At 47.2% G+C, this 71,387-nt stretch overlaps 1 protein-coding gene across 1 annotated transcript; it reads left to right on the top strand.

Annotated features, from left to right (window-relative positions):
- The first annotated feature begins 11,477 nt into the window (after positions 1-11,477).
- Positions 11,478-54,870, top strand: TBX5 (T-box transcription factor 5). Its single transcript, XM_069497258.1, has 8 exons — positions 11,478-11,624; positions 13,325-13,419; positions 15,590-15,709; positions 16,539-16,686; positions 20,384-20,536; positions 28,033-28,124; positions 45,044-45,270; positions 54,296-54,870. Exons 1-8 carry the CDS (start codon positions 11,478-11,480, stop codon positions 54,868-54,870), a joined length of 1,557 nt encoding a protein of 518 aa, XP_069353359.1.
- The last annotated feature ends 16,517 nt before the right edge of the window (positions 54,871-71,387 follow it).

The raw sequence follows: 71,387 nt of genomic DNA, 5'->3' as shown, positions 1-71,387 counted from the left end.
AGACCCACACAAGCTCACACCACACACACACACACACACACACACACACACAGAGATGCATGGGTCCCCATGTACTGTGGGCTCACAGGTGTTTTCATGTAAGCAGGTCAACAGAAAAAGTTTATATACAAATATTTTTGAAATGCCCCCTCTCAAGAAAACATATGCAATGACACACACACATACACAGCTAACACAACAGCCCAGAGACAATATAAGGTCCCTCCTCAAGTGACACAGTCATACAGAAATACTCAAGGATGATGTCATACTCAGCCCCACAGAAAGGGGGCACACAAGCTCAGGTCTCCAGGTGGGGCATATTGGAACCGCTAGCTGTGTTGGAAGACGGAGACTGGGAGGGGGACGGGGGTGCAGTAGGACTGGCCCTTTTCCCTAAGAGCTGGGCTCCTGGGTCCTGGGCATTCCCCAAGACTCACCAGTCTGGGACCAGGAGCCAGTGCATGGGGCCCTCCTGAGAGCTGTTCTTGGGGAGGCGCTGGGCAGCGTGAGAATCGGGAGGAACCTCCAAAACAGCGAGCCTGGGGTCTGGCTGCTGGCACGGGGGCTGGGTGGGAGCGTAGCTGGGGACTCTGGAGATGCCTGGATCATCTGAGGATGCCTCAGAGAGGACAAATTTTGCATGGGGGTGGGAGGACTCACTCCCCAAGCAGGGAGGACAGGGGCGGAGGAAACCAAAGGGGCAGAAGTGAGACAGTGGGGACCCCTCACGCCTCCTCTTCAGTTGCTGCTCGAGGGCTTTGGATGTCAGAGTCCCTCACCCTCTGAAGAAGTCCTTTCCTTTCTAACTTGTCCCAGCCCTCGCTGCGCCTGGGGCAAACGGGCGGCGGGAAGAAGAGTCTAGGAAACCGGGAAGCGAAGGGATCGCCTGCGCCCGGCGCCAGCGGCCCGGTCCCCTCGGGTCGCGAGTCTGAAGGGAGCCTCCGTGAGGTCTGGAACCTTCCTATGACCCTCCACCCGCACTGGGGCCTTGCGGCAACGGGATTCCCCTGGGCCCAGGAAGAGCAGCAAAGAGAGCGGAAGGGGCGCGCCTGGCGCGCGCACTCCTGCCCCTGGGACCGCAGTGCGTGGGAGAGGAACGCAGGGGCCACTGCGAGGTCCTCGCCGCACAGGGCGCCCTTGGTGGGCTGAGCCCACGGCCTCCTGAGCACGCAGGGAGCAGCTTTCACGTGCGCTCGGGAAGCGGCTGGGTTCCTGTTTACGCTCTACCTAAAGGCCCAGAAAGGAGGAAAAGACTGGGAGCTGGGTGCATTTCCAGCAGAGGCTGTGTGAGAATAGCTCTCACCCTATTAGTTGTTTAAAAAAAAAAAAAATGGAGCCAAGCACATCTTTCCCTGTCCCCCTCCATCCCACCCAATCTCCCTCCCTCCAGGGGACAGTGTGTACTGGCTGAGGCTGTGATGAATACAGGCCAGGACTTGGGAAGAGAACTGTGAGGCTTGGACGGAGATCAACGTCTTCCTGTCCCCCAGCCGATGCTGCTAAATGCCAGTGGGTCTGAGCTGTTTGCCCCCAGGTCCTCTTCTGGGTCCCTCTGCTTCCTCCGTGGAGTGAGGAGAAGGGATGGAGACATCGGAAGAAACCTGAGCCTCTGTCCCACTACTCAAGGAGAAATTCCCTTCAGTTTCAGACAGAATGTGCTTCTAGATGCTTAAAAAGTGCCCTCTACACTCCCCCAGTCCAGACCCCTTCCACATCCCCTTCCCTGGCTTGGAGGAGAAGCCCTGGCTGGTGAAAGAGGAGTTCCTGGGCTCCGGAGTCAGGTGCCTGGGTTCAAATCCCACCGGAGTGTGACAGTGACTGAGATCTAGAAACCTCTTCCGTAAAGCTGGGGAGAACTGAGCCTCCTTCTCACAGAGCTATTCAGAGCTGAAAGTGTGAGCCGAGCCATGTTACACCAGCTCCTGCCGGGCCTGCCATACATGTTAGCTATTATTGTACCTCAAATGCTAACAGATTTGTGAGCCTAAAATACCCCCACATTTCTCTCTTGGCAGCTGGGTAGACACAAGCAGGACTCTTCTGGAAATGTCAGTGCAAATTCTGGGGAGGAAAGAAGGCACAGGCTTGGGTTAGGGGAGGGAACCTCTGCAACCCTTTCCAGGCTCTCAGAAGGGAGAGGAGTGGGTGAGGACACCACAGAGCCAGCCAGGAGCATTGGGGGACATTAGATGCCACACCGGAAGCGAGGAAAGAGAACCTGTTTTGCTTTTTCTGGTCAGTTGTGAGATGGATGAGGGTGGCTGCAGAGAGAAACAAGGCTGGGAGGACAAAGAGTAGAAGTCACTCCCATCCTGCTGCCAAAGGCCTCTGACCGCACCCGGCCAAAGACCTTCTCCCCACCACCCTCTCTCCTCCATCCCTTGCTGGCTGCCCAGCTGGGCGGGCAGAGCTGGCAGCACCCTGGTTCTTTCTCGAGTTTGCTGCCTGTACTCTCTGTCCACTGTCCAACTCCCAAAAGAAAGAGAGGCACCCTCCCCCACAGATTCAAGAAGAAAATAACGCGACCCAAAAAATATTGGTTCAATGTTATTTCTATTACAGCCACAATGAAACAATTTTTCTCTAAAAGTAAAAGAAGTGTACATTTATTCTTTCCTTCCATAAGCCTTGCATACATTAATGCCACAATTCCTAGTGCCCGACTTTCCTCCTTCCATTTAGGAGAAGTTACTTGGGGCAAGGAAAGGGATTGCTTGGATGGATGCGGGGAGCCTCGTGCGCGGATGGGGTTGGGGAGTAGATGTGAACACACTTGGCTACACCCAGGCTGAGATGTTCTGGCTGCGGTGGTTTTGATTAAGGTGATTAAGGTACCCCATTGTCAGCACACGCTTCTCCAGGGTCATTGCTCTGAACTCCAAGAAGGGGCTTAAGACCAGAATCTACCCAGTACTAAACCTCGGTTTTCTCCCCATTTATAAAAAGGAGAAGTTTTTAAATCCCTGCTCTGATAAATTCACAGAGGTGGCTCAGGAAAGGCAAGAGCCACCGGCGGAGGCGCTTTCCAGGCCTCAGAAGCAATTGTCCTCTGGGTGTCCCATTGCTGAGAGCATTAGACGTGACTCTGGAATTGCCACAGTGACCAGGAAATTCAGGGCCCTTGCAGAAACAATTGCCAGGAACTTTTCCCCCAGGGACCTTGGTCAGTTTGTGCCCCACAGCGAGCTTCTGTCACTTGTTTCACCCCAGTGTTTTTCTGGATGTGATTCGGGAGGGGAATCGAGTCATCTGTGGTCCCGGCTTTAGGACCCTTCTGTCGGGCTGCCCCAAAGACCAGAAACCCAGCATCAGGAGATCAGAGGAGACTGGCTGAAGGGGAAGAAAAATTAGAGGTCTCGACCAAGCAATCCTTTCAGTGACAGGTCCTTCCAGTTTAGGGTTTGGCTGCCCTCGTCACCCGCACCCCCACCTACCACCCTTCACCTCCTCAAGGTCATTACCAGAGTTTTCACTCACAGCTCCAGGCGCAATGGCCTCCTCCACCCCCTCCCGTGCACGCCAGAGCACCTCTCCAGCTGGGGCCTGTAGCCTCCTGTCCTGAAAACAGCTCCCCAAAAGAGAGACGTGAAGGACCCACAGATTAGCCCTGCAGATCAGGCTGCTATTCCAGCATAAATAAAAACAGTGTTTTAGGTTCTCTCCACTCAGGTAGGCCCAAGTCTGAAAGCCTAACCAGATTTAGGAATTCCCAAAATCAAGGGCCTGACTCATTTTGCCCATAGCCTGAATGTTGCCCCAGTCATTGGCTTGATTGGGAAGATCTGGACCTGAGCTTTCACAAAGGGGGCAATTACTATCACAATTGCTATCTCCTTTGTTTCCTTTGCGCTGTGTGTTCTCAATCTCCCCTCCATAGACTCCGAGAGAGACCCACACCCCTCCCCCTTAAATAAAGGGCTTTATAAAACATCGGATCGAATTCTCTCCGGTGGGGATGCTTTGCTCGGGAAGGCTGGACTGGCTGGAAAGAGGCCCGCGGGCAGCCAGCGCTGGAGTCACAGTTTCGTCTCTGGTTTTGAATCCGGCCCTTTGAGCGAGCTTAACACGTGTGGATTTAATTTCCCTTTCTTTCTTGCTTTCTTTTCTTCCCTCCACCCCCCCCACCCCTCGTGAGGGAACAAGAAAAATAGTCTGCCCTGTCGACAGTGCGACACCGTTCAGTTTGCCAAAAAAAATTTGTCTTTCCAGAGCCTTGGAAAGCAGCGGGCTCCCAAGTTTCCAACACACCCTTTGGTTGTGGGGGGATGGTGGTTATCCAGTCAAGCCCCCCACCTGCACCCCAGACTTAGAAGTATTAGTCTAAGTCTCCATCTTATAAGGTTGGAGCCCCCGAATTTGATATATTTTTATCCCACGTTTTGGGGGGCTGCTGATGGTGTAGATGCACTACACTGCAGGCCTATTAGTGGGTTCTGGGCTGCTGACATGGTTGAAGTTCTCAGAATGGCACAGCTCATGGAGGCTCCATGTTCTCCCAGCTAGGACCTTCACCCTTCTACACCGGGGATGTCCCAAATTGCAGGGGGCAGGAGCAGTGGCTTTGTTATGTCCTACCACCACCCTCTCCCACCTTTTCAGCTCTTGTAGACTGTGCAAACCCCTAGCATTATTATCCTCTCAGCTGGACCTGTAGCATGTTACTTCTTCTTCCACTTATTTCCTTATCCTGGACAGAAGGAAAAAAATAATCTCATCTACCAAAATTGGGGAGTGTTGGGGGAATATTTCCCAAGCACATGAAACAATATTCACATGAATATGGATAACTGCAATGATAATTCTTGGGCAAAGTATTGGAGTAGAATTTTGGGTATTCAATAATGACAACAATAACAGCCAGTACTTACCTCACTTCCACCGAAAAGGAAAGGAAACTAGGAACTGAATAAAACATTGGAAAGGGAAATATTGTGTCCCTGGAAAAAAATATAATAGAGCCATATTTAACTAGATGAGAGGGAAAGTGACCCCCTGAGAAAGGAGAGAATTTCTCAGCCTCAGGCTGTTTTTTTTTTTTTTTTTTTTTTTTTTGCAAATTGAGTTGGTCAAAGTTTAGTTTTGACATCATTTCTATTGTTATAATTCTTATTAATGTTCTCAGCCACCTTCACACTTCTCTCTGCTTTTTGCCCCCCAGTGGCACCCAGGTCAGGTGGGGACGCATCGGAAGAGAAACAGAAGGGGATTTTTTAAGCGAGTTCTCTTTTGAGAAAAAAAAGCAACATGGTTGTTTTGGATGTGACTTTTTTAAAAAGGGAAGGAGAAAGTGAAGAGCAAAAAAGATTAATAGCAATCGGCTCTTTGGTTTGGTTTTGGCCTTCGCTTTTTAAGTAGGAACCTCTGCTCTCCTACCCACGACAGTATGAAAATCAGAGCAGGAATTTTGCAAAATGCGAAAAATACACTTTGAGAGAAAACCGAGCTGGGAGCCGGTCGGGAAAGAGGCCGTTCCCCGAAAGGAGGGAGAGCGGTGCGTGTTGGAGTTTACTGCCCAGATTTTGGGGGGAAAGAATGGGAAGTCTGCAACCGAGATGAGGTGTTCGTTTTGTTCTATTTGTGGTGCGGGCTCTGGAGCGCCCGGGACAGCGGTCTGTGAAGCTGAATTTGTAGAATCCTTTGTGAGTCGGTCCAGGTGGTTGCGGGCCCGCGTCCGGGATGCGAGAGAAAAGACACAAACGGAAGGAAACTCGCGGCGCTCAGAGTTTTGTGTTTCCCTTCCAGCCCCAGCGGGGCTCGGGCCTCCGTTTCCGGCGCGCATCGGCCCAGAGGTCAGCTAGGAACTCATCTCATCCAAGTAGGGTTTGGGCGAAGGATTTCGGGTTGCGTTCTGGACGTCTGGGAGCAAACGCTGCAACGAACGACCCTCGGATTTGGGGGAAGGTAGTTGTGAATAACCTGGGAAACGAAAGCGAAGCTGGGGAAGCCACTGCGGCCTGGCCGAGAAGAAGGACGCGGGCTCTACTCTCTGGAAACCGCAGGGTCTGCGGCCCAGCTGGCCCCGGCGCCCGCGACCGGCGCTGGAAGCCACTGCCCGCTCTCCCCGCGGGCCTGACCTTGGCTCCCGCAGCTGCTCGGCGGCGACTGCATCCCTGCACGTTTCGCTGCCGCTTCAGTCCGGAGCAGACCAGGCCTGGAGCCAGGCCATGCTTCGGAAAGCCCTGGGGGCTGGGAGCGCGCGAAACCCGGGATCGAACCCTGAAGCAGGGGGCAAGTCCTGATTGAGACGTCCAGCTCCCTCGAGGCCCCTCCGCGGGGAACTTACCCTTCTCGAAGGCCCGGCGCTCACTGGCTCTGTGCTGGGCAGGCCTAGCTCTTCTCCCGGCGCCGCCAGGGGCGTCTACGCAGTACGTTTCGCAACTGAACCTAGTGGGATTCCAGCTGCGCGCAAAAGGTTGCGCGCTCCGCTACAGGACGGCTTAGAAATTATGCCCATTGATCGGACTAAAAATAATAGTCGTCGTTGTTACCAAACAAAATAGAGTACCTCATCTCTCTGCAGGCCCCGGTGCTATAATTTTTCTCGAAGAAATCACCCCTCTCCACCCCCACCCCACCACCCACTCGCACCCCGCCCCCGCTGGGCCACTCTGGGACAAATTGCATTCCCGGATCTAGCTTAAAGAGCATTCGCAGAATGGCCTTTCTCTCGGCAAGAAACATTGCGGACAACTCTCCTTCCTCCCTCTGAACGTCTGTCTTGTTTCGCCTTCACCATAACCCAGTAATTATTTCTATGCGGGTCTGCAAGCGGGCACTGAATTATCGCGTCCCAGACAAAATCAGTTAGAGCGGAGCCCCAACATTCATTTGCCAACAGCTCCTTGGAGGAAAAAAAAATTTTTTTAAATATTAAGAATCCTATGCCTCCTGTAAGAGACCTGGTTCCCCCTGGAACAACTTGGTTTCCTTCCAATCGGGATCTGGGGTTGACTCCCACCTCGCCTCACTAACCGCTCCCTCCTTTCCCCCTTCCTAAGAAAATCGATCTTGGCTTTATTTGTGTCTTACGTTCGCCACCCCCATTTCCCGGGAGAGCGCAGGGTTTGTTTATCTCTTTATTTATTCTGAGGGCCCGAGGCATCCGGGACTTGTGGCTGCTCAGACCCGGGACGGATAGGCGAAGACGAGAGAAATTAACCTCTCTTGCCGCTACCCCCCAGTCAAGCGTGACAGCGCGCGGGCCGGTTGCGTGACTCGTGACGTCTCCAAGTCCTATAGGTGCAGCGGCTGGTGAGATAGTCGGTATCGCCTGGTTGCCTCTTTATTTTATTGGGGTATGCCTGGTAATAAACAGTAATATTTAATTTGTTGGAGACCACAAACCAACTTCGAGCTGGGAGGCGCTCCTCTTGACAGAGGCTAGAAGAGAGCCTGGCCTAAAGGGGTCTCTTTTGGGGTTCCTTTGCAAAGTCTTCACCTGAACCCTCCTCTCCAGCCAGGCACACTCCTGGCTTTTACGCTGGAAAGAAGAGGTGGGATTTTTGGAGGTGAGTGTCGTCCTGAAGAACTGAAGGAGGGGAGTAAGTTTCTCTTTGCACTTTCCCTGCCCACTACCCCTTTGCTCCCTATCTTGGTCCTGCTGAACCCCTCCTCCCTGTGTTGCTACTTTTCATGAGCGGACATAAGAATACCTCCCAGTGTCACCTGGCAGGCTGAAGTCGATTCTCTGAAAGGTTTAAAAATACTGATTTCACTCTATGTCTCTCCCCATCTGAGCTGGATGAACTAAGCAAATCTGGCTGAGCTATTACTTGGGGGAGTCCAGATTCTCCCTCTCTGGAGGGGCCTGCAGATTATTTATGGGAATTAATTTTATCCACAAATCTCAGAGAATTTAAAGGGATTGGAGAGGTCTTTCTGGATTTCCCCTACCTTCTCCCAGAGATGCGGGGATTGAAGCTCATCCTGATGCCATATTTGTTTTTTTGTCTGCGACCTGGGGTCGCCTTGTTAGCAAGCTCAAAGGCCTCTGAGCTGACTTGGAGGGTGAGGGTGTTTTCAAAAATAAATAAATCAACTTGGCAAAGGTCTATTTGAAAACAAACCTGGAAGGTGGAGTGAGAACTGTAGCAAACGAGGTTTGGTTTTCTCCTTTGTTGCTCCATATTTAGGGTTGGACAATCCACTTTGGCATATTGTAAGTGATGTCTTGACCTGAGGTTTTATTGGAATAGCCGCAGAGGGTTAGACCGGCTCCTGATCTCTGGGACATTTCTCCTCCCTTCATCCTTCTCTCCAGACCTTGGTTTTGCAGGCCCAAGTCTCTAATCAGAGCCCCAGAAAAGATCCAGGTGAAGGGGTGCAGGCGGCCAGGGTGGGAAGAAGAAGGGGGCCCCTGACATCTCTTCCAAGCAGCAATATCTAGATATCCCAATCTGGGTCTGCTCAAACTGAGACCTGCTGACTGTGTTTACGCTTTTATCGACCTCTTCAACCCACCCTCAAAATAATGCATTTCAGAGAGGGGAAGGGCCGAGAGAGGATCAAGTGGAGTTGAAAACTCCAGCCAGTCCCCAATGACTGTTTGATTATTTTAATAAACTGGGCACTGCCTTGTGTACACCTGGAGCAAGGGAGGTCTGGTGGCTCCAGTGGGTGGGGGGTGGGGACCACAGTGATTTCTTGGCATCTTTGATCTCAGTCCCGATCCCGACCCACCTTTACCCTGCCTTCACCCCAGAGTCGTTGAGAGTGGGGGTGATGAGTGGGGGCTGAGGGGAGATGTCAGGGCGGCGAGCGCCGGCCAGGCGGGGTCACGAAGCTCTCTGGCTTGAGGTCAGCGTTGGAGAGAGAATGCCGGGGAGGCTGCAGAGGCCCCTGGCGGGTGTGTGCACGCCTAGTGTGTTCAGACTCGGTTCTCTGCACCGCCTGGCCTGAGTGACCAAGATTACCTTCCGGGTAGAAGCCAACAGCCTTTGCTATGAATTGTACAGGATTTTTTGCAGCCACTGCTTGCTCAGAGAAGCAGAGATGGATGGAGGTTGGGAAGGGGGTGGAGAGGAGGGGGTGATCGCAGGTCTGGGGTGGAGAGTCTCGCTGTGATTTGAGTGTTCGGGAAATCTAGTGGAAAAGGTGGGGGGAGAGGGAGAAAGGAACGGTGGGAGGGAGGGGGAGAGACAGAGAGAGAGAGAGAGACAGAGAGAGAGAGAGGTGCAGCGTGCAGTCAGAGCTAGTTGGATAGGCGATTTCAGTACTTTGTGAGCATCAAGGCAACCTAACGTCACTGCTCAGCTGAGTTGGCTTGTATTTCAGAGAGAGAGAGAGAGAGAGAGAGAGAGAAGGGACTCTTACCTCAAATTCAGGAACTTTAACCCGAAAGCGGCTCTCCAAAAGGACTTCGACCATTCTCACGGCTTAGTCTTGTGTCCCTACTTTCCCTCCCTGGGGGTGCTAGGAAGAGCAGGGCACTGGGACTATATGGTGGCGGGTGCTCCCGGAGGCTGCTGTTTTGTGTTCTTTGGAGCCCTCCTGGCGCCTGCCAACTTGGAAATATTTAGGGAGCGGGAACGCGAAGCGGAGGAGGTGTGTGTTGGAGGTGGGCAGTCGCCGCGGAGGCTCCAGCGGTGGGTGCGCCTTTGTAGGCAGCAGTAGCTGCTAGCCCGGGCGAGCAGTTCCCCGCATAAAGCCCGAAGCCACCATGCCTGCACCCCCGCCTGGCCGCCGGCTTCCCTGCTAGGAGGAAGAGGGGATGTGGTGAATGCACCGGCTTCGCCGAGCGAGGTAACCGGCCTGCGGAGGGCCCGGGAGGCTGCGGAGGGAGGCGGCTGGGCGCGCCGACGCGGGCGGCGCGAATGGCGGACTGCATCATTGCCTTGAGTCTGCAGAGCCCTGCTTGCGGTTTGCAGCGCTTTTGCGCGGCCCGGAGCTCCCCAGCAAGTGGAGCCCAGGAGGCTGCCGCGGCTGGGGAAGCGGCGTTGAGGTTTGCAGGGCGCACGGCCTGGTTCTGTCAAAGCGCATCTTGTTCTCCTCCGCCAGCCCAGAGCTCCCGAGGACCTCGGCGAGGGCGCGGGGTGGGATTCTCCCTGTGGCCGGCAGTGAATGGGAGCATGTCGGGGGTGCCAGCCCTGCTTTGTTTTGCGGTGAGCAGGCTGCGGGGTTCCCATCACTGCCTCCGGAAACCCCAAGGGCGACACGAAGGAAGCTGCTTGGGAGTCAGGCCTCAGAAGCTGTCCTTCTCTTTGGCCCCATTTCTAGATCTCTAGCCACTACAGACCACAGTGGGATCCAGCCTTTTCCTTAAGCGGCTGCTACGATTTCGGGGGCCACCGTTTGCGCCCCCTTCTTAAAGTCTTTCTGGGTTATTTGGGGGGGCAGGGGGGTTTGAGGGAATCCCTGGTTGAAAACGTAGAGGAGACAGGGAGGAGATCAGAGAGCAGGAGACAGATTCATCCGGGCTTGAACAGTTCTGCAGCTGTTACTCTGCCTGTTCCAACCTCGTAGCCCGCAAACCTGGGCGGTTCTACGCACTGCGGGGGCACCCGGGGCGGAGGATTCAATGCCTGTAGCTGAGGATTTAGCTGCGACTGGTTTTATCCTCTCTAACCCCAAGCCTGGGCCTGCAGTTTCAGCGAGTCCGGCCTGGCGGAAGCTCGGAGAAGCTCCCCTCGGCCTGGCCTCTCGACAAAATGCCCGCCAGCCACCGCAGCCCGGAGCAGGGCGCTTGCGGGGGGCACCCAGCCCCGCGCCTCCCTCAGAACTGCTGCGCGGTGGCTTTGCTCGTCTCGTCTTCTGTTCGGCTATTTTTATTTTTTTAACGAATCTTGCTTAAGATTGAAGGAAAGGAAAGGACTTTTAATTTTAAATGGCTTTTAATTTTAAGGCTTATAACCGATAAAAGATGCACACGAATTCTCTTTTGAACCTAGTGTGACGGTCTGCACGTCCTTCCCCTCCTATGTTTTTGATTTTGCAAGAGGCGGGTTATTGCAGACATTTGGCCTGTTGCAGAGAGAATGATTCCTCTTGTGAGGTTTAAGAAAAAGAGCTCTGAGGGCCTTCTGTAATTTGACAAAAAGAAATTCTCAAAAGGACATTGAGTTTTTGTTTTGTTTTGTTTTTGGTTCCTACCCAATGGCTTCCAAAAATACCGACGCCTTATCTTTATTGGCTCTTCCAGAAGTCCAGACAAATTTGACTGGCAGCTTGCTTATCAGGGAGAGCTTGCACAGGGGAGATGCGGCCTCGCCTCCTGAAGGTCTGACTCGGGTCTTTTGCAAGAGGTTGGCTTGGTCATAAAGTAACAGTAATGATAATAATAACAGGACCTTCTGCAGCCTCCTTCATTTGGGAAGGGAGGTGCTGGTAGCTGGAAACTGGGGGTGAAACTGCTCCCTCTTAGAACTAAGCTCTCCAACCTCCTCCTCTTCCTCTTATTCCTCCTCCCCTTCTCTCTCTCTCTCTCTTTCTCCTCTTCAGAGCAGAACCTGGCGCGGGCACAGGGCCCCGGGTGCACCATGGCTGACGCAGATGAGGGCTTTGGCCTGGCGCACACGCCTCTGGAGCCAGACTCCAAAGACCTGCCCTGCGATTCAAAACCAGAGAGCGCACTAGGGGCCCCCAGCAAGTCCCCGTCGTCCCCACAGGCCGCCTTCACCCAGCAGGTAAGAAGAGCTCTCACCCCTGGGGGATCCCTCTTGCAGAGACCAAAGCCAATGTTCTGGGAGCAGGAAAAAAAAGAAAGAAAGAAAAGCAAAGGAAAAAGAAAAAAAAAAAAAAAAAAGAGCCCACTGCCCATTATTTCCTCCTTTTCTTTTTATTCCCACTGAACCCCACCTTTCTCTGACCTGTTTCCCCCAGTGCCAGTATATTCCCAGCCACTTTATTGTGACGATTATCTTTATGGCCAGAGGATTTTTGAAATTTATTTAAATTGTTAGAGAAACCTCAATTATCTGGCTATTTGGCGTCAGCTAATGCTCAAATAATTCCTTTCCTGCTGCACGAGGTGTAGAATGGGCCCTGAGCATCTTAATAAGGGCCGGGTCAGCGGCCGCTTCAGGCTGGCATGAGCGATGGCTTGACCCCTCTTCAGATCTTTCCTAGCCTTCGCCTCCGCCTGCCTCCTCCGCGCCGCCGCCGCCTAGACCCGCGCGCCGCACCATTTGTCTTGCGGTCTGGGCCTGGCGGACTGGCGCGCCCTCGCCGGCCGCTGGGAGCGCAGGGCTGGACTGGGCTGGGAGGGCACCACCGGCCGGGCTCGCCTGGCTACCAGCTGGGCCTGAGAAGAGGGAGGAGCCTCGCCTCGCGCTCTGCTGTGCCCTAAACCCGGGCGCACGGGTGCTCAAGGAGGCCCTCGTAGACTCGAATCATTTTTAAATAGGTGTCACATGGCGCAAAGCCTTAACCAGAAAAGATACATGCATTTACCTAAAACCTTTCCTTGGGATTTCGATGTCCTTCTTGGCTTTTCCATAGTTTCTCTCCTCTGCCTTTGCGTTTCAGGAAAATGTATGTGTATTTGTACAGAAGCAGAGAACCTGAGCACAGTTTGGGAAACTTACAGAATTTTTTTTTCTTTTAAGAAAAAGTAAATCTACTTTCTAGATATTACAAATTATTTCAAAACGAAGACTAGGTATATAATTTTTTTTTGCATCGGTTCTGTAAAATAGTTGAAAGTGGAAATGTTAAATAGCTTCAGCCCTGCCCCATAACCAAAATAGCTCAAAGGTAATAGAGCTGGATGCAAAGAAAGCTGGAAAAATTTATTAATATAGACAGTGAGAATCAATTAATTTTTATTCTGGTCTACGAGAGCATATGTTAATATAAACATTTTTAAGTTTAAAATGTCATACATGTTCATATTTGCACCGGCCATGGTCAAGAATACGCTAACACATGTAGGGTATTTGCACATCTGTATGTTTTGCATGTGAGCATCTGGGTGTCTATGTAAGAGTATCCTGAGTAGGATTTTCTTGATTGAGTTGGTTTTTTTTTTAAAACTATATCTTGGCTAAAGCAGATTGAAACTGGCCCCATGTTTTCTCAGCCTGATCCTCCCCACTGACATTCGGGGGCACCCTGATGCTTGGTGACTATTCTGTAGCTTTGCATTGGTGGCAATCAGTGGTTGTTGGAAACTTCCTGTGGACTGAGCCTACACAGGGGGTCCTGTGCAGAGGCTGTTGGGTGCTCTAGAGCCCAGATAACTCTGCAGAGGGCTGGGGCACTTTGCACACTCTGAGCTCCACAGGCTCCAGGGGGAAGGAGGAGCTGTCTCTGTGTTTTGGGGGAGTTTGGGGAAGGATGCCCACTGGTGCCAGGGCTCATTGTGACTTTTCTCTCCCTCCTGCAGGGCATGGAAGGAATCAAGGTGTTTCTCCATGAAAGAGAACTGTGGCTGAAATTCCATGAAGTGGGCACGGAGATGATCATCACCAAGGCTGGAAGGTGAGGCGGTTAGTTGCTCAGGAGGAGGACAGGGAAACCGTGTTAGAGACGAAGAAAAGGTGGCTTGGGAGAGAAAAGAGAAGGGAGATGGTGCAAGAGGAAAGGACAGACAGAAGAAAATAGAATAAAGGAGAGAGAGAAGAGAGAGGGATATATTTTATTTGACCCGATTCTGGTTACAGAGGCAAAGGGAGAATTCTTCCACTGATCGCCCGCAGGGGGTGGGGGGGGGACACTCCAAATGTTCAACTCCGGAAACTGGGCATTTCTTCCACCTCGTATATAAAAAGACTAAAGAGCCTGGGAGGCCGTGCTATCTGGACGGATTAGTAATGGGAGAAAGAGGGAAGAGGGAGAAGAGAGAAAGGGAAAACAGAGAAGCGCAGAGAAGACAGATTCGAGAAGGGCTTTGGGTTTCATAGATCTCGGATTGGATTCCTCGCCCCCACCCCCATCCCCACCCTCTCTGACCTTGGAGTGGCTCCAGGGTCCCACCCGATTGCCAAACTCTGAATCGGCTGAATGTATTTGCTACCTCTTTCATTGTTTATAGAAAGTAGGCGAAGCCTTTGAAACTCAACCGGGGCTCGGCCGGGCTCTATATACAGACACCGATAAACATGGCAGCTTCGCCAAGACACTCACCCCAGAGTTCCTCTTAAAAGCTCGCGGAGGTTGAGCTAGAAATGCTAGACTTCTGGGGGAGGGGGTGGGAGAGTGGGGCAGAGCCGTGCTTCGGTGAGTGCGCGCGTTACCAGGTCTCGCCACCTCCCTACCCGCTGCAGACTGGTCCTCCGCGTCCTGAAGGGCAAAAAGCCGGAGTCTGCCCGGAGCAGGCGTGGTGTGAAGCCAGAGGCCGGTAGGCCCGAGAGCCACCGACTGTGTGAAGGGGGAGGGTAGAGCCGCCTCTCCATAAGCCCCCGGTTCTCCAGCTGAAGCCTCCCTCCATAAACTGACAACAGTGACATTTATTATTATTTAAAATTAAACAATGTCTGCTCCCCGCTCGGCCCAGGGCCTGAGTGAACTAGGAGGCTCGTTCTGTTTATACCAGCGAACTGCGGTCCTCTTCCCATTCCCCCAGGAAGGAAAGACACCGCCGGGCTCCTTTTTTCCCCAGCCCGGGCCGAGAGGATTTCACTATAAAAGGCCTGCGAAGCCTCCTGCGCCTCCGCCTCCAGGCGCGCTCGCTCAAGCAGATAAACACCGCAAGGCTTCGGTTTGGTGGCTTGAAGGGAGACGCCTCCATTCACCTCTTGCGGCCATCGCTGGGCGAGCCAAGATCCAGCAATGTGTCCTTTCGTCCCAGGCCAACCTTGAGAATCTTTGCTTTCTGGGGCGTACTCCTCAGGGGCGGAATGGGAATTCGGGGTGCGCCAGGGCGCGGAGAGGTAGCCGGGACCGCGCAGTTCCGCGGCATCGGCTTTCTAACGACTGGACGCTAGTTCGGGGCCCCAACTCTTTCTGAAACCAAATCCGGGTGGGTTTGGAATTTCTTTGCTGAGGGCCAAGGAGCTTAGCTTCTCCGAGGAAGAGTGCCAGGTGCCTTGGAGAAGTTGTGCGGAATTTAGGAATAAACTTCTGCTAGAGACATTTGTCATAAGGCACCGAGGGCAGTATACTGGGAACCGTGGCTGTCCCCCATTTCTGGGGGCAGAGGACCAAAGCCAGAGCAGGAAGCGCCTGTGCACCCACACCTGTGCATCCCCAGGGCGCCCACACCTCGGTGTACACGTGACACCGCTGCGCTGGGAGGACAGGCGGAAGCACCTGGCTGGACAGAGAAGGCGGCTAGCTTTGTACCTAATAAGCCTCCGCTCCCCTAAAATAGTAGGTGTCTGGCTCTGAAAAGAGCATTTAGCGAGAGTTGAAATGGGGGTCCCTTTCGGGCTGCTTTGAAAGCAGTTCTCTAGGAGCACAGGCCTCCTGCTTTCTGTTTTCTCCTCGGATACCTAGAGCTGCCGCCTGCAGCCTTCTCCCCCCTTGGCGGTTCTCCTCCTAACAACTTCAAGGGAATCCCGGGGTGGATCTTGGTGAGGGCGGAACGGGGCCAGTTTTCTCTTCCACCTTTCTCAAAGAATCGTTTCTGCCATTAAAATCTGTGGACACTGTCTTCAAAATATTGGCGCTGATTCTCCGCCCTCTCTCTGCGTCTGTCCCCCTCTCGTAGGCGGATGTTTCCCAGTTACAAAGTGAAGGTGACTGGACTTAATCCCAAAACGAAGTACATTCTCCTCATGGACATTGTTCCTGCAGACGACCACAGATACAAGTTCGCAGATAATAAATGGTAGGTAGGCACTGAAGTGGCAGATGGAGAAGGGAGGGAGGAAATTGGAACCCCCACCCCAAAATGGAACCAATAAACATTTTTTGAGCTCCTACTGTGTGCTAGAGGCTTCTGTGTGCCTGTTGCATTGTTTCCTGCTGGCCGCTCTGAGAGGAAGAAACAGCTGTTATTTGCTCCCACTTTATAGATGAGAAAACTAAGGCTCAGAGGAACCGAGGTGCCTGTATCTATTGCTGCACCCATGCGTTGTGGATTTTTAAAAGGGGTATTGTTACCAAATGCTGGAGTTATTTCTGGGGGCGTAAAACCATTTACAGTCATTTTTTATGAGTTACCTGCTTTGAACATGGCTTTTATGAAATTGCAAAGTCTGCCCGTGGTATTTGAGTTAAAGGGGCGAGAGAGGAGAGGCCCATTCCTTGGGTGGATTGCTGCCACGGCTGCCAATAGTGCAGGGGCCTGAAGAGGAAACCCCCTTTGAAAGCCCTCAAGGAGTTTTCAAGACTTTTTGCACTTCCAGACCTTCAGAAACCAGCCTATTGTCTGTGGGCAGCAGAGGCTACTGGGCCCCAGGCAGCCCTGGCACTGGGGGAGGAATAGGTGAAAGAAGAAAGAGATGGGGCTGGGGGGGGGGGTTGCCTGGACGCTGGCGCCAGGCACTCTGGGGTAGCTGGGATTGCAGATGCCTAAGGAAGACTGGAGGGTCAGGCCATTTCTAGATCATTCCCAGCTCAGCAACCCTCACCTGGTGCCTGAACCGATGGATCACACCTCCATGCGCTACTTCTGGGCCACGCAGAGCCTCTGGTCACACCTCTCCTTGGTCTAGGTCTGTGACCGGCAAAGCCGAGCCTGCCATGCCCGGCCGCCTCTACGTGCACCCGGACTCCCCAGCCACCGGGGCGCATTGGATGCGGCAGCTCGTCTCCTTCCAGAAACTCAAGCTCACCAACAACCACCTGGACCCGTTTGGGCATGTGAGTACTGCACCCTCAAGTCCGCGCCTTCTCCCTCTTGTCCTCTCTCCTCTGTCTCCTTTCTTCTCACTGGGCTTCTCCGTATTCTCACTCCTTGCCTCCATGTACTTCTCCTCTTCTCCTTGGTTTTGTTTTGTTTTGTTTTTGCTCCATTTTGTTCCCCTTTTGGTCTCTTTCCTCCTCTACTTTCTCGATCTGAACTTCCTTCTTCTTCCTATTTCTTCTCCTTTCTCATCTCTTCTCTCTTTCCTTTTCTCTTATTTCTTTCACCTTCTCATTCAGCTTTCCCTTTGCTTTCTTTTTCTTCTTACCATGTCTTCCTCGGTCTCCACTATTCTCCTACTCAGATATCTGCCCTCTGCAGCCCTGCCATCCTCCCTGTGCTCCACTCTCCCCAGCTCTGGGTCTGTCTTTCCCTGGTGGCAGGAGGTAGGGCCCCTGGTTCTCCTGCCTGGGCTGCATCCTGGCTGCCGCACCTGACCCTCTGCCTTTGCTGAGGGACAGGGTTGGAGGTGTGGTGGAAGCTGCTCATTCCAGGCCTGGACCCTGGGGCCTGCGAACCCAATCCCTGGCTAGGGGTGGGAGACCATTTCAATCTCGCAGAAAACATGGACCCTCTAGCTCAGCAGGTACACACCGGTACACACCTCACAGAGGCAGGACCACAGTGGGAGCTATATACCTTCCCTATCCCCTTCCCAATCTTGCCTTATTATTGGGATGTCCCAGGTGGGAGGGAGAGCCCAAGTCACCTGTCCCCTCTGTTACAGATGGGGAGTGAACCCACAAGAGGAGAGCTCTGGTGCCAGTGCCCCCTTTTAGCTTGATACTCTTGAGCAGATTTATTTTTCCCAACATCCAGCCTTCTCCCCACCCCGTACCCAGAGCAGGTAAACCTAAACCAGGCTCCTAAACCTGGAGTCTGGATTGGCCCGAGAGGAGCCCGATGAATTCTCTGAAACCGAATGCAGGATATTGAATTTGCAGCACCCTCCACACACCCACCCAAGGACACGTGTAGCTTTTAGTGGATTCTCAGTAGGTCGTCACTCCTCGTCCTCAAGGAAAAACAAAGAACAAAACACTGATTTTTGGATTTGGGGGAAAATGTCCCTAAATCTTTTTGTTGGAGATAATCAATCACCAGCACAGAACCCAGTCTCTGAATTCAGCCTTTAGAAACTTTAGCACAAGGATTCCTCTGTACAAGTGGGCTCATTCGTTGTCTTAGGGCATTTGATCTTCATGGCAGCCTGGAGAGGAGGACAGAAAGGTACAGCCTTTGTGAAAAAGAGACCAGGGGAGGGGAGGTGACTTGCCCAGGGTCCTATAGCTTGTATTTGGGAATAGAGATTTGAGGCTATTTCTTTCTAATTCCAGAAGTAGTTTCCTGTCCTGCCAGGTTGCTCCACAGAGAAGCAACAAATACACACATGGTCCCCATTTAGGGTGAGGAAGGGACCGGGTGGGGATGGATTTGGTGAAGAGGGAGGGTGGTTTGTGAAGGTCCCAATGAGAAATCTGCTCCCTCAAGGCCTCAGGGCTGAAGCACTGAACCCACTGGGATCTGGGATCGGAAGAGAACCTCAGGGTCCTCCACGGATGGCTTCATGCTGCTCTCAACGTGCGGGTGGGGAGGAGATGGAATGTTGGCCAGAGAGGAGAAAGTCCCATTCTCTTTCTGTGCAGCTGGGAGGGTGCAGGAAGCATCCCTAGGGAAAATTCGGAGTCTCCTTTCTGTGTAAACACGGTGTTTTGCCCACAGCATCCCTCTTGCTGTGTCTCCCAGCTGGTGCTGGCGCTTTCCTGGGCGTGGGCTGACCAGTGTTGGGTGCGTATCTGCTGGTACCCGACAACGCTTGGGTTGAAGCACCAGAGGAAACAGGACCATTTTGTAAAGGCCCCATATGCATCTCTCTGCTGGCTTCCTTCTGGGGGTGGGTCCCCGGTGCTCGGGAGTGGGACTGTGCCCAGCCTCACTTCAGCTCCTAGCCTTTGCTCCCCTGCCTGTGCCTTTGGGACTACTCTGGGGTGGGTGGCGCGCAGCCCTGCCACCAAATTCGGAGCAACCCCGCGAGTTTCAGGTGCTTGGAGCTACTCTGAACTGCCCGACTGCTATGCGTTTCCACCCCAAATTCCGGATTTTTAATCCAGAGCCGCCCTAATGAAATTAGGAGCCATTAGATCGCCCTCGCGCTGATGTCTCCACACTGTCCCCAGCCGTCAAAGCAATTTGGCTAAGCCGGGACGATGGCCGCGCCGACCGGAGGCTGTGGCGGCCGGCGGGGCCCCGCTGCGTCTCTCTGTCGCCACGCCGCCCCGGTCGGGCGTCGCTATCGGCTGGGGAGGCGGCCGGGCCACAGCGGCCTGAGATTAGAGCCGCGCGCCCGGGGTCGGGCCTCCCCAGGGCCGCGAGCTGCTCGCCCCTCCCCCGGCCCCGCAGCGCTCCCCTCCCCCCGCTCGGGTCTCCAGGGTCGGTCCCAGAGTCCTGCTCCAGGGTCATCAATGCAAACAATCAAAGACACTGAGACAACCTCGGCCGCTCCAGGTCCCGGTCGTGGGGAAAAAGCAGGCCAGACTTTCAGGACGTTAAATGCGGCGATTCCCCCCAATTCGGTGCGCAAGTATCGGAGCGTTTTGGTAAACATTAGCGTTCGCAGCCGCCCCGGAGCATCAAAACCCAGCCGTCATCAGAACAACAACCCCGCTTTTCCTGTGACTAGTCCTGGTTCCCGCAGGGACGTGCGGGCTGGAGATCCTCCCCCTAAAAATGATACTAGTAGTTGTAAGAATAACAGCTCGGCTATGGCGGCAAGACCCCACTTGTCCCCGGGAGCGCCCCTAACATGGGGAAGATAGGAAGGAAGGAGAAAGAGATTATTCCCAAAAAAGCAGACGTAGCAGCTCTGTCTGGGGCCAAGACTGGAGATAATTCTGGTTGTGACTCCAGAAATGTTGGTGAAGTTGGGGAAAGGGAGCCTCCTGGGAAAACAGCCCCTTCGTTGAGGGGTGGAGGTGGGGGCGCTTCCTCCCCACATCATCTCCCCATCCTTAGAGGCCAGACGCCCCCCTCATATCCTCTTTTTTTTTTTTTTTTTTTCATGAACTGCACTTTGCTTGTTCTCCAAACAAAGAGCCAAGATTTGAGGTTTGTTCACCCACCCGAAGTTTTTGAAAAAGGCAGTGCAATGAACTGGTGATTTTTCTTCCAGTTTTGCAAATATTTAGTCTCTTACCTTGCATCCCTTAGAGGTTGTTTTTTTGGGGGGTGGGGTGCGGGGTTATTTGTATGTTTATTTATTTGTTTGTTTCTCTCCCCCCTCTTCCAAAATTGCCACCCAGGTTTTCCCCAGACTCCTTGCTCCCAACTCGCTCAGCTCCTGTTGGGGGCGGGAAGTGCCCTACGCAGGGAGTTAATTTATTAAGCAAACTTTATTAAGATCTCTGATTTACTGCCCTGTGTGCCTTGGGTAGATTCCTGGAATATTACCCTGGCTTTTTGGGTTGGAAATTGTCATATTTGAAATGTTTCTTTTTAATGAAATCACTGGCTCCTTTTCAAAACAGGAGAAAAAAAAATCTGTTTTTCCGAGAGCCTATGTAATGAGGCTAATTTGGGGGGTGGGGAGCGGGGTTTTATCTGGAAACAAAGGGAGTTTTGATTTTCCTACAATCTCATTTTCTTTATTATTTTTAGATTATTCTAAATTCCATGCACAAATACCAGCCCAGATTACACATCGTGAAAGCGGACGAAAATAATGGATTTGGCTCCAAAAATACGGCGTTCTGCACCCACGTCTTTCCTGAGACGGCGTTTATTGCGGTCACTTCCTACCAGAACCACAAGGTAAGCCCTACACCCAGGAACCAGCGTCTGGGGCTGCCTGTTCTTTTGCATGGATCTATAGGGGTTTCCTGCTCGAACTTCATGCTTTAAGGGTGGCTTGGTTCTTCCAATAGCTAGCAAATAGCGGGCACTAACTTTGACCCCAGGGGACTGGGGTGGGGACAAAGCTGTAGCCTAAGGATCACAGCTGTTTGTGCTAATTCATGGGCTTGGCACAGCTGTCACAACCACACGTATATACACACCAGTTAGAAACAAACTTGCCAAACCAAAGATGGCCACACACTCAAATGCCACAAGAAGGCAATACCCATGGAACTCATGAAATGCTTAGTGGAAAGACAAGTCACTCTATTGCGTGGCTCTGTTCTCTTGGGTGGGGGCCTGGGGCCACCCTTCGTGGGGCCACCTTTTCTGTTGGGGTCAGTTTCCTCCTTTTCTCTACTCTGCCTTTTAGATGTATCTCAGCTGGTGGCGGGACAGGTGGCAAATTTGCTGGAAACCTTGGGATTGGACTTTCTGGATGCCTTCCCAATTGTTTCAGCAACTATTAATCCCAGACCACATTCTCAAGCAAGATTTACCTTGTTAAAACAAAAATGGAGTAACCTATGCCATTGGCAGTCCTGGGACTTAGATGGCAGCCTGCGGCCTGGGGAGGGGAGCCGTGGGGCACACAGAGCACATGCATTTTTTTGGAGAAGGTGGCCACACTTTGGTGTAGAAGTGGCACAGTGCCAGATGAGTTGTGTAAATGTCAGACTCCATGTTGTTCAAAATCCAGGCCTTGATTTTGGCATTTCAAAGTTTGACAATGACGTTGGAGCAGGCCACCCGTAACCACAGATTGGGTGGGAATATCTTCTATTTTTCCCCTGGAGAAAGAGCATGTCTTGACTTGTCATGGTTCACCTCTGTTCTTTAGATACCTGAGTGCATGTGGATTCATTTGATTGTGGGTGGCGGGAGGGATTTAATATTTCCTAAGCCTTGTTATGAAAAGATCTGGAATCGGAGAGGCAAGCAATAGATGTTGGAGTAGTAAGCTGTGATTTGGGCTTAGATGGCTGTGGGAGGGCAAAATAGGCAGGTCCACATGTGATCTGCAACTTACCTAGATGGATGTGGGGATGGTGGCACCCCTCCCCCTTCATACTCCTGTTCCCACTAGCAAGCATCTTGCAGGGGCTGTAGAGCCTCACAGGAGAGGCCAGAGAAGGGCAAGAGGCAGGCTTTGTACCCTGAATCCTCCAGTCACCCTGTGAAGGGCATTGCAGGCTGGGTTGGCAGATAATGCCCCCACTGCAGCCAGGGCTGTTACAAAATGCCTTGAGTTATCTCCCAATCCAGGTTGTCTGTGTCCGGGCCGAGCTGTGATGGATGGTCCTCCCCAGGCTGCAAGGCCTGTCTTGGAACCCAGGTCTAGAGAGACCTTTCTTCCCTCAGAACACAGTGACATTTTAAAGGGGAAGGAGGAATTTTCTGAGTTCCCCCTGCTTGTTGAACCAGCATGAGCAAAACAGTGAAGGTCAAATGCCCTGAAAGTTGCAAAGCTATTTTAGGCCAATTTGAGTTTGGCTCCTTGAAACCAGTTTCCTTGATGGCTACTATAAACCTGTGTTTAACTTTGTAGTGACAGTCTCAGGAAAAAAAAAAAAAAAGGAAAAAAAATAGCAATAAGAAAGCTCAATTCCACATATACGTGCTTATCGACTCCCCCACCCAACAGAGGGTCCAAAAATATGTGAGATATTTTTTTTTCTGTCCCCCAAGAAAGCCCAGGTTCATACAGGAAGGACAGGAAGGGGCGGACATATAAAAGTGACCTGCCAAAAAGCCATGTAGGTACTCGGGTTCTTTGGGGGAAATTCTTAAGTTCTGTGTAGTAATGACTTCGGGACCCATCAGATGTGGAGAGGTCTGGGGAAACACACACACACTCTCTCTCTCTCCTTCTCTCTCTTTGTTTTTAGCTTTAGCTTTAGCTTGGGAGGCATAACTGTCTCCCAATAAACTGCAATATTTGAGGTACACAATTTGATAAATTTGACATATGTTTGTATCTACAAAACTGTCACCATAACTTCAGGTTACACCCGACACCCCCCAGATTTCTATTTTAAAGCAAATTTCTTTTCCAATGCATGCACGTTGTGATCTATGTGCATGAATTTGTGGCAGCCCAATGGGGTGTGTATGTGTGATTTTTTTAGTACAATCTAAGGAATCGTGTCTGAATGTTCACGGATCTAAAAATGTGTGTCTCTAAATACACAGTTGGATATATGTGTATTTGGTGACCACACAAAGGGTTCACACATAGAAATTTCTATTTTTTTTTTTCTTTGTTGGTTGGGTCAGGGATCCCAGATGAGCTACACGTAGTCTGTTTAGCCAGGCTCACAGGGTCCTTGACACCCAGAAGAGGGATTTCACAGGAGACAACTTTCTGTTACCCTCTTCCACTTCTGACGTGTAGCACACTGAAGGCACTTAGTTTCTTTGTGAGGAGTGAGTCCAAAGCAGCACGATTTCCCAGTCAAGTTCAGGGCCCCTGCAAACCTTTCCTGCATGGATATATGATGTGTGATTTAAATAAGCAGGCCAGGGTTGCCTGTGATTTGTGGACTCAGTCTTGATACTTTATTGTCCCACCTGGACGGAGTGTTGAGACTTCTGACTTCATGGGTAGAAGCCAGCTGAGCTCTTACTCACCATGGAGCATGGTTAAGGTGTGGACTCTGGAGGCAGACTGCTCAAGTTCAAATCCGTTTGATTTTGGGCAAACGCCTTAACTTCATTTCCCCATCTGTAAAATGGGGATAATAAAAGAACTTACCTCATAGGGTCGTTAAGAGGATGAAATGAGATAATCCATGGAAAGTGTGTAGGGTAGGGCCTGGCACAGTATGTTAGTAATGATTGATTGGATCATTGATTGACTACTTAACTGTTTCATTTATTCACAGGACATCTCCCTCCAAAATGCAGGCTCCAGAAAACTCTGCCTACTCACTGTAACTCCTTTCCTGGCTATTTTAGAATCTGAAAGACTGAGATTTTAAATAAGTCGTTATTACTGTGGTTGAAAAACAACTGCAAATGTTAGTCTTTGTGGTTTAGTTGGCTCATTCCCTGATCATGTCGTCAATTCAAGGACTATTTGTCTAGCCATTCCGCTTTGGATAAATGACCAGGGAAAGAAAAGCAGTCCATGTGATTAAATTGCTAGGACAATTTGGGAAAATAAGAGCCATTGTTTCTTTGGTCCAAGGGCTCGGTGCCTTCGGAATGATCCTTCTCCACTTGGAGGCAGGTACCAGGTGGAGGCAGGTATGTGGCGAGGGGTTCATTTCTTAGACTGCAGTCACATACCTATATACCACAGGGCTCCTAATGACTAGACATATTTCCTCAGCCCAGCTGTGATCCTAAGCTGGATTTGGGAGTTATTTCCCCAGATGGTTGACAGCTTGAAAAAGATATTTAAAAACTCAAATCTTCCCCAGTGACATTCATTCCGTGAAACACGTTTTTGTAAAGTTTTCACTGCAGTTGTCAGCAACTCCCAGGGCAATCCCTAGAAATATTTAGGTGTTAAAAAAAGGTCACGTGGGCATTTCATTTCCCTGTTCTTGCAACAATGGCTGTGTATGCAAGCACGACTATCCCCTGATATTAACTCACTCTGCCATTAAAAGGCATTTTCCTCCTGCTTAAATCATTGTGTAAGGGGTCTATATTTATGAGGTATGAGCTTTCTGGTTGGGACCAGGAAATGAACCCTTAATAGAGAGACATAATTAAGATTTTTGGCCCTCGTGAGGGTTTCTCAAATTTTTTTTATTTTTTTCAAAAGCAAGAATTCACAACAATTATTCTCATTAATTTTTACAACCTCTGTCTTATGGGTTGGAGCTGGTATTTATATTCGTTTTCCCCCACCCCCCAGCTCTCCCCCGGATATCCGGTTTTATGTCGATTTTGAAGGGAGTACATTTGTATGGTGAATAGAAGTCAGTTGCAGTGGGGCCTTTTGGTAGAACTTGGGCATCCAGGTGTATCAGTACGTGTACTGAGGAGCTAACACGCAGCGTATCAGGAAGGGAATTTTATAAACAGGATTATAGTTTGGGAGCGGACATGTACAAAATCAGACAGATATTTTCCCCTGGAGATAAGTGTGTATGTTAACATTTCTCCAGGGTAATTTTTATGTCATGTAGGCCTGTATACTTAGTCTGCAGAAGAAGTTGTATGTAAGATCCACGTACCTAGGCATATGTGTAGCAAACTGTGCTTATCGTATGCAATGACGTTTTTGCAAGCTATGGTGATAAGCATAAGAACCAGGTAGTAGCAAGCCTGCTTGAAGTGCAAGGAATGGGTTTGAGCAAAAGGTTTTTGCTGATACAATAAAATTCATTCTTTTCTTTCTTCCCCCCCCCCCCCCCCGGGACAATTTCTTGTCCTGAGTTCTTGGTGTTACGGTGACATTGTGGACTGGGCACTAATTCCACCCTGATGCCACATCCTCACTGTCTTCCACATTTGCTTTCATGACTAGGGTGGGGTGGGGTAGGCTGGGAGAAGGGGGGAGGAGTTCCTCCACTTCTTTTTATTTTTATTTAATTATTTATTTTGAGACAGGGTCTCGCTCTGCCGCCCAGGCTGGAGTGCCGTGTCGAAATCATAGCTCACTCTTGGTCTCAGGGGATCCTCCTGCCTCAGCCTCCCAAAGTGCTGGGATTATAGGCGTGAGCCACCACACCTAGCTAATGTTTCTATTTTTTTATAGAGATGAGATTTCACTATGTTGCTCAGCCTGTGACACCCCTTTTTAAATGATCTACTTTTAACTTAACTTTTTGTTAGTTCATTTAAAAAATGATTTACGGTCAGTTGGGTGGCATTTTATTGTGACAAATCCTGGGTGAGAAAGAAAGTCCCATTAGTGATGGGCTTTTAGACTCTTAAAATACAACTGAATTCGGGAGTGCACATCTTAGAGACTGACTGGTTTTCCAAAGGATGGTATAGACTTTTCTACTCATTCTGAAGAGTCGAGGCAAAATCTGAAAGCTGCAGGAATGGGAAAAATTAAAAAAAAAAAATGAGGCAGGGAGGAATGTCTACACATGCACATACACACATGCACAGTTACATACATGCATATTTTTAAAAATATTTTGAAATAGGCTTTATTTTTTAGAGCAGTTTCAAGTTCATAGCAAAGTTGAGTGGGAAGTGTAGGGAGGTCCAATATACTTCCTTTCTCTGCCTCCAGCCTCCCCTACCATCAACATTCCCCGCCAGAGTGGGACATTTGTTACAACTGATGAGCCTACAGTGACATATTGTTGTCACCCTAAGTCTGTAGTTTACATTAGGGTTCACTCATGGTGTTCTACATTCTATGGCTTTGGACAGATGTATGATGACGTGTCTCCGCCATTATAGTATAGTACAGTATAATGTTGCCATTGCCTTAAAAGCCGTCTGTGTTCCGCCTTTTCATCCCTCCCTCCCCTCAATCTCTGGCAACAACTGATCTTTTTACCTTACTTGGTTTTGCCTTTTCCAGAATGTCATATATTTTTAAAATGTTAATTAGATTTATATTTTTATTGTGAACACACACATGATAAGTAATTATATGTTCATTATAAAGTCTTGGAGTTAGAGGCAAACCTTATCAGTCATCTCTTCCAGAAAACAGAACAGACAAGAATGCTCCTCTTCAAATGAAGAAATTAGAGTATGCATTCGCTTATCACTCCAGGACAGTTTTTCAGAAGTCTATAAATATACCACTGGAGTAGGTGAGATGATTTTTAGGGGTACTTGACTGTGATGAAATCACAGTCACATTGAAAAAGTTGTTCTCTTTTCAATTATCTCTTTAGCTTTGTATCAGAGAGAGGCTTGGTTGAGTAGTATTTTGCATTAAATACTTCTCTAAAAGGGTCTGATCTCCCCTTGCAACAAAAGCAGGCAGGCTTTGGGCACCAGTAGAGACAATTGGATATATTGGGTTTTTTTCATTGAATAGCAGGTGATTCTAGTTTGTCATACACAGAAGTGATATAATATTTCTGTATGAAATGAATTTAAAAAGTGGTTTGATTTAAATAAAAATATTAAGCAAGCCAGTGTACAAGTGATCCATAATCGGTATAGCAATGATTGTGAAGAAAAACCTTGAGTGACTGACTGAAGTTTGAGTCATGTTGCCCTGGTGTCTCTAATGTGATTCTATATATGAAAATTGAATTCACATGCAATTTTTAGCAAACTCCATATGGATGCATTCTGTCACCTGGGTCTGCTACTGTACATTCACGCAGATATTAATATAATGTGTTGATGGTTTAAATTAAAGTTCTGGGCCTGGAACCAAAATGTTCAAAAAGACCCTGCTCTATTACTAAGCTTTGTACGTTACAGCACAGATTTCTAAGATAGAGCTCTCTCTTCCTTGCCTAGGACATTAAAGAGGTCTGCTGTTTGTGCAATGATTATCATATACGTTATCATTATGTATGTTGGTGTCTATTTTATTAGGCACTGTTTTCCACCTGAGCTAGCAAACGCTGTCTGTGAAATTATGAAATAAACATGAAATGAGGCAGTGTAGGATTTTTGAAAGCAATAATCATGACATATTTTCTCCAGAAACACGTGACGGGGCCAACCCTTCCAAACAGAGATTACCACACCGCCGGATGTGCAACAGTGTCAACATGCACCACTTTCCAAAGGGAAGGGGTCCAAGTGTTCAGGCCTAGAGTGTGTTTGCAACACAAAATGTCAAGAGTTGAAAGGGCAGGCAGGCAGGCAGGCAGGAAGAAAAGATGGAAGGAAGGAAGGAAAGAAGGAATGAAGGAAGGAAGGTAGGCTGGAAGGAAGGCAGGAAGGAGGGAAGGGAGGGAGGGAAGGAAGGAGAGAGGAAGAAGGGAAGGAAGGAAGGAAGGAAGGTAGGCAGGAAGAAAGGCAGGAAGGCAGGAAGGAAGGGAGGGAGGGAAGGAAGGAGAGAGGAAGGAAGGAAGGAGAAAGAAAGAAGGAAGGAAAGAAAAGAAAGAAAGAGAAGGAAGGAAGGGAGGGAGAGAGGGAAAGGAGAAAGACAGAAAGAGGAAGAGAGAAAGAGAAAGAGAGAAAAAAGGAAGGTAAGAAAAGAAAGACAGAAAAGAAAAGAAAAAAGAAAAGAAAAGAAAAAAAATCTGCCTGGAATGATGCAGAGTATGACTCCAATTAATGGGCAAACCAAATCCAGGTTTTTTTCCCCTTTTAAAAGCAGTGTGATGGAGGACATTTTTCAAAGCCTCCGCTTGAATGAAGTGGTGGGTGGGTCCCGTTGACGTGCCCTGACTTAATTTGCTTCTTTTGGTTGCCAGAAGCTGCGTTTCCATGACATTTATTATTAGCTCATGTCCCGAGGTGGTCTTGTAACAATCAAGTAAAATCCAGCTCTCGCTCCCTCTCCCTCTTTCCTTCAGATCACGCAATTAAAGATCGAGAATAATCCCTTTGCCAAAGGATTCCGGGGCAGCGATGACATGGAGCTGCACAGAATGTCAAGAATGCAAAGGTAGGAAGGGGGACCCCCCAATTCCTCCCTCTGCACACAGGCCCCCATACCCCATGCCCCAGGTGAGCCGGCAGTGAGCTAGCACCACCCTCCACCTGCCTTCCTGCCCATAGAACGCTGGGCACAGAGAAATTGGGAGAATAAGCCCCCTCTGTCCCACTTTCTGGTAACCTTCATGTGTGGTTGCCACCATCAGACAAGTGAAACTTCTGGTGTGGAGAAGGTCCCCGGAGTTTGGCATTCTCCTCCTGCCTAGGGAAAAAAAGCGACGACATTCTCTCTTCTATTTTTCCTGTCTCTCTCTCTCTCTGTAGTGAAACCTTTTCTCTTTTTCTTCCCTTAAGTCACAGCCAATGCACGCTTTTGCTTTTGGCAACTGCTCTTGGTAAATGAAAGAGAAGTTAATGGCTTGATTTCCTGGGGGTGAAATACAGACGAATTTGACACCATGTGGTGTCCAGGGCACTGGAGGATTGGAAGCTGGTGCTAAAAATTGCTCGGTATTTTTACATATCCTGTGGTCATAGTCGCTGATATGATGGATAGGAGGCCCTGTAGCAAATGCACAGAGTGGGAATTTGGTCTGATTTGAAAGGATTGTATGAGCATTGCCAATTTTGTCAAACATTCTCTCTACCTCTTGATGTGCTTCCAAAATAACTTACCATATGGCAAGAGAATTAGAAATACATCTTGATTCCTTTGACCAAGAAGAGGGTTTTTTTTTTCCCCCTTTTCTTTCTTAATTTTTTTTTTTCCTGTTGGTGGGTTTAGTGTTTCAAAATAAAATGAGGTCATTTCGGATGTTTTCCCTTATTCTTTCTGGAAGACACGAAAAGGGAGAGTCGGGCAGATAGACAGACGTACTCATTCAAAGAAAGACAAGAGAATAAGAAAGGAAAAGGGAAAGAAAGGCCTTAGCTTTGTGGTTTTAACGTTGGGTTTAGAAATACGTGCCATGGAGAAATTGTTTTTAGATAGCAGGCTTACCAGATCTAATTTTGCATGCTTTTAAAAAATAAAGCAGGGCACAGGGGTGCATGCCTGTAGTCCCAGCTACTCTCGAGACTGGGGCAGGAGGATCGCTTGAGCCCAGGAGTTTGAAGCTGAAATGTGCTAGAACCATGACTGTGAATAGCCACTGCACTCCAGCCTGGGCAACGTAGTGAGATCCCTTCTCTAAAAATTAAAAAAAAAGGACATTACCTTCAAGTGTGCACACATACATCATACTCCTATGCATTTCTGTGTTCATAGTTGGTTTCCTTCATGGTTGTGAATTTAAAAGTTACTTTTTGTGGATAACCTAAGCAAGTTCTTAGATTATTAAAGAGGTTTTTTGTTGTTGTTTTAAACATCAACATTTCAAAATTGGAGTTTGATTTAGTCATATGGTGTTTGGAAAAGCTGACAACAAATATCACATTTTAGCTGAGAGGGGTCCAATTATTTATGGACCGAGCTAGGCTCAGAGTGCCAGGTTTTTGTTCCTATCTCATTCTGGTGGGTATTTGCCATTAAGGCAGCTTGGTCATTGCCACACAAAGTCATGTCCCAGACTTACAGACTGTGCAGGTGGGGACTGAGGGAAACTGCCCCGTTCGAGCCTGCAGTCAAGGGGTTTCATCGTCTCTCACCTCAGTTCTTGCCTCCTTCCCACAAGGTCAAGAGCAGGGAGAGAATAATGGATTTAGGATATCTCAGATCAGCCCCTCAAACTTAACTAATTACCATGTCCTACTGATTCAACCTTCATCGTTTTTTTGTTGTTTGTTTGTTTGTTTGTTTTTGTTTTTTTTTTTTTTTTGAGATAGCATCTCACTCTGTTGCCCAGGCTGGAGTACAGTGGTATGATCATAGCTCACTGCAGCCTCAAATTCCCAGGCTCAAGCAATCCTCCTGTCCCAGCCTTCCAAGTAGCTGGGACTACAGGGACACACCACCACGCCCGGCTAATTTTTTATTTTTTTTAGAGATGGGGTCTTGCTCTGTTGCCCAGTCTGTCTCCAACTCCTGGACTCAAGTGATCCTTCCACCTCAGCCTCCCAAACTGCTGGGATTACAGGAGTGAGCCACCATGCCAGGCCTGATTCTACTATCTTATGATATCTCAGAATTTGCCACCTTCTCCTTCCAGGCTGCTAATTTCAGCCACCACCGTCCTCACCAGCCACAGCCTCCTAACTGATTTAGACAGAATTCAGTCCTGTTCTCCTGGATTTTCTCCAGGCAGGTGCCAAAGAGATCTTTGTAAAACACAAATCAGACAAGGTCACTCTGCAATGAAGAACACATTCAAGCCCCCTGTTGCCCCCAATATAAGGTCCAGATGCCTTTGTCTGCTTGGCCACGCCCTTCCCATCTGGCTGGCCACCCCTCCAACTTTGTCCCTCGCCAATGTCCCCCTAGTATGTTTCAGTCATGCTAAAGGAGATGCTCCAAACCTGTGTTCTTTCCTTTATTTTGTCCCTTTGAATGCACATTTGGTCTGCCTCTAATTCTCCCTTCCTCCTCCACCTGGCACCTTCCAACCATCACTGGATCTCCTTGTGGCTCTTCCTCCCTCCAAGAAGCTTTCCCTGGTCACAGACCACGTGGTCAGCATGTGTCTCTTCCCAGGACCCCCCCACAGCTTTTCTATGTCAGGCCAGGGCTGTGCACTTTGGAAGCTGGTCGGACAGATGATAGACCTGCAAGGAGAGACTGGTGGGGACACGCAGGTGTTTGAGACATCAAATGTCAGCGATTTCGGGATCCTCTCCATAAGCTTTAGACAACACAGCTGTTTAGATATTTAGTTTGGTTAGATATTGGTTTAGATATTGTTTGTTTAGATAGAGTTTGTTTAGATATTTGGTTTGTATTGGCTGTCCTAACCATTCCCCCAAATTATTGCAGACTGAAAATGTACCTAAGTCTCTTTCCTGGGTAGGAACTTTGCAGACAGAAGGGAGGAAGGAGATGGCTGGTCACCAGGAGATGCTCAGTCGTTGACACTGATCAACACTGTCAGCCTAAGAGCAAGTGTGTCTTTGTGGCTGTTAGGAGTGAGCCAGGGGGCTAACCTGACCAGGTTGGGGGAGCACACAGGCCTGGTTTTCTGGACATGTCCTTGGGGAAGGGAGGGGAGTGATGCAGGGTGGCTCCTACAGAAGGCTTTGGAGGCCGACAAACCCGGGGTCAGTTCTTGTTCTGCATTTTATCAGCATGTGACCTTGGGTAAGTGATCTAACCTCATGGAGCCTCAATATCCTCACCTGCAAAAGGGGTGTAAAGAAATGCAGCCTCCACTTTCTAGGGTTCCTCTAAGATTTGCATGAGAAAATGCCTAAAGGAGCTTGATTCCTGGTCTACATTCAGCAAAATTGACCTGGCTTTGGGGAAAACTCCACAGGATTCCCAATTTTTCCCTCATTCAGGATTTATTTTGGGATAGAGTCCCAACCCCCAGGTTGCAGTAGGTAGTGACAAGTGGAGAATATGGCTCTCCGGAGTCAGCCGTGATAACGGCCTGGCGGGAACGGCAGGCTCACTGTTAATCTTGTAATCCTGTTTCCTGTCCCCCACACACCCGGTGACAGCTGGCTCCGGGAGAAAAGCAGGAGGGATGAAATTTCCTCTAATTCCAACAATTGGAAGAAGGCAGCGAAGTGAGGTTATGGAGAGCTGAGCATTACCTCAAAGTTATTCCACATAAATAACCTTTGGATGTGCTTGGCAAATGTCTGGGCACTCACCCCACTATCTCTTGGCCCAACTCCCTGTGTTTGGAAAATGCAGATGATGTCTTAGTTATTTTCCAACATGCATTTATGGTTTCTAGTTACAGAAGCAATCACTGCTTATTATAAAAATGTGAGAGCTATGGAAAAGCACAAAGGAGAAAATAAAATCATTTAAACATCCTGTCTCTAGCAGATTCATGAAAAGGTGTGCCAAGGTTATTTAGAAAGGTTAATTTGTGGCTTAAAAACATCTTCTCCTAAAAGCCAATATTTTCCCAAATTGCCGTGCCCCTGGACTGGTGATGGTGGGGATGGTTTTGGTGCACAGACACATCAGGTCTATGATTTCACAGATGTTACTGCTTAGAATGAGACAAAGTTCTCAGGAAGGAAGAAAAGAAGGAAATGAGGGTGGGAGAGAGGGAAGGGAAGGGAGTCAATTTCGGGCTGATTAAAGAGAAAATATTAACCAAATAGAAGTAAAGCTGGTATTAAGATTTCGGGACCACTGTCAAGATAATATGCAAACAATAGAAATACACATAAAAGCTCAACCACATATTAAACAAGATTTGGGAGCCCCATTGCTGTTTGGAACAATCTAGGCCCTGGTTTTTCATAGCACATTCCCTTCTTTGCACTTGGCTTCCATCTTCAAGGTGTATTTAGACAAGTTCTGAACTGGGACCGGGGCCGGGGAGGCTTTACCCAGAGGATGGAAGTAGAGCATGTAGGGGGCTTGGGATTGGAATCTGTTGGGAAGAAAGGTTTTTCCGGGTTGGAGCAGGGAGGAGAGGGCAGGAGTATCGAAGTCTAGGGGACTAGATTAGGGTCAGATTCTGAAGATCTCTGGAAGCCAGCTGGAGTGGCACTGTGACAGGTGCCACTGTGAGGAGAGTTGCTCCCAGAAGCATGGAATTCTAGAGACAGCAGGGACCTCAGGAGGCAGCATCTGGTCCAACCTCCCCCTTTTGCAGAAGGGGAAACTGAGGCTGAGAGACCCATTTATTTGTTCATTTTTTGATCTATTTATTCAACTGACACATTTATTATATGCTTATTGTATGCCAGGCATTGGGGATACAAAGATGACTCAACACACGTAGGAGCAGGGTCCACGGATGGGAAACAGGCTCTGGAGTTAGGGTCCAGGCTACTGCACTGAATGACTCCGAGGCTCCCCTGCTCCACGGAGCCTCTGTTTCCTCACCTGTGAAAAGGGACATAATTACAGAGCCTACCTCCAGGGCTGTTGGAAGGATGCAATGAGGTCATGCGTGTGTACTGGTTACCATTGCTGCATCACAAATGACTCGCAAACTTAATTTGGACTCACTGGGAAGCCCTGGCTTCCCACACCATCCCATCTGCTTTCCATGTGTGATGCTAAATCCAGATCAGCCACAGCAGGGCCTCAGGGCACCCCAGCTCCCGAGACCACTTCTCCCTCCCCGCCCCAATGCATCATCAGCCCACTAAAGGGACAAGGACATACAGACGACCTCAGTCCTTCTGTGCAGAGCTCTGTGACTATCAAAGTCCCCAAGTTTCCTACAGTTGCAATCTGCTGGCCCCCAGCAGTGCTCCGTAAATACTGCTTATGGCGAAGAAACCTGGCATGGCCGGTCGCCCTTGTGTGCAAGATGAAACAAGAAGGCACTTTGTTTTGTTTGTGATTTGTGGGCCAGGCATGCATTTGGGAAGGACGCATTTGGGAAGGACTCAGTTGGGCAGTTCTTGTTGGCAGGTAGGTGTTGGCTGGGGTGCAAGTATCTGAAGGTAGGTCAGGCTGGACATCTGGCTTGGTGCACTCCTACGACCCATAGACAATGCTGGCTTTTGGCTGGGACCTCAGCTGGCTTTCCCCTGGAGCCACTGAGCATGGCTTCTCTGACATGGTGGACTCAGGGTACTTGAACTCTTCCGTGGTGGCAGACATTGCCTGGACTTTGCTGACGTCACAGTGGAAGTCACATAGTGTCACTTCTGCTGCATTCTGTTGGTTGAATGTGACTCACTAAGGTGAGCCCAGATTCAAGGAGGAGGGACAAGGATTCCTTCTCAACCTGGAAGGAGTGTCAGAGAATGTGCCAACGTGTTTTAACAATGCCTTAGCATCACAAAAGGACATAGCACAATGTCTGGCCCAGAGTGACGCTGGATCGCTGTTAGGTGTTGCGACGTGGTCCATGTCCTGGTGAAGCCAGGAGCACCTGGCCAGGGTTGTGCAGCTAGTTCAGATGCAGAGCCCTGCCTGGCTGCCACTTGGTTTCTTCAGGATGGAGAGAACCTCCTTTCTATTATATTATGCCAGGCTGCTGCTTGTCTCTTTGTAATGTCACACCCCAGAATCGGAATGAGCAGCAGCAAAATATTTCCCCTTGGCACTTCTTGCTTCAGCTGGCACAGAATGGTCGTAAGCAATGACTGATCTTTTCACCCTAAGCTGTATTTATGGAACATTCTTGGGGGCCTAGCAGATTATGGCTTGGGGGACTTGGGTGGCCTCAGAGTTCTTCTTGGAAGGAATAAAGTCGTCTTTCCTTCCTTCCCGTCTTGGTGTGTTGCTGATGCATTGGGGCAGTCTGGACCTGGGGGACCCTGGGGCTCTGCTTTAACTGGCCTGGGCTTTGAGCCACCCAACCAGAGTGGAACATTTGGAGCCCAGGACGTCTGAGCTAGACTGAAGCCCACTCATCACTCAGCTCCAGTTCCTGAACATCAGGGGACTCTTCACACCCATATTAGAAACTGACCATTCTCACCCACCTCTGTGGGTGCAATATTCACCCCCTCCACCTTGTTCCTCTAGGGTGGGGTTTCTTAAACTGGATCTAAGAACCCCTTTTGAAAATTCAAACAAGAGACTCTCTGAAAAACTCTTACTATATAAATAGAAAAAAAATTTCGAACAATTTCAAAGGATTTGTAGGGTCTGGGACTCCTGAAACTTAAAATCTTTCCATTGGAGCCTTCCCTTCTCTATCCCTTCCTTCCCGATTTTAAATTAATTTTCAGCTCCTAACCTCAAATGATCATTTTTTTCAAACTGAAGGCTTAGCGCTCTGGTGTCCGCATGCTTGTGGTTCAAGGTAATTCAAATGCCCAATTAACAAGAAGTGATTTCCAAGACGACGTTCTGGAGATGGCATTAACTCCCCACTTACTGCTGTAGTTTTGCCCGGCCACACGGCTTCCTCCACAGAGGCGTGCATTTATGTCAAACAAGAGAGGGGTTGTGCTTGGGAAGTTGAGACAGCCTAAGTGAAGTTGTAAAATTGAGGTTTGTCTGAAAAGATCCCGTCTTGGGTCTCGGATCATTGTTACCTGTCAAGGACACGGATGCTCAGAACAGCCCCCAGGCAGCTGCAATATTACCTCGGCCCTTCCCGCCCACCCCTGGTCCAGCACACCTGCCATTCGGGGACGGTGCTGGGAGCAGCTCATTCACTGCTTCGTATTTTCCCCCCATCTTTATTGAGGCATAATTGACAAGAATTACATATATTTAAGGTCTACAACTTAATGTTTTGATATATGTAAACACTGTGAAATAATTACCACAATCAAGCTTATTTATGTATCCGTCACCTTACATAGTTACCATTTTATTTTCTTGTTGCTTTTTTTTCCTGTGGTGATAGCACTAAAGATACCCTCTTAGTAAATTTCAGTATGTGATACAGTGTTGTTAAATCTATTCAATTGCTACAGTAGCTCTCCACACTCATTCATCCTGCAGAATTGAAACTTTGTATCCCCTTGACAATCATCTCCCCCCATCGTTTCCCCCTCCTCCTGGCCCCTGGCAATCGCTGTTCTATTCTCTGCTGCTATGACTTTGACTATTTCAGATTCCACATATAAGGGAGGTCATGTGGTGTGTATCTTTCTGTGTCTGGCTTGTTTCACTTAGCGTAATGTCCTCCAGGTTCATTCATGTTGTCCCAAATGAGAAGATATCCTTCTTTTTTTTTTTTTTTTTTTTAGGTTGAATAGGATTCTATTGTGTATATATACCACATTTTCTTTATCCATGCATCCATTGATGGACACTCCTTTCCATGTCTTGGCTCTTGTAAATAATGCTGCAATGATCATGGGAGTAGAGATATCTCTTTAAGATAGTGATGTCATTTCCTTTGAATATATACCCAGAAGAGGGATTGCTGGATCAAATAGTAGGTCTATTTCTTAATATTGGGGGGAACATCTATACTGTTTTTCATGATGGCTGTACCTAATGACGTTTCTACCAACAGTGTACAAGCGTTCCTTTTTCTGCACACCCTCGCCAACACTTGTTATCTTTTGTCTTTTTGATAATAGCCATTCTAACATTCACGTGGCTTGGACTGACATTTCCCTGATGAGTAGTGCATTTTCTTGTATACGTGTTGACTGTTTGCACGTCTTCTTTTGAGAGATGTCTATTCAAGTCCTTTGCCCATTTTTAATATTATTATTATTATTACATCACTATTGAGTTGTCTGAATTTCACCCATCCACTTTGGAGCAGCATTTCTCAGATTTTTGGTAGACATCACAATTACCTGGGGCAGCTTGTTAAAAAAGCAGATTTCTGGGTCTCACCCTCAAAGGTGCTGAGTCAGTGGCTCCAGAGACCTGTCAGAAGCCACCCTTTAACAAATTGGCTTGGGTGACTGATGGAGGTGTCCCTTGTGACACGTGGGGAATCCCTTGGCCCTAGAGAATGAGGAATGGCGTGCAGGTGAATGCATGACCTGATTTTCTGGAAACAGAGCCCAACTTAGTGCTCAACTCCAGCTGAACATTAGAATTACCTATAATATTCCCCCGGACAATGTTTTATTATGAAAAACCTAAGACATATAGGAAACATGGAAGAATTGTATGGTGAGCACCCACGTCCTCACTGCTTAGAGGCTACAGTTAAAATTTTGTTGTCTATTTGCTCTGTCATCCAGCTTGCCAGCCTTATTTTTACTGATGCATTTCAAACTAAGTTGCAGACATGGGTACATTTTACCCTTAAACACTTCAACATGCACATCGTTAACTAGAATTCAATTCCTGTTCACAATTCTTTATTTTAGGTTAAGTGTGCCTAGGGTGAATCGCACAAATCTTAAGTACACCTTTCACTTTTTGACACACGCGCATACCTGTGAAACCCAAGCCGCTTTCAACATATGGAACGTTCCTATCACCCTAGAAAATTCTCTCATTCTCCTTCCCAGTCTCTCCCTTCCTCCTCCTCCCCACCAGAGGCAATTGATGTCCTGATTTTTCTCCACTATAGGCTAGTTTTTGTCTGTTATAGAACTTTCTATAAATGCAATCATACAGTGTGTACTCTTGTGGAAGGCTTCTTTCTCCTGGGGAGCTTTTAAAACTCCCAATATCCAGGCTGCTCCCCAGAACAATGACATCAGACTCGCTGGGGGTGGTCAGTGTTTTTTAAAAAAATTCCCCAGGTGATTATACTACATAGCCAAATTTGAAACCCACTTGCCTGGAGAGAGTTCCATATCTTTGTCCATCCCTGCTTCCCTGGCCCCAAGCCCTCTCTCTCAACTACCCCACCCCAGTATTTAATATCCTCACATTAAAATTTTATTTTCCTAGAGACCCATTCCCCTGTAGTTCTTTTTTTTTTTTTTTTTTTGTGGGGGGAGGGAAGCAGACTTTTATATTAGCACACAGAACATTTAATATTCTTTCAGAAGTAGTAGCTTTGGGTGACTTTGCCTAGGTCATCATTTGAACTGAAGGTCACCAGGAGGTCCTTGACTTACTTCTGCTTGACCAATGACCCCCACATGATTTCCCTCAGAACAAAGGAGGCCTCAACACACTCTCTTTGAGTACAGACAACAGTTTGAGAAAGGTCACTTAGTCCAGGCCCTTGGAGCTTTCCAGCTTCCGGAAGAACTGAGGCCAGCCACAAAAGCCTCCTCTCCACCATCTCAAATCATAAAAAAAAAAAAAAAAAAAAAAAAGAGACTAAAGCTGAGACATGGTTAAACAGGTTGAAATTCTTAGTTTTATAAGACTGAACTAAAATATTGAGCTGTTTGGTTCAGTTCTAGATACCTAGCAAGACTATTTGGCAAACTATTACCGTGAACTTATCAAAAGCTTACCTTGGATTGAGCTTTTTATTTTTTATTTAAAATTTTTTTTTTTTAGAGACAGGGTCTGACTTTGTCACTCAGGCTAGAGTGCAATGGCACCATCATAGCTCACTGCAGCCTGGAACTCCTGGGCTTAAGTGATCCTCCTGCCTCAGCCTCCAGGGTAGCTGGGACCACAGATGTGCACCACTATGCCTGGCTATTGCCCTTTTATGTTTGTAGTTTTACATCCAGGTTTTACCTTTGGGGCTCGCAGATACCGCGTGAGATGGGCCTCCCCCCTCCCCACTGTTCTGCAAATAGAGAAACTGAGACAAAGGGAGATGTTATGAATTGTCTAGGACTTTCCCCCATGATTTCAGAGCCGCCCCTAGTGTCAGTCAAAACCCTTTGTTGAATCACAGACTCCTTATGAGTAGCTGATGCAAGTATGGACTTCTTCCCAGAAAAATAGACCAGCTCTAAATACTTGATATTTTGGGGGTTCATAGACCATTCAAAGCCCTTGCAGGGTAAGAACCTCTGCTCTAAAATATAATAATGTGTGATGTACAAACTAGTGTTTATTGAGCAATGTGTACACACTATATGCTAAGCCTTCCCATGCATCGTATCACTTGACAACCTCAAGAGATGGCTATTTTATTATCCCCATTTTACAGATGGGACACTGAAGGTTGGAAAAAGGAAGAACCTAGTCAACACCCAGTGGCCAAGTTCATGGCTGGATGCTGAAGGAAGGCACATTCACCCAGCCTGTCTTCAGAGCCTGAACTCGAAGCTACCACCCTGATGTTATATTGTCTAAAGATTTAGCCAGGGTGACTCAAAGCCTCAGTTCAAAATTGTCATAAGAGATGGGTGCTCAGGGCCAGCGAGGGGGATGCTTTTGAATTTCTTAGCACCCCTGAAGTCGTATAGCCCTAAGACTTGGGTGAATCAACACTGGGAAATTTGCATAACTTCTTTGTGACCTCAGTTCTCACCAGCAAGATGGCACTGTGCCCTTCTCCAGCTTACTGGCATGGTGTGAACTGACTAAAGCGCTTTAGACACGAAGGAGAGAGCAATTATTTATTATTTGCACTGGGCTAGATCCTGCCTGGGGTACGCCATTCTCAGTCCCTGCTGTGTCCAAGCGTGTTAGATCAGAATAACTTCCCTAAGCGCGTGAGAAAGTTAATAAATCAAGAAAACTCTCAAGGGGTCATTTGGCCCTTTTTAAAAATTTTAATTGTAGATTAAAGGACCAGTGAGAAGAGGAATTTGCTCCCAGAGAACAGGGATTTTACAGTCCCTAGCCTTGCCCCAACGTACTGCTTTCAGTTGTTTGAAAAAGGCTGCCAGAAATTGGGTAAGCATCACAGGGGAAAACAAAACAAAACAAAAAAACAGCCCAACACACCAGCACCTCCGCCACCTGCTCCTGTGAAAAGGCCAATTCAGTCGGCTGCGGTGGAAAAGGTTCTCGGGGGTGTTCGTTAGCTGGAGGCTGAGGACGCAGTTTGGCCGTGGACTTCAATATTCCCTTGTAACGTTTTACAACCCAGACTCGGCGACAATGGCGTCATTCATTGCACTCGCTCACGTGGAGCAGAATGTGAAAGGGGGGCAGAGCTGGGGAGAAGCTGGTGTACCGGGTCTGACACTCAGGGTGAGCTGAGATACTCAGCCCCTCCCCTGGTGTCTGGTGGGGAGCCCAGACTCTGATCAGAGCTTGTCTGGGGGATGCAGGTACCACTGGTGGACACAGCAGAGAGCAATAGTGAGATATGATATTTGGTAAATTAAAGGTTCTGCAAATGGTAGGATTGTCCAGTAGATCTTGACATTGCCCTGGTGTAGCCAATATCCAACTCTGTCATTACCAGCCTGCTTTAAATGGCAGGATGGTTGTGTTTGCAGAGCAGTTGGTGTGCGGGAAGCCATTCCCTATTATCAAGTATTAGTTAGTTGACATGTGTGTTGGAATAGGACTGACCCTGGGGGAAGTTCAGCTTTACCTCTTAGCTGTGTGATCTGGGATAAGTTACTTAACATCTCTGAGCCTGCATTTCCTTATCACTAAAGCAAGTCTAATTGTGCCCATGAAATAAAGTTCTTGCCAGCATCAAATGGGGGAAAGCATGTAAGTCAACCAGTATAGTGGCCGGAACATTAGGAGGCACTTTAAGAACGGTATGACCAAGCACAGTGTCTCACACCTGTAATACTAGCACTTTGAGAGGACAAGGTGGGAGGATCGCTTGAGGTCAGGAGTTCGAGACCAGCCTGAGCAAGAGCGAGACGTGGTCTCATGCACCTGTGGTCCCAGCTACTTGGGAGGCTGAGGCAGGAGGATTGCTTCAGCCCAGGAGTTTGAGGTTGCTGTGAGCTATGATGGTGCCATTGCACTGTAGCTGACATGACAGAGTGAGACCCTGTCTCAAAAATAAACAAAACAAACAGAAACAAAAAACAACAATAAAAACACAAAACAGTATGGATGAGGAGGAGGAAAATGAGGATGGTGACAATGATGATGAAAAACCAGAGAGAGACGCATGGGCTTTTCAACTTTCACTTTAATTCTCTTGTTCCCTTGCTTCTTCAGTGATGCTCTTAAGCTGCAGAGGAAAATAGTTTATCTTCTCATCACAAAGACTTTAGAGATTGCTGCTGTATGGATACTAACCATGTACCTTTGACCGACTGTTCCTTTGACTGATCCATTGCTGAGCTCAGTGAAAATCACCCGATGTTGTTTGGTTCTAACATTTCCTCCTCTTTGTCTCTATAACCCTGTACCGATTGGGAAGTCACTTCACCCTTCCGTGCCCACGTTTTGACACGTGTCCAATGGGCTAAGGAACACTGTATTTCAGGCACTAAAAGAGATGTTCGTGATTGATGGCAGGGATGATGTTTCAGGCTCCTTGGAGAGAAACAAGCTGTGAGGGGCAAGTGGTTATTGGGATAATATTGCTTTCCCACTTCTGTGAGTGTTAGTAATCAAAAGCAGAATTTGGCCTTTCCAGAGAGTAATTTTGCAATTTGGCAGCACTAGAGCAGAGAATTCCACGGAGTCCATTGATACATTCTCTCGTAAATTCTCTCAGCCAACATTTTTTAGGGGTTATTTTCTTTAATTAAAAAAAAATAACCATCCTCATTAAAAATATAAAACCAAAAGAGATTTTTTCCCCCCTTCCTATTGGCACTCTGACAGCTCAGTACTTGAATTAAGCAGACCTAAATAGAATTGCCAGCAAGATTTGACAACTTTTATAATGTTTTATTATTATATAATTTTTCTTCTTCTTCTTCTTCTTTTTTTTTTTTTCCATTACGTAGCTTGAACCACAAAGCGAGAGCTATAAAGCTAATTTCATTCCTTTCAGCCTCCTGGCCCCAGGGGAAGATTCTGACTGCTGTGGCTACTTAGGGTGGCTCCAGTTTGGTTCTGAGGTGGTGCACGCCACAAGAAAGCTGGGCTAGGACAGCCCTGGGTGCTATGAGGGTGTCTGCAGCTTCATGGAAACTTGGCAGACATTCCTTGTCCCCTGCTTGGCCACTGTGTTGTGCTTTCCCATGACAAACAAAAACAAAGGCACGGGGTGGGTGGGGCTGTTCACACCCCTGAGGGATATAAGAAGTGGGAAGGGAGTCTTGGACCCCAAACTCTGGCTCCCCTAAAAGCATATTGTATTTTAAAAATTGAAAGAAGTAATTAGGAAAGAGTATAGAAGTAATTAGGAGATGATTGGGTTTGAATTCTGGTTGTGTCTCTTTCTAGTTCTGTGACCTTGGGCAAGTTGCTTCATCTCCCTGAACTTCAGTTTCCTAATCTGTAAAATGGGAACAAAACCCATCCCTACCTCATAGAGTCACAGAAAGGATAAAATGGGCTAAGGCAGCATTTTTCAAAATGTGTTACACGTAACTCTTTGCGCCTGCGATGATTTCAGGTGTGCTCTTTCATTTAACAGTTAAGTGTTTATGTTAATCGTATTGAAGGAACTATAATTAGTACCACAAACTCATAATTTTGCAGATATTATCACTTATAGTAAGGCTAAACTTATTTGGGTAAAAGGTTAATTTAAAAAAAATGTAATAGGCTAAAGAGTAGTTGGTTATGGGTAATGGCAAAAATATCAGCAGACTGAAGTTTGGGATTTACTGGTACATATTCCTTCCAGGAAAGGGGATCTTAAGCTTTTTAATGCCACAGGCCTCTCTGGGAGTGCGTTGAAGCCTATGGATCACTTATCAGAATAATATGATTAAATCCATGAAGTAAAATACATAGACTACAGGGGTGGGAAGAGTAGGGGGATGAAAAATGACTTAATGGGGATAGTGTATATTATTTGGGTGATGGATACACTAAAAGCCCAGACTTCACCGCTACACAATATATCCGTGGAAGAAAATTGTACTTGTACCCGTTAAATTTACAAACACACACACACACACAAACAAGCAGATGGAGGATTCTGAAGTGTAGCCAGGGTGGAGAACATTGGGATCTTGTTAAATGTAGATGATGATCCAGTAGATCTGGGTGGGACTGAGCTTCTGCATTTCTCAAAGGATTCCAGGAACCGTCCACACTGCCAGGCACAGGCCACACTTTGAGTAGTCAGATCATTTTTCCTCCTTCACATCTTTTTCCTTTTCTTTTCGTTTCTTTTCCCCCTCTTTTTTGGAGACAGAGTCTCACTCTGTCACCTGCGCTAGAGTGCAGTGGCATCATCATAGCTCAAACCCCTGGGCTCAAGTGATCCTCCTGCCTCAGCCTTCTGAGTAGCTGGAACTACAGGTGTGCACCACCACACCCAGCTAGTTTTTCTATTTTTTTGTAGAGATGGGGGTCTCACTCAGGCTGGTCTTGAACTTCTGACCTCAAGTGATCCTTCCTCCTCGCCCTCCCAAAGTGCTGGGATCACAAGCATGAGCCACCACACCTGGCCCCATATCCGTTTTCTACTGCCACCTTCATTGGGAAACCATCTTCACTTCTTAAAAATGAAACTCTTTTATATTTAAGAAACCAGAGGCAAATATCTCCTGGAGTTGGCCTATAATTTCTTTGACTTTAATAAATTACAAATGGCTTAACAGAAATACAATGGACTGAATTCTGACCTTCAGGGAGTTCAAAATTAAGCATAATAGTATAAGAAATAACATTCTCCAAATTCAGAGAACTTGGGGTCAGTGAGCAAATAGGGTGATGGGAGTGTTTCAAAGTGTGGATTCTGCAGTCAAACTAATCTGGGTTCAGATTCCAGCTCTGTTACTCTCCAATGTGTCCCCTAATATCTCTAAGATTCAGTTTTCTAATGTGTTAAATGGAAGTGATCATAATATTTGTTTTATTTATTTAGTCAGTAAATATATCCAAAATGTACTTGATGCCAGGTACTATTCAGAGGAAAGCAGGGTAGCCAAGACTTATAATACCTTTGTAATAATAAAAAGGATACTGCCTGGAAATTGCTTATCCTAGGGAATAACATGTCAGGGCCCCACAAAAGAAATACGTAAGTTACAAAGGAAGCCAATTATATTGAAACAGAGTTATATTTTGATATTTAATTTAAAGGACCATATAGCAATATAAGCACTTTATAAATGCCCTGTCCCCAGCCCAAATGTTGGGTGTGGGATGTCAGGAGTCAGACTCGTCTCCTCCTATGTCCTTGGATGTCTCTCTCTGTTGTCCCTTTTGTCTTTAAGCTGCCCATTCTCAACCCCTCTGCAACACCTGCCTCCAATCCATTCCCCACCCACCTCGATTCCTTTGGGGTTCCTGGTGCTGCATAGCACCCCTTCCCTTCTTCCCAGGAGAGGTTTCTAGTGAAGCTTCTGTGTCCTTCTGAGGGAAAAAATGGGGATGCCTGGTACGAAAGCTGAAGGTCAGGGAATCATGAGAGTGCAAGGGACCAGGCTTTGAGCCCGTTTGAAGATGCTGTCCATGGGCTGTTGAGTGTTTCGTACGCCTGCATCGACACTGAGGCTCGGAAGGGTCACGTCTCAGATGTGCACACAGCCTGGAAGTGACGGAGATGGGGCTTGAGTTTGGAGCTGCCTGATCTTCCGTCTCAGGCTTTGGCTTTTATCTTTTTTGTCCTTGTTCTTCCTTCTTTTTCCTTCCCTCTATCTCTTGCCCTCTCCTTTCTCCCTCCCTCTGTTCTCTTCCCCCAAAGTAATAAAAATAATAATGGTGGTCACTGTTTGTTGAGCACTTACTATGTGCCATGTACCTTTCTAAGTCTTTTCCGTGGATTGACTCATTTCTTCTTTCAAAGACCATTTAAACTGGAGACCTTTATGACCTCTGTTTTAGAGGGGAAACCCAAGCCATGGAGAAGTTAAGTGCATCAGTGGCCACAAGGACAGCAGCTCAGGAGGAAATTCTAATACACAAGTAGCAATCCATCCAGATTCGAGTAACCTAGGGTCACACTTGACTATCCTAGATGCTTAGCTACCATTTTTTTTTTTTTTTACTAACTTTGGGCAAAGACCTCAGCCCTGTTTTAAAGATAGACACCCAGAAGTTAATTATGCATAACTGCTCAGCACATGTAGCTTTTACATCAGGGAACCCAAAGACAGATAAACTAGGTTGAGATATTTCAAAATACCATGTTTGTTTATTGATCATTAAGAGGGGTTCTTAACTGGGGGAGCTCATTTATCTTTTTGCATATGTATAGAACTATCAGCAAATCTTTTTAAAAATTTTTATTTAATTTTTAAGTGGAGACTGAGGTCTCATTCTTGCTCAGGCTGGTCTCGAACTCCTGACCTCAAGCAATCCTCCCGCCTTGGCCTCCCAGAGTGCTGGGATTACAGGACTATCAGTAAATCTACTCATAAGTATATAAAAGTATGTATACTTATGGTATATAAGGCATGAAAAGTTAGTGTCCAAATATATGTCCCTGGAATATGATGGACATAAATGCAGCTGGATCCTTCGCTTGGCAAAGTTCTAGCGGATTCTCAGACGCTTGGTTCGGCAACTCAGGGAGTCTGTATCGGGGCATTGATAAATGCTGCTTTTCATCTTCTCTCTTCCAGTAAAGAATATCCCGTGGTTCCCAGGAGCACAGTGAGGCAGAAAGTGGCCTCCAGCCATAGTCCTTTCAGCAGCGAGTCTCGAGCTCTCTCAGCCTCATCCAACTTGGGGTCCCAGTACCAGTGTGAGAATGGCGTCTCCGGCCCCTCCCAGGACCTTCTACCCCCACCCAACCCGTACCCGCTGCCCCAGGAGCACGGCCAAATTTACCATTGCACCAAGAGGAAAGGTGAGTGCGAGAGGCCTGGACTGATTCCCCCTTCCTCTTCCTGCCTGTTCTGGGTGGAGGGGGGAAGCGTATACATTCATTTATTCAATGACATTTATTTATTTAAAAATGTAAACCACACAAAAATACATAGAGATTGTAAGAAATTCAAACCATACAGGTAAAACTAAAGGTTCCCTTGACTTGTCTCCCCCACCTCCAGCCCTTTCCTTGGAGAAAACTTATTTGAAGTGTCCATACCTATTGTGTTCACTTACACATGCTTGCACGCACACACACACATACAGAAATAGATTTTTTTTTTTTTTTTTTACTTTTAACATAGATGAAATCCCACTGTACGGATTTTGCAGCTCACTTTTTTTCCCCTTTAAACTGTAGAATGTGTTTTAGATATCTTTTCATGAACCTAGACGGCCTCATTTTTTTTTAACTGCTAAAGAGGGAGAATTGATTGCAAAGGATAAAAGGGAGTTTATTTGGCCACCCCCACGAGTAGGCAGGGAGGTTGGTCACTGGTTGTATTACAAGCCATGAGGTAGGGAACCTCCTTGTAGCTGTAAATGTCTCTTTGGTATATGTGCCAGGGTTTCTCTCCCAGGTGGCTTCTGAGCACTTTTTTCTTTTCCAGATCAAAACCAGTAACCACACACAACTGATTTTCCTCCTTCTCATCCTCTCTATAAATCTACAAAGCTAGTGTCTGATGACTTTTTTCCTAAGTCATCTGAGCCCAAAGGGGCTATGCTAAAAAAGGAGATTTCTGGTGGTGTTTTTTGCGAGCCAGAATTGAAGTGGCTGGCACAGGTGGTGTGGACGAGCTCAGCTCACTGCAACAATTGCTTGGCGTGAGCTGCAGGTGGCGTGGTGGGGACAGTGCAGGGAGTGGGGATAGAGAGACGTGGGTTCAAATTCCGACTCAGCTGCCTGCTTCTTCTGTGACCTCACTTCGCACAGGTGTCTTAGCCCCTCTAAGCCTCAGTTTCCCACTTTGTAAATGGCAATAAGTTTCCTAGAGCATCTGATACTTGGTAAGCACCCAGTAGGTGATAGCTATGATGGGATAAGTGGTAGATATTGTTCCAGAAGGCAGGAAAGAGCCAGGAGGAAGCGAAGAGAAGGTCAGAGGTCGAGAAGATGACTGCAGAAGGGGCAGTGTAGTCTAGAGCTCCCACCTGTGGGCCACAGAATCAATCAGGATGAAGTTCACCTTTGCCATTTTCAAATGTTTTTGAGTAGGAACAAGTTACTTAACCTTTCTAAGCCTCATTAAAAAAAAAAAACAACCATAAATTTGGGCTCATGGTAGGAATTGCCTCCTATACTTGATGCAAAGATGAAAAAAAAAAAATGCATGCCGTGTGTTGGCTCAGGGCTGATTAAGTAAGGAGTAGCTGTTTTGCTCTAAAAGGCCTGAATCTTAGCCTGTTGTATGTCACAGCCTCAGGAGCCAACACAACGCCTTTGGAAGTCCAGTGCCCAATGCCTGGATCTTTAGAAAAAACAGCTCACCCACAAGAACCAATGGAAATGGATTGGATGCTCTGGAAGCTTTTTCTGGAGCTGGAGTTACATGAGGAAAGTCATAGTTTGACTATTTGACAATTCCCGATGCTGCGTTTTGCGTCGGTCTGAGCACGGGACCGGGAAGCCGAGCTGGGTGAAGCCTGACTTCTGGGCTTACCTGAAGCCCATCCAAACTGCTTGGATCTCGAAGGTCTGAACAATATCTCCCCAACAGACCCCCTGGCCCGACTCCCAGCACGTCCACTGCTGGCTGGGCTGGAGACCAGATGCCTGCAAACATGTCTGCCCTCGTTAGGCACGAGCAGGAGGTTAAGGATGTCCCACGCAACACAAGTCCTTGCACGGAGATATGTTTTACATTCTATTTAAGGATACCCTTTCTAGCTAGGCCCCACCCAGACCAAGCCTTTTCAACACTATTCAGCAGGTGCTAATATTCATCCACGTTACCAATGGAGCAAGTGAGGCTCAGAAAGATTTAAAAAATGTGCTGGAGGTTCTTGAAGGTGGAATTTGAACCCAAGCCCAGCCTGGTCTGTACACTCTACACCTGTGCCCTTAACCACCACTCTATACTGTCTCTGTTACCCTGCTTATCAGCTACAACCTCCAAATTTCATCTTCCACTAGAAAGCTGCTTTTGAAACTGGGTCCAACGTGCTGATTAAGAGCTCACCAGGTTTGAATTAGAGAGCTCCGTCGATGAAATTAATGCCAGATCAAAAGAAAGGGATGAAGAAGTTGAAAAGAATCAAGGTGCTTTTTCGGTTCAGTATTTACAGCAGCATGCTTTATAAATGCATTCCCGGAGGATGTAGCGGGAAGGCTTTGAATGGAAGGTTCATGAACCTCTGAGACGATGCGAGCCATTGACTTTCACGGGGCATGCAGGATTCTCAGGTGAACTTAAATGCAACTCGCGGCAGCTGCTCGGGGAGATGGAATTGGTGGCCAGTTCATTGCAGAAATAATCACAGAGGCTGACAGCTTGCAGGTGTGTGGACCATGGGCACGTGGCTTCACCGTTCTGGGCTTCATCTGTCTTTTGTGCAAAAGGTGGGGTAGCCACAGGGATGTGACGTGACGAAATGAGGTCATCTGTGGAAAGTAGTACCTGGCACCTGTGAGTGCTCAAGGCATGTTTGCTAGCCACCATCCTGCCCTTGTGAAGCCCATGCTGTCACAAGCAGGTACAACATCATACGTGTCAATATATAATTGTTTAATTAAAAATGTGATCGAATGCTATCAAGGAGATAGGCGAAGTGCTAATGGATCTCCAACTGGAGTGTCAGTCCGGGGTGGGAGATCCGGGAAGAATTGGAGCTGAGATCGGAGAGTGAGTGCTGAGTAGGAGAAGGGGAGGTGCGGGGGCGTCCAGGCATAGACCAAAGAGCATGCATGAAGCCCCCCACCCCGGGTGCAGGGAAGCCTGCCCTCTCTGGGAAGTGAACAGAAGCCTGGTACCCTGGTGCCCAGAGCAAGGGCACGGTGGTGGGCAATGAGTGCCAGCGAGAAAGGCAGGATCCAGCATGGTGCCAGCCCTTAGAAACCATTTTAATGAAGGACCTCGGCTTTTACCCTAATAACAGTGGGTGGCCATGGCAGGGATTTAAGCTCATGAGTGACATGATTAAGTCTTCTTCTTTTTTTTTTTTAATCTTCACGATAAAAACTCTTAACAAAATAGGCATAGATGGGACATACCTTAAAATGATTAAGGCCATATACGATAAACCCACAGCTAATATCATACTGAATGGGGAAAAATTGAAACCATTCCCACGTAGAAATGAAACCAGACAAGGTTGCCCACTATCTCTGATTAAGTCTTTTGTTTTGAAGCAGTCCTTTGCTGTGATAGGAGGGGACTGGGTTAGACACCAGAGACCTGTTAAGAGGCCACTGTGGTGTCGGAGGCATGAGACCGTGGTTCAGACCCGGGTGTGGGTGGGACCAGGCGTTAGTGACTGATTGGAGATTACAAGGTGGAATATTACCCCTTTTCCACGGATTCGGAACCTGAGGTTTGGGGAGATTAAGGAACTTGTCCAAAGTCACTCAGCTAGTGAGTGGCCTGGCCTGAAATTCACGTCGAGGTCTGTGGAGTCGGGGTGCATGGGGTGTGCACCCTGGAAAAGACCTTTCACCCTTCCAGAAACCTCTGCCCTTCTCACCTCCCTCCATCCCTGAAAGGGAGCTCTCTGTGACAGGGAACATTCCAGCCAAGCTCTGTCTGTCCTGCCTGGGAGACAACAAATAGCAATTCATCATCAGCCTCCACACTGTAGAGTGATAAGGAATCAGCCAAGGTTTCCTTCCAGTTTGGGATTCCCATTAAGTGATAACTCCATGGGTGGTTTTCCCCCGGCCCCCGCCTGCCCCACTATCTAACTTCCCCTCATTGTCTGTCTCCTTTCCAGCGAGCCCAGGAGTCAGGCCCAGTGAGATGTCAAAGGGCCAGGAGGGCCAGAGGGCTCCCTTGTGTTTGGAACCGGCTGTCTCCAAACTATCTCTCCCGATGGATTGAGCCAAAAAAGCTGGGATGGTCTTTTATCAATGCCACTCAATCAAATCCAGGACCCTGGGGCCTGGGAGAGAACTTGTCTGTCTTTCCACCCCCCGCCCTGGCTCTCACCCCCACCCCCGTTAGAAGTGAAAAGCAACCCAAATAAAGATTTTAGCAAAGCTGTGCGCTGAACTGGACATTCAAAGAAAAGCCAGAGATCAAGAGGGGAAGGGGAATTAGGTATTGTAAAGGGCTTTGAGGGTGCACTTTCTCAGTGCTGCATGTTTTTAAAAGCAATTCCACATCATTTCCTTCACTGCATCCCCACGGCTGGGGAGATGCTGCCCAGCCCCCCTTTTCAGAGGGCAAATGGAGGACTGAGAGACGGGGTTAGATTCTAAGGTTATGTGGCTGATGAGTGGCAGATCTGGGATGGAGTCATCAAATAAATATGTATTTATTAAGCACCTAATGTGTACTGGGCACTGTGCTCGGTGCTTGGGATAAGCAGAGGACAAGGTGGAAAAGGCCCCCACTTTTATGAAACTTGTATTCTCATGGGGGAGACAGATAATAAGGCAGGGCATATATTTAATGATTTCAGGTAGTGGCTAGGTGATATCTGAACCTGAGTGTTTTGGTTTCTATTGAGGATGTTCCCACAATACCATTCCAGTCCTCCCCACTTTATGCTAAGAGCTAAGAGCATGAGGGTACCAAAAATTCCATCGATCCATCCATTTATCCATCCAACCACCCACTTATTCACCCACTCACTCATCCACCCACCCACATATCCATCCACTCACCCAGCCACTTACTCATCTACCCACCCATCCACCTGCCCACCCATCCATCCACCCATCAACATACCTATCCACTCACACACTCACTCATCCACCCAACCACCCGTCTATTCATCCATCCACCCACCCATTCACCCATCCATCTATAAGTGTCAAAGGCCACCTTTCATTTTAGCTGAGCACATGGGGTTGCATGAAAATGGGCAGCTTGGGGCAAGCCTGCAAGGACAAGCACTGTTCTGTGAATCAGAAGGCCTGAACTATTACACCATGGGCCTCTGCCCTCCCCCTCCCCCCAACTTGCTGAAGGTTACTCACCTGGAAAGTGGCCATCACCACTCTGAGTTTTGGGGTCTCTGTCTGTGAAGACTCAACACAGTCTTTCACCTGAATGAACTGACTAGGCAAGGGAAATGACCCATTTGGGAATTGTGACAATGATTATGTGGTTACTGATCTGAAAGCAGCTCTGTGAGCTTTCCAGGTCTGGAATCCACTCAAATACCTTCAAGTATTGGATGACGTCAGAGAGCCATCTGTCCAGTCTCCCAAGAAAGAAAAGAGGGAAGAGAGCAGACCTGGGTTATTTGGACAGATAAGATTTGAGCACTTACTTAATGTGCAAGGAAGTTAGAAACTAGACTGCACTTAGTATTATCTCAATTAAATTTCACAAAGAGTTTAAGTATTATCCCCATTTGCAGTGAAGAACGGAGATTGGAATGGTCCAATGACTCGCCCACGGTCACAAAGCCAATGGCATCAGAGCCATAACCCTGCACTTCCATATCTGTGCTCTGGATTCGTAACAAAGTCACTTTATCCAGAATCAGAATCATCTGTAGAAACTCAAAGGACCAGGGGTTTGCATAGTGCTATGCCACGATAGCTGGTTAGAATCAGGAAGTACTTTACTGTCATCCAAGAGACTCGGGTGCGTTCAGGAGCTTTGCAATATAACTAAACTCTCTGAAGCTGAGTTGTGGACTCATCTCATCAGAAGACTTCATATTTGACCACAGCCCATTCCCCAGTCATGCAAACTAAACACGGTTTGGCTGGAGAGAGGTCTTTGCTGTGGAGCAGTTATCAGGCTCCCAATAAAAAGAAAGAGACCAAGCCATAACCAAAATAAACACAGAGATTACATCCAGAGCATTTATCATAACTGACCTGAAATTTGGATCCTTGCTTTGGAATTTCTTTACAATGTGATGAGGGCTGCAAGGAATTTGAGAATGCTCAGGACCCGCTTTCATCAATAAGCCAACATCGAGTTTTTCTTAGGGCCCTGCATCAGATCTTTGGGGTATTAAAAACTGGAATGTATAATTTTACGATTTTCCAAAATGTGTTCCGGCCTTTTTCTTATTATTCTTCGTTTTTTTTACTTGTAACAAATCTGGAAGGCGATCAGAAACTCGAGCATGGTTAGTTTGCCTTGCTTTTTTTTCTCTTGCCAAGGGTACCCTGCAGCTGTACTTTCTATTATTGAAAAGGGGAACGCCCTGGTTAAATGGAAAACCCAAAGGTTATGATTCCAGCGACAAAGGAAATACTCAAATTTATGAATCCGGGGGGTGGAAGGAAAAGTGGAAGAGAAGGAATCAAGGGAGGAGGTGGTGAGGACAAAAACAAGTAGAGTGCAGCAATGTCTTCAAGACTCCAAAAAGAAAACAAAAACCCACGCAGTTGAAAGGTGAAAAATGTGGCTGCTCACTCATCTGGATGTCTTCAAACATCTGGATGGTTGGCATGATGCAGATAGAACACCTGGAAGAGCGTGTTTTTAAATTTTTTTTTTTTTTTGGTACAAATTTTTGGGCATCCTATGGGTCCCAGATGTGTCCCAGAAGGACTGTAGCTAAAAATAAATTTGCTTGCTGTTAAGTAGGTACAACCCTAGCATAGATTTGTTTTGTTGATGGAGACTTTGGACTTACCTACAGGTGTCACTTGGAGAATGATGCACATAGAGGTGTTTGGTGGGAGCCAAACCCAAGCTACTCTGTTGGGGTTGGGGAGCTGTTTTACAAACCAGTCGAAAGCCAAAGGATTTACTGTTGAGTGAATGACTTACTTAAAGCCTTGTATCTGAGAACCACCTCTAGGTCACAGAGTGCCAGCCTCCCTCATTTACTGCCCAACGTAGGATGGAATGGGAGTGAGGATGTGCACTGGGGACAGGGTCACCTCTCCCTTGTTTGCCACTCCATCTCCAGCACCTGGCACTGTATCTAGCACCTGGCAGGGGCTCCGTAAACATCTGCTGGATGACTGGGTGAGTGGCACTGGATGTTAGAAGTATGGAGAGCTGGAAGTAAGGTGTGATAGGCAAAGTAAGTTAGATCTGGCTTTGATTCCAGCCTCTGTTCCTTCCTAGCCATGTGACCCCAGGCAAGTCACTTCTCTGAGCTTTCATTTCTGCCTCTGTGAAACGGGAATGACAGCAGACACCTTGAGGAGTTACTATGAAATTGGAGTAAGGTCACTTAGTAAGGGCTCAATACATAAGAGCTGTTATTATTTTCTCTCATTATTGAGTTTAGCATCCTGCCTTCTGGGCATTGACATCACAGTGAGTTGCACGGATGCTCCAATGTTTCATTTTTCTTCACACGCCCCAAAGACAGATATAATTTTTTTTTAATATTTATTGATTATAAAGAAATGGGAAGATGAGGAAAGAAGATTCCCAGTTTGGAGGGGAAAATTCCATCTAAGGAATGAATCTGTGTTAGATTTTCACCTTGGTAGATATCTCCAAGTATTATTTCTCATGAAGGAAACAGCTCAGAGGTATGTCTGCCATGTAACTGATGGGTGGTATTACCCTTGCCACAAGAGCAGCTCTCGATGTTGGATATCAGGAGATTTCCATGCTTTATCTTATTTAATTCTTAGCCACTCAGAGAGGTAGACTCTGATTCGAGAAGATGAAGATGAGTCTCTAAGGGTAGATGTCTTGGTAGTACCACCCAGACTTTACATAGAAGAGCCAGATTCAAACCCAAACATGTCCACGCTTCTTGATCTGGGGTCTGGGTTTTAGGGAGTCCTTGAAACCCCTGAAATTGTGTGCAAAACTTTGTGTTACATATGTAATTTTCAAACCATTGTATTTCCGTGTATTTTTCTAGGAAGTAGCCCAGTACATTTGTTAGTTTTCAGAGGTGCTGATGACCCTAAAATGGTTAAGGGAGACCCTCTTTCAGAGATAGAACTATCTCTGCCGCCATACACTAGGGTTTAAGTAGTGCACAGAAGAGGGAAGTGACCTCATCAGGGAAACAGCAACACATTAATTTGTACCGACTCAGCAAATATTAACTTGCATGTGCTTACGTAAGGTATCAGGAAAGGATTTGGGGATTCAATCAAGCTCCCATCCATTTGTCCATTTGTCCACCCACCCATCCGTCCATCAATTGCACAAATATTTATTGCTTATCTTCTCCATGTAGCGTGACATTGAAAAGCAAGGACTTTGTAGTCAGACTACCTGGATTCTAATCTTGGCTCCACTGTTTATCAGTCATGTAAGGCAAGTTTCTTAACCTCTCTTTTTTTTTTTTTTTTTTCTCATCTATAAGATGAGAACAGTAGTAAACCCACCTTGTAGGCTTGTCGTGAGGATTGAATGTGTTACCTTATGCAGAGTGCTCAGAGCCGTGCTAGGCAGGCTGGACACTCTATGTGTTTGTTTTTACTGTTATTGTTGATAATACTGTTATTATTAGTAGTAGGTTTATAGCACGTTCTGGATATATATTGATGGATAAGACAGACAATATCCTGTCTCCATGGAATTTACATGGTGGGGAGGAGGAAAGATAATAATCATTGCTATTTATTGAGTGTTTCCTTGTACCAGGCTCTAAACTAAGTGCTTAGTGTTTATTTTCCCATTCAATTCTCCACCCTGCTCTTTGTAGGAAGTGCGTGTTGTTACCCTTTTCATTTTTACAGGTGAAGAAACTGAGCTCAGAAAGGTCAAGCTTAGAACTCCACAGCCCATGGTCTTAACGACCACTGTCTGCCCCCTTTTCTTCTCAGCGCGGAGGTTGGGCTAACAATCTCTCAGGCTTCATTCTCCAGTTCTTTGGCCAAACGGCTGTCTCTGCTTTTAGCTGTCAGGTGGCTGGTCCTGGCCTCATTGGTCTCTCTCCTCCTGTCTTCCCAGATGAAGAATGTTCCACCACAGACCATGCCTATAAGAAGCCCTACATGGAGACGTCGCCCAGTGACGAGGATTCCTTCTACCGCTCCAGCTACCCCCAGCAGCAGGGCCTGAGCGCCTCCTACAGGACAGAGTCGGCACAGCGGCAGGCCTGCATGTACGCTAGTTCTGCGCCCCCCAGCGAGCCGGTGCCCAGCCTGGAGGACATCAGCTGCAACACGTGGCCCAGCATGCCTTCCTACAGCAACTGCACGGTCACCACCGTGCAGCCCATGGACAGGCTACCCTACCAGCACTTCTCTGCTCACTTCACCTCGGGGCCCCTGGTTCCCCGGCTGGCTGGCATGGCCAACCACGGCTCCCCACAGCTCGGAGAGGGGATGTTCCAGCATCAGACCTCCGTGGCCCACCAGCCTGTGGTCAGGCAGTGTGGGCCTCAGACTGGCCTCCAGTCCCCCGGCACCCTTCAGCCCCCTGAATTCCTCTACTCTCACGGCGTGCCCAGGACCCTGTCCCCACACCAATACCACTCTGTGCACGGAGTTGGCATGGTGCCAGAGTGGAGTGAGAATAGCTAAAGGGACGCCTGCTTCACAAGAGACATTTGCTAGAGAGAGAGGAGAGAGAGAGAGAGAAGGAGAGAGACAGTAGAAAAGAGAACCCCACGGACAAGATTTTTCATTTCACCCAAGGTTCACTTCTGCACTCGAGGCTGCAGGACGCTGATCTAATCAGTACCTTGAAACCACAATTCAAAAAATGTGACTTTGTCATTTCGTCTCAAAACTTAAACAAACAAACATACAAAAAGAGTCCCACTCCCCACGACCACCACCCTCATCAACCAGCTACATCCACACCACCTCCAGATGTCCTCCCCCATTCCTTCTTTTGGGCTCTAGAAAGTCTTGCCTCATTGAGTGTTTTATCCTAGCGTGTAGTTGGAGTCTTTCCCTGTCTTGGTGTTAATGTTGACGTTGTTATATAATAAATAATAATATATTTTTTTCTTTCCATTTTCTTAACGGGACCCAGTCCCTTATTAGGGGGGAAGTCCGAGGCAAGTATGCTTCAAAATATGTACTTGCAGGATTCCCCTCCAATAAACCATCCCTCAAACCTAAATTCACCACCCTCCCCTTGACTAAGAAAAGTACCTACCTCTGCCATGTGATGTTTCTGAAAAGCCTCCCTGAGTCCCAATTTTCTTTGATGTTTGTCCTGCCTACCCCGGCATCACGGCACCTGGTTTTGCCTCTACTTACCGACGGAGTCAGAATAGTGTCGACCCCATCTGGCACCATATCTCATTCCGCCCTACCGTCTTCCCAGCTCCACGTCTTTCCAGCTGTCTGTCGCTAAAACGTGGCCTATAGTCTCCTGTCCGGAAAGCTTGCTTTGAAAAACTTAAAAAGCCCTGGTTTACATTCGGGCAGAACTGTGATAAGCAGGGTACGAGCTCTATGCTGACAAGAGTTGCGGGAAAAAAAAAAAAAAAAAAAAAAAGCCAAAATAAATATTCTTCCTGATAAAAAAAAAAAAAACCAAAAGAACAAAGCCAGCCCCAAGCTTCCAAACCTCCATCGCCAACGACCCAATGGGATGCCAAGCAAAATCCACAATTTTCAAAGAAGAGGCAAGACGTGCTCACTGATTATTTCTCTGCATAGAGATCATGCCAACACCAAATGCCGACACAAAACTGTGTTTATTAAAAGCAGAAAAACAGTATTAAAAAAAAAAGTGTGTAAGTAAAGTGTTATGGTAGGGTTCTTCAGATGTAATATTTTACTGGTACTATTTATTTATAAATAGGAATTCTAATTAAGTAATAACATGGAATGAAACCCAGCATGGGAGCTGGCCAAGAGCTTTTAATTTTATTGGTACTCAAAACCAAGTTTGTGATTTTTTTTTTCTTTCGAATGTGCTTTGCTTTTTTGATTAAAAAGATTTTTTTTTAAAAAAACAGACCCTAATAAAGAGAACAGGGTAAGATGTGAGGCTGAGTATGTCCAAGTACGTGAGAGAGTGTGAGTATGTTTGTACGTGAGTGTCCTTAAGTGATTATGTCTTTTTATGTTGCTAAGGGGGGGAGGGTGAGAATTAAGTACTCGTGCCTTATATTTTTGTGCCAATTAATGCCTAATAAATACCATGTGCTTAAAAAAGTACAAGGGACTTGAACACCCATTTTTTTTTTCTGTTCTTTCTACTAACCGAATGGAGGAAACATTAGGTGAAGGAAACAGAAAGGAGTGGTCTTGCATGTGAATTTCTTATCCCATCTGCCTTCTGCTAAGCTCAGGGATAGTTAGGATCCACTGTACTTGAGTGTGATGAAGCTGAATCTATTTATCCACTGGAATGAAGTTCTTTGTTTTAATTGCATTTGTGCTGGCATTGGAAAACAAAATTATTTAAGAGTCCACGCTGATCTAAAAATGGTATGTAAAAATGGTCTTACTATATATAGCACCTAATGCTTGGTTTTTCTGAAGGATCTTTTTCTCTGAATGAATTGTTGGAATCAGGTGTTTTGGGACTACCAATGCAAACAACTTTATGGACCATTAGTGGTCCAGATATTTATTTAACAGTTGTGAATTTAGGATTTGTGAGTTTATCCTCCCTAAACGCATATAGGACAGAACAAAGCAGCAAATTGGTATTCAATTAGTGCTACACATTTCTTTTCTGGTTTTATGATTTTGGTGCCACACCCCTCAAATTATCACGAGCCATCAAGTATGTCACAACCACTTGAAGTAGGAACAATTGCCTTGTTGATTACAAATTATTCACTTAATCATGTCCCCCTGGGAACTTTCCTAGGCAAAGAACCCCTGAGAAGTGTGAATTAATTATAAAGAAATGACAATTCAGCTTCTTGCAAGTGCAGTGGAAAAACTAGGTCAATGGGTTTTCTGTTCCCCAAGGGACTGAATTAGTAAAGTTTCACTGAACAGGTTCTGACTGTACTCTACACAGATATTTTTTCTGATGAGTTCAATTTTTTTTTTTTTAAAGTTGCCTTTGAAGAAATTACCTTGGAAACTAATTTAACCAACTATACAAGACAGTCGGTCAGTCTTATTCTTTCAGAAAAACATCATCCAAATACCAAATGAACACCCCCGCCCCCACTACTCAAACAGTTGCCATCACTGGAAAATCATTAAAATTATGACCACAGTAATTTTCATAAATCAGACAAGGGACATTGTCATTTTATAACAGATACAGATTAACCTCTTTGGGTTCCAAACAATGGTTACAATGGCTCTTTTTACTGAATTGGTAGCATTAAGGATGTAATATCCAAATGTCCATGTAGTTTTATCACCGTGTTGATGTTGAGAGGCACAACACAGATTGTTATACTCCTATAATATATGTAGTGGATGCTTCCTCTGGACTGGACATGGCGTCAGTAATGGGCACACGGCAGGGAACAAGGTGCTGGGGCTGTGTCCTCCTGGAACTTATGGTTTAGTGAGATAAACAGCCCTAGGGCGATTGTGTCATTGATGGATGACAATTGGTGGGAAGAACTACACAGGCAGTGTGCTCAATGTCATAAAGGGATAAGACCAGGGCTCCTCACCTGGTCTGGGGCAGGTGACTTTTGAGCATAGTCCTAACAATATATAGGAATTAGTCAAGCAAAAAGTTGAGAGGAAAAGCACTCCAGGCAGACAGAACAGCTTGTGCAATGGTCCTGAGACAGAAATTGGGATGGAGGAATGAGATGCAGGTTCATACTTGGGTAATAATCACCTAGTCCACATTCACTCATTTATTCTGCAACATGTATGAAGATCCTACCATGTGTGGGTCTACCTACTACTAATTGTGTTCGGTTCTTTTCCAGTTAATTCCCACATTGGCACAGGACAGAATCTGGATGTGTGGCCTGGTAGACTTCTTTGTATCTGGGAGAGGAGCATTAATAGCATCCTCCTGACTTCTTGGTCCACTCAAATGTGGGACTCAAAGTCAGGTGAAAGAAGAAACGCCAGGGCTTTCAAGAGGGTCAGCTCATTAGTATTCTTGAGCACAGAGAAGTTGGGAATTCCCCCCAGATCACACAGCTGGTGTGTGGCAGAGCTCAGCATGGAACCTAAGTGAGTCCAAGCCTTAGCTTCCCCCTTTATTAAAAGGAGATATTCTACCTGCTTGAAAGGACTGTTGTGAGTCTAAGTGAAATAATATCTCTAGAAATGTCCAGTAAAGTATTTCACATAGAAGATAATAAATGCTTGAAAAGAAAGACTTTAATCAATGAAATGCAAGTTAAATATATATTTTTAGTCATTTTAAAGTAATTATACCTATTGCTAATGAGAAAATAGAAAATCTCTTAAAACTGTTCTGTGCAGTTTTATCGCAGTGTAGGTTTGTGTATCTACGACCACAGTCAAAATAGAGAACATTTCCATCCCCACAAAGATCTCTCATGTTGCCTTTTCATAACCACATCTATCCCCTCTACACTGTTCCCAACCCTGGAAAACCACTAATCTTCTCCCCATTGCTATAACTTTATCCTTTCAAGAATGTTGTATAAATAGAGTCACACAGTATATAATCTTTTGAGGACTGGCTTTTTTCAATCCACACAATTCCCTTAAGATTGATCCAAGGTGTTGAGTGTATCAATAGTTCCTTTTTTTTTTTTCTAATTGCCAAGTAGTATTTCTTGGTATAAATGTACCGGCATTTGTTCAACTGTTTATTTATTGAAGGACATCTGGTTTGTTACCAATTTTAGCTATGAACATTTGTGTATAGGCTTTTGGGTGTGCATATGTTTTCTCTCTCTGGGATAAATGCCCAAAAGTGCAATTGCTGGGTTGTATGGTAATTGCATATTTAGTGGGGTTTTTTTTTTGGAATTTGCCAAGTTGTCTTCCAGAGTGGCTGTACCATTTTATTTTACATTTTCAACAGCTATGTAGGAGAAATCTGGTTTCTCCTTGTCCCCACCAGCATTTCTTGTTGTCACTATTTTTAAAACTTTCAGCTCTTGTGATACATATGGAATAATAGTGTTCTCCTTTGCAGAGGGAAATGCTTCTCAGGAGTGGGCTGATGAAGACATAGTCACAATTTGTGCCACAATGAGAGCTGCATAGCCTCAGTGGCATATGTCGAGGAACATTTATTTTTGCTCATTAGCCTTCGAGTCCACTGAGTGGTTCTGTTGACCTGTGCTAAGTACAGCTGGTCTTGGCGGGACTCATGTGCCCATGATCAGCTAATGGATCGGCTGGGGGCTGGCATAGGATGCCCTGGGGTGGATGACTCAGTTCTGTGCCTACAACTTCTCATCCTTCATGGGCCTGTGCACTGCACTTGCATTCGAAGCCAGAATGTGTGTGGTGTGTACGTAAGTCATATAGACCTTTTCCGTAAGTAGCTGTATCTGATAGGATTCCACCCATAAGCAACCGTAAGAGATATATAAGTCTATATTAAGGGATTTATTGCAAGGAATTTATGCAATTGTGGGGGCTGGTAAGTAAGTCTGAAATCCACAGGACAAGCCATTGCAGTGTATTAGTCAGCTCAGGCTGCTATGACAGAATGCCATGGACTGGGGGCCTTAAATAACAGAAGTTTATCTTCTCACCTTTCTAAGTCAGATCTTAAGTCTAAGATCAAGGTGCTGTCAGGGGTGGTTTCTGGTGAGACTTGTCTTCCTGGCTTATAGATGGCCTCTTCTCTGTGTGCACACGGGGAATGACAGAGAGAGAGAGCATGTGAAAGATCGATCGCTGGTGTCTTTCCCTTTTTCTTTCCTTCTTATAAGGACACCAGACCTATTGGATTAGGGACCCACCCTTATGACCTCACTTAACCTTAATTACCTTTTTAAGGCCCAATCTCCAAATACACTCACATTAAGGGTGGGGGCTTCAACATATGAATGAGGTTGGACGTTGGAGGCCCCTGAAAATATCAGATATTAATATTCTACAGACTTGAGAAAAGGAGAAACTGAGGCCTGAGTATTTCCAAAGTGGAGTCAGTGACTTGCTCAGGGCCATCGAGCTGTTTAGTGCTGTATTTGTTCTGGAATCCCTGTGTGATGGCTTTTGGGTGTCTTGTGACCTCCCTGCATCCATTCCTCCTTTGGGAGATGGCGCCCCATTTTTCTGGAGGGCATTTATCTCTCTCTCATCGTGTCTGATCTTGATGGTACAGCAGAAACTGTCAGGGCCTAGTCCCTTCTCCTGGCCCATCCCTCAGGTCACCTGCAGCCTTGGTGAACAGTCCCCACATAGGCCAGTGACTTCCTACCTCCAGCACCTGTGCTTCTCTGCTTGCTGTCTTTCTCTGGCCACAGGTGTGTGCTTAGCCTGGGTGTGGGTCAGGCTGCAAGGGTCAGGGAATTAAAGTCTCCTAGACAGTCCCCAAGCAATGAGGGATGGGAGTTGGTATGTAGACCCCTGAGCCTCCTGTCTCCTTGGTGGGACAATTTGGAGCATGTTCCACATCTTTTAGAGGGTCCCCAGCAGGATCACGCCCCAGGTGCCCACAGAGCTTACCTGCTCATTAACACATTCATACATCAACACACCAGCTTCCTTCCTTTCTTCACTTCATTTCCTACTCCCCCCACCCCCCAAATAAACCACCACATCTAAAGCCTTGTGTCAGGATTTGCTTTGAGGAAACCCAAACTCAGAGACTAAAGCTGTTAATCAAAGAGCTTTCTTCCCCTTAGACAAGGGAGTGGGAGTACTTGACCCACGAAGGGCTTGTTGACTTTTTCTCCCAGAGACAGACTTTTGAGTGGAGAAATAAACCTACCAAACCTGCTGATGCTCATTCAGTCTAGTCTCTGACAAAATTCTTTTTTTAGTTTCTTCCACCTAGGTCCCCAAGATGATCCCTTTATTATAATATAATTATGGTTCTCTAATCTTCCCTTCCCTTCCCTTCCACGAGTTCCCTTTCAAAGCTGCCATCCACAATTGTATAGGTGGTGCACTAGGGTGTGCCATGCGCATTGATAGTCTATCTGAATGGTGCTTCTTGGAGTTGTGCAGTGCACAACTTGCCCAAATGTTCATGGTGTCCTGTGCCATTATACTTTCCGCACATTCTTTTCTTTCAGGTTGTACTACAGCTGATAAAAACTTTGATAAAGAAATAACTGTGAGATCTTCTGTCCCAGCCCTCTGCCTTTAGGCAAAGGAATCTCTAAGCCATGGGCAAGAGACAGTTGCAAGGTAGTTGAATACTACTGAAACACAATTTAGGTTAAAGTTGGCCCCTAAACCAAGACTTCAAAGGAGAAAAAAACTGCTATCATAAGGGAAACTTGGGGCAGAAGATTTGACTTCATTTTTTCAATACGGATTGTATTACAGGGTTGAGACTTATTTTCTTGTTACTTTCATATACTTGAACCCACCAGCCAGAACCCCAGTTATCACCAGTGGTCTCCCCCAGCTCTATCCGCTACCTGCCCCCTTTCCCTGGAGAAAGATACAATTGATGGGAGAGAAAGAGAGTGAGATAAAGGAACCCAAGAAAAGCTTTTACACTGCTCTAATTTCTGAAACATAAAAGCTATTCTTTTAGAGTGAGTCCATTTTTCCCCCCCGGTAGAATTATGGATAGAGAAATTCCTAGGAAAATAATTTGTCAAGTCCCGACTGATCAAAGATACATATGAAAGGACCCCACTTTTTTTTTTCCTTCCCCGGGAAAAAAGCAGCCCCCATCTAAGCTCAGAATGAATTGGCAATTCATTTACTGACCGACTGTCAGATAAAGTAGCACAATCCCCACCACATCTTTAACAGGGACGGGACCAGAAGGAAGCAATTCTGTGCCCACCGAGTGTACAAGCTGGGGGTATGTTAGTGATTAAGGGATCCTGGCCCGGGGGAGGCAGAGAGATATGACTCAGATTCGCCAATGCACCATAAATCTCCCTCTTTTATTCAAAATGTGTGTTTTATAGTCGTTTCCTGGCCAATTGCTCCCTTGAATAAATATATAACATATCTGGACTTAGCTTTTAGGCCCAGAGCTGGGGTATGTCTTGAGGGCCAAGTATTCTTGATATTTCCAAGAGCTAGAAAAGAACAAATAATGAGGCTCTCTTTTCTTCCTGACTCACCAGCCACAGCCTACATCAAAAATAAAAATAGAAGTCGGTGCTAATTGGGCCAAGAGAGATAAAGCAACACCTAGGCCCTTTGGAGCTAATTTCTCGTGTTCTGCAAACGAGCTGCCATTCCCACCTGCTCACCCGACACCCCTCAGCTGGGCACACACCAATGAGGCTGCAACCACGGAACATCGCTGACCGCATTTGGTTAGATCCACCAACTCAGACATTTGGCCGAGAGATCTTGGCTCTGCAGATCAAAGGTTTACAAAAATAGTTTTTAAGATTTCCATTTGTTCTTGCAACACCAAACCCCCAATTTCCATCCCCTCACATTAAGGCTGTCACTTTGAGAGGGGAGGAAGGGAAAAGACCAATGACTTCATTCACTCTTCTTCTCCCTCTTGACATCAACTGCGTTGATGGGTCTTTGGGGCTCAAGACCTAGAACGCTTCCCAAGCCCTGTTTATTGAGGGCTGAGAATGTGCTAAACATTTTATATGATTATCATGCATAGGCCCCGCATTTGCCTTTGAGCTCTTTAGAAGTCAAAGCAAAAAGGGAGACCTACTCAGTCAAAAGGATTCCCAATATAGTCCTGTGCAGTGAGCAGGAAATACTCTTATACCCATTTCACAGGTGAGGAAATAGAGTCTCAGAGGGTTGTCACTTACCAAAGCTTTCATTCCTGGAATAGACAGACACTTTCACTTTCTTCATTCACAACACTAGGCACATTTTTGTCGTGTCCCCGATTACAAAGCCAAAATGACAAGGGTCCCTGCCCTCAAGTTCCCAATCCAGTGTGACACCGAATGTCCTGTGCTTAGATTCCTGAGATTTAGCTCAGCGCCCGGCAGGAAGTGGGGGCTCAGAAACATTCTGCCAACTTTCCATCAGCCTGGCTGATCTAAGTGGGAGAGAATGTGAATTTTGATATATAAGCAGAGGTCATTGAATTCTCTCTTATTTCCCAGAGAATGTTGCATTTAAGAACACTCAGTGATCAGGGGAGATATTTGGGGTTGGAGAGGGCTCAACGCTGTGTAGCTGCCATATTACAACATCATGCCAGATTCTTAGTGTGGGGTGAGCCTCAAAGGACAGGCATTGGGGTGCATGGGGTGGCTACCTGGGCAGAGCTAAATCAGACTGCCTGGCATCGAACCCCACCTCCGACACTTCTCCGCGATGCCAGATTGGGCAAATTTCCTCAACTTCCTGTGCTCCGGTTTCTTCACGTGCAAAATGGTGATAAGACGTTGTGAATTAAATGAGTAAAGATGCCAGGAGAGAATTATTTGCACAGTACCAAGCACATTATAAACATGACATGGGTCGCAGTTATTGGCTACTTCCTGCCTGTTTCCATAAAGGATCTGAGGTTGTTTGCAAAAATATATGCAATCCACAAAGACAACGATTGACAAAATGATAAAGCCAAGAGTCATAATCAATGAGTTTCATTCAGTCCTGTGTGACACTGAGGCTGGGTCATAAAAGGTGGTACAACTTCTGCCTAACTCTGCCCCTTGGAATACTCACTTTTGAAGTCTAGCTGCCTTGCTAGGATTAAGCCCAAACTAGCCACAGGGAGAGGCCACAGGAGAGACTCACATGGACAGGAGGTGACACCTCCTACCTCAAGCCAGCACCCACCACCAGCCATGTGAGGGAAGAGTCTCCTGATCCTTCCACTCCCAGCTGTCAGCATCCCGGCAGAGAGACAATGTGTCCCTGCTGTGCCCTGTCCAGATCCCTGACCCCAGAAGCCTAATAAATAGTTGTTTCACACCAATGACTTTTAGGGTATTTTGCTTCTTAGTCTTTGGAGCTAGAACATCCTGTGTAGTTAATAGTAAGATATTTGGCTCTGAGCTTCCTAGCAGCCAAAACAAGGAGAGAATTACAGTCAGCTTCGAGAGTCTGCAAGTTCGCAAATTAGAAATAAATGGAGGTGTTTGCTAAAAGCCAGGAGGGAGGCCAGGCGTGGTAGGCTCATGCCTGTAATCCTAGTGCTCTTGGGAGGCAGAGGTGGGAGGATCGTTTGAGCTCGGGAGTTTGAGACCAACCTGAGCAAGAGTGAGACCCCGTCTCTACTAAAAATAGAAAATTTAGCTGGGTGTGGTGGCACATGCCTGTAGTCTCAGCTACTGGGGAGGCTGAGGCAGGAGGATCGCTTGAGCCCAGGAGTTTGAGGTTGCAGTGAGCTAGGCTGACGCCACTACACTCTACCTGGGGTGACAGAGTGAGTCTCTCTCTGTCTCAAAAAACAAACAAAACACCAGGAGGGAGTTCTCCCTGGGGTTGCTGTAAAGATGATGCAGTGCTGTGTAAGTTTTTGGTGATGTCTCTTCACGATACCAGCATGGGAAACTAAACCCACTGGCAAGCACAGTAAGACTGTTTCTCCTGGGTTTCCTTGACGTCCTCCAAAATTCCAGGTCACAATTTGGCAAAATAAAATGTTCCAGAGGCCAAAATGATAAGGCCTGGTTCCCAGGGTTTCTGCAGGCCTCGCTTTAATCTAGGGAGACGTTTTATAGCAACTGCTAAGCAATGGAGGCTGGGCCTTCAGCGCCACTACCCAGAGGAGAGCCTGGCACAAAAGTGAAATGTTTTATTTGCAATATTCGTGAAGTGAATAAAGAATCAATGGCTGTACTCTGTCACAGGGACAGACGTAGGGTCCACTGCGATGGGATTTGACAGTGGGGGAGAGACTGGGCCCGACTCTGAGCACAGTACGGGCAAGAGGGAGTTGATAGCCACGGAGCAGGTGGGGGCAGTGGATGGAAAATTACTAACAGGAAACATCAGGGATCGGGGGATTCTGGATAAAGCCACCAAACAGGATTCTTGCTGAAGACATGCCAGGTTGATCGGACATCACCTGGGGACCCTGATCAGATATCGAGGGCGGGGGATGCGGGGTTCTGCCTAGACTGACATGGCAGGGCTCTTGCTAAGGATGGATTGATTATTGAAGGAAGTAGACAGACGGGCCTAGCGGAAGGTTCAGGACCCTAACTCAAGTTTAGTCAAGCAAACAAGCTCTGTTAGCCTCGATTCAGACAATCGTTCACCAACATGGTTTCCTCTCGCAGAGGGCTTGCATGAAATGCTCTGGTTAAAGATGTCAAACGTCAGCTTTGGAACGTAAGAGAAGTTCAAGTCCTAATGCCACTGACACCTCCGATTAGCTGTGTGATCCTAGGCAAGTCGCTTGACTTCTCTGGGTCTCACCGTCCTTATCTTCAGGACAGGGACATGAATCGTACCCATTTCACAGCCTAAGGAAGAATCACTGTGGATTTTTCAAACGGTCAAGGGGCAGGACAGCCGAGGTGGGCTGGAGCTCTGGCAGGTCCCCTTTCCCTTTTGCTCACTCTCTCTTCTCTGCGTCTCACACTGTCCTCCGGCCACTTGAGAAAGACAAGTTGCAGTTTCAAGTGGTTCTATTCCCCTGGGAAGGGGGCCCCAGGTGGGGGGCCAGGGCGAGACCATCTTCCCGGCACTCAGGGCTGAGCTAAAAACAGGCCAGAGGTGGGGCGGGGGCCAGGGAGGGGGTGACCTCCTCAGTCTGCAAAGCGTCCCCGCTCTTGGAGAAGCAGGCCAGGCCGGGTGCCCTGTCCTGAAGGCCCCACGTCCTCCCCTCCCCCAGCACCCCGGTCAGGCCTCCTCCTCCCAGGAGAGGACTGTAAGTACTTTAGACAACAGGCCGATAGTGTCAGGAGAGATGGATGGGATGGCGGCTTATCTTGCTTAAAGAGACACGACCGGCTGGGCCCTCTTGCTTCTCCCCCTCCCTTCCTTCCCAGCCTGTGAGTTTCATTTTCTTTCCGACACGCACAGACACACGCACACACACACCCACAGAGACCCGGGAAGTTTCTCTCTGTTTCTCCGTCCCGTTTCAATCGCCTTCCTCCCTCCTGTCCTCTTATCCTCATTCCTTATAAAGCTCCACCTGGACACAAACTGTGACCTTAAAGAGACTGAGAACAGATTCTGTAAAATTCGAGGTGGGGGCAGGAAGAGGGAAGTAGAAATACCAGCACAGACCGCACAGGGAAGAAAGAACAAAGAGATGCCCAGGAGGCTTTTTTGTTTGTTTGTTTTTTAATAGCAAAGACTTGGAAACAGCTTAAATAGGTGTTAATAGGGGACTGGCTAAGTGAGTAAGTCTTGACCCTGGCTGCACTTTAAAACCACCAGGGGATTAGGGCACACTGAGGCCCAGGCCCCACCCTCAGCGTCCTGAGGCAGAGCTACTGGGGGGAGCCCAGGCATCTAGATTTTACAAAGGACCCGCCCCCCTTGGTGATTATTATTATGCAGCCAGGGTTGAATAAACAAGGTTTTACCCACCTTCAGGAATGCTATGCCACAGGGAAAAAGAATGAGGTTGTTCTGTAGGGACCCATAGGCAAGATCCCCAGATACATCACTGAACAAAAGAAACCGGTTGTAGTATCATATGTTCAAGAGGGTCCCATTCAGGGGGAAAAAAAGCATAAATGAATACAGCCCAGCTGAAAAGTCCATGTGTCAATATATACACATGCGAAACGAGACCACCTGTTGAATGGGGTGCAGGGAACATCAAACATAAAGTGAGTTCTTGGAAGAGAGGTATGCTCTGAAATGCCATTAAGGGCCACTTCTTGGGAGACGGTCAGGGGACCAAGGTGGAGGTGGGGTTCCCTGTGGCCTTATCTGTAGGTTTAAGCGTGGAGAACATATTCATGTATTAATTGTATAATTCAACACCTGTAATCCCAGGGATTTGGGAGGCCAAGGTGGGAGGATTGCTTGAGGTCAGGAGTTCAAGACCAGCCTGAGCAACATAGCAAGACCCTGTCTCTAGCAAAAAAAAAAAATTAAATTAAAATTAAAAAACTTAACGACAGTAGGAAAACAGGAGAAAATTAGGATTGTGGTCACTTACAGCTGTCAAAATCCAATGAGATCAGAGAGTGCTAAAGGCACTGGGCCTTTCTTGGCAGAGTAGCTTATTCATGTCTTTGAGGCTTTCTGCTGGTGAGGTGATTTCTGACAGCTGAGGGCTGCAAGCTGACAGTCTTTCTGGTGGGGCGTCAATCCCACCAGAGGCATCTGGGAACACAGTCACCATGACAGATAGCTGACGGTATCTGCCACAGGTACTGTCCTTCTTCGCAGATGAGGAAGTTGAACATTGAGCTTTGCCCAAGTTCACACATTAGCATATGATTAAGCCACATTCAAACCCAAGTCCGCCTGATTCCGGAGCCCACATGCTTAACCACTGTTCTGCAATTCCCTGATAGAATTTAAAGGCTAATGGTTGGGCAAACTGATACCTGATTTGCAATAACTCCAATAGGTAATGTTCCTGGCCACCAGAAATACTGCTAATCACAGCTGCTATTGCACTTACAAATGTAAGGTGGGTTATGGAAGGTACGTAAGTGGGTTGCAGTCATGCCTTGCAAGCTGATAGACTTTATGTAATTGTGTTAGTCAGGGTAGACTAGGCAATGCTGCAGCGATGAACCCCTAAAACTCAGTGGCTTAACACTCACTTTTATCACAGTCTCCTATGCGTTAGGCAGCCATCTTTGGCAGTTTTCCTCCAGGTGGTAATCCAGGGATCCAGGCTCCTTCTGTCTGGAATATACAGCCTCCTAGCTCATCTAGGAGAGGGCTAAACATTATGGATGTTTGTGCAGGGGGTCCCATGGCCAAACCCAGAAGTAGTCAATATGCTTCTGTCTACCTCCCATCAGCCAGGACCTAGGCATATGTCTTCAACATAACTAGGGATCGTGGGAAATGGAAGATTGACATGGAACTTTGTGAACACATAGCATTGTCTCTGCCATGCCCACCAGAGTGTCCAATAAAAACAGCAGACAACGGGAAGCAGCAACTCTCTAAAACAAACTAATATTTACAGCTGGATTTGGAAGATGTAACACTTTCAGCATCGCTCCCCGGCTTTGGGGTTTAGATTTCCCATGTGGAACATGTGCTGGTGGAAAAATCAAATGTTGGCTGTGTTTACCAAGCCTTTGGGTGTTGGTAAAGACCATCGTCTCCTGCCTCTTAGAGCCTGTTTGACCCTCTCCCTGCGTTTTTCAAATCGTTCTGCCAACTGCGGGGCCTGGGGGTCTCAAGTTTGAACCAAAAAACCCTGAGAAGGAGGAGAAGCTATCCGGCTTTAAACTGTTCCCAGACGAGGAGGCTCTTAGCGCCTGAAGCCTCGAGGGGAGAGACACTGTGCTTGTCTGAGCCAACACCTGGAAGAGATTGATTGAGAGACAGTTAACACGGCGGTGTGATTTATGAGGAGGAGGTACCGTGGCCAAGGTGCGCGGGCGGTGGGAGTAGGAGGTAGGAAGCGCACGGGCAGCCTTAGGTGCTTACTGCTGGGTCAGGCAGCACTTGATAAGGTTCCAGGGTGGAGCCCATTGCTCAGGAAGGAGGGGCAGGAGGCTGCAGACCGTACTGGGAGCCGGGCTCCAAATCCAACTGGGCAGGGGCTGTGGGATGTGGGGCACCTCCCCGCGGATGCTCGTTTCTCTGGGACCCCGCGCTCAGCCTCGCTGCCTCACATCCGTCATGTGGACGAATGATCCCCCGTGAAATATCACGTCTTCAGGCGCCCTCTGCTCTTGCTGGCATCCGTCACTCCGGCCTCAGCTCACGTCAATCCAGAGTCTACTTTGTGCCAAGTGCTTAATTCACGCACGTGTCTGGAGCCAGACAGCTCAGGGAGAGCAAGCGTTCCTGGGGCTTGCTGCTCTCTGCAGCTCGCTCCCCTTTTCTTTCTGAATCAATAGGAACATTCTCTCACAGAAGCATAGCAGGTCCTCATGCCCTTTTGGGCATATTTGTGACTTTTTGTACATTTCCTTTTAACTGTCTGTACTTTAGATTCTCATCTGTAAAATGGGGGTATGTAGGTCATCTTCCTCGCTTGCCTCTCTGGGCTTTGCAAGGACAAGTTTAATGCTTAAGATCAAGGGTCTTAGAGCCAAACAGACGTGCATTGGAGCCTTGGCTCTGCTCCCTACTAGCTGTGTCACCTTGAGCAAGTCACTTAACCTCTCTGAGAGAGTCTCCGCTTACTCATCTATAAGATAAATCATACCTACCTCTTAAGGTCATGAAGAATGAGTATGATGACATAGGTCAGGGCCATACCTCAGGGGCTGGTACCCATCATGTGCTCAACACATGAGACATAAAATAGTGACCACTGGTGACAATAGGATGGATAAAGGGCACACACGAGGAAGTATTCACAAACATAAGCAATTGCTACCATTGACCACACACCCAGGGATCCTGGCCAGCTCTGCTAAACAGAAAAGTTCTAGAATCTCCACAAACCTTTGTAAAGATTCCTTTAGCAGGTTCCACACCTCTTGGCCAAACTCCTTTTGGCCAGTTGGAGAACAGAGCCTGAGTCAGTCCATACTTAGCTTCCATTATCTGGAGACTATTTCTCCGAGAAGCTCAATTGTGTATATCTTCATAGGTCGGTGGAGGAAACATTGAAATAAACAGACAGGTATATAGCATGATGAGAGCATCTCCTAGAGTCAGTACAGGAGGGGACAGTAACCCCGAAGAGGGTGATGAGAGAATACTTTTCTGGAATGACTTAGGAAAGACTTCCAGGAGGTGGTGACCTTGGAGCTGAGTTTGCAAAGATACTAGGAATTTGGCAGGCATGTTTTTACATCCCTGATTATTGAAACTTCTGTCAGTCGACGCATAGAATGCCCACACATTTTCTTGGCTGATAGTGTCATTTGTATTTTCAGGGAAGACTGAAAGTTCTCCAGAAATACCTAAGTCCTGGGAAGCATGAGTGATGGAAAGAGAGAGGGGGCCGGGCGCGGTGGCTCACGCCTGTAATCCTAGCACTTGGGAGGCCAAGGCGGGCGGATCCTTTGAGCTCAGGAGTTCGAGAGCAGCCTGAGCGAGAGCGAGACCCCGTCTCTACTAAAAATAGAAAGAAATTATATGGACAACTAAAAATATATAGAAAAAATTAGCCGGGCATTGTGGCGCATGCCTGTTGTCCCAGCTACTCGGGAGGCTGAGGCAGAAGGATTGCTTGAGCCCAGGAGTTTGAGGTTGCTGTGAGCTAGGAGGACGCCATGGCACTCACTCTAGCCCAGGCAACAGAGCAAGACTCTGTTTCAAAAAAAAAAAAAAAGAAAGAAAGAAAGAGAGAGGAAAATAAAAAGAAAACACAACTGTAAGCTGGACTTTTTTTGCACAAACTCTGTAGTGGCTGTTCTCGTTCTCTGAGCTATCCTGAGTACCTGCCACTGGAGCTAGCACATAGTATGTGCTCAATAAATATGTGTAGCCTTGGCTGAGCCCTCTCCTATACACTCTGGCCTTTAACCCTTAAAATGGACCTGTGGGGCAGGTAGACTTCCTGACTCTCTTTTTGCAAATAAAGAAAGAGAAACTTAGAGAGATAAATGGCAGAATCAGTCTTCACACCCCAGTCTGTTAGACTTCAGAGTTCTTGTCTGGGCTGTTCTGTCATAAGGATGCTCATCTTAGACCTTTCTGCAAGGAAGGAAGGAGCAGGCTTGAGCATAAAAACAGAGATGGAGCCACCATAGTCCAGGTTTCAGAATCCAAGTCCTCAATTTGCAGAGAGAGAGAAAAGAGGCAGAAATGAAATCATTCATTTAAAAAAATTTATTTATCCAGAAAACATTAAAAAATCCCACATGTGAAACATTAAAACATTTAATAATAGAATTTAAACAGTAAAACATTTTACAATAATACATTTAAGACATGAAAATATTTAATAATGTTTTAAATATTTATGTAATACTTATACATATTAAAATACTTTGTACTGTAATAATGCATTTAGGACCTTAAAACATTTAGTGATGACCGTAATTATTATTATAATTATTGAGTTTGGCCTAGACTAT

Source organism: Eulemur rufifrons, chromosome 21, assembly GCF_041146395.1.
Source record: "Eulemur rufifrons isolate Redbay chromosome 21, OSU_ERuf_1, whole genome shotgun sequence".
In the NCBI taxonomy this organism is placed as follows: Eukaryota; Metazoa; Chordata; class Mammalia; order Primates; family Lemuridae; genus Eulemur; species Eulemur rufifrons.
Note: the sequence above shows the minus strand (reverse complement) of the source record. Positions and strands in the feature narration are given on the sequence as shown.

What these genes read in the sequence shown, in the direction of transcription:
- TBX5 (XM_069497258.1), top strand. Translation starts at nt 11,478, where the DNA reads ATGGCTGACGCAGATGAGGGCTTTGGCCTGGCGCACACGCCTCTGGAG. An exon ending in ACCTGGACCCGTTTGGGCAT is followed by an intron (nt 16,687 to 20,383) that starts GTGAGTACTGCA and finishes TATTATTTTTAG; the next exon opens with ATTATTCTAAATTCCATGCA. An exon ending in CCATTGCACCAAGAGGAAAG is followed by an intron (nt 45,271 to 54,295) that starts GTGAGTGCGAGA and finishes CTGTCTTCCCAG; the next exon opens with ATGAAGAATGTTCCACCACA.